The sequence below is a fragment of the Gossypium hirsutum genome, chromosome A13 (genome assembly GCF_007990345.1).
Source record: "Gossypium hirsutum isolate 1008001.06 chromosome A13, Gossypium_hirsutum_v2.1, whole genome shotgun sequence".
Taxonomy (NCBI): domain Eukaryota; kingdom Viridiplantae; phylum Streptophyta; class Magnoliopsida; order Malvales; family Malvaceae; genus Gossypium; species Gossypium hirsutum.
The window spans coordinates 111432394-111493341 of NC_053436.1; the positions used below are offsets into that span (position 1 = coordinate 111432394).

General features: G+C 34.9%; 11 protein-coding genes and 1 pseudogene across 28 annotated transcripts; 5 read left to right on the plus strand and 7 right to left on the minus strand.

The window, feature by feature from the left end:
• Positions 1-3264: 3264 nt before the first annotated feature.
• On the minus strand, positions 3265-4372 carry LOC107957653 (germin-like protein subfamily 1 member 1). Its single transcript, XM_016893199.2, has one exon. The coding sequence runs from the start codon at positions 4160-4162 to the stop codon at positions 3503-3505; it is 660 nt and encodes a 219-aa protein (XP_016748688.1). The 5' UTR covers positions 4163-4372; the 3' UTR covers positions 3265-3502.
• A 7852-nt stretch (positions 4373-12224) lies between these two features.
• On the plus strand, positions 12225-13872 carry LOC107957654 (probable protein phosphatase 2C 25). The gene is made up of 3 exons (XM_016893201.2): positions 12225-12853; positions 12935-13276; positions 13374-13872. The coding sequence occupies exons 1-3, from the start codon at positions 12398-12400 to the stop codon at positions 13716-13718; spliced, it is 1143 nt and encodes a 380-aa protein (XP_016748690.2). The 5' UTR covers positions 12225-12397; the 3' UTR covers positions 13719-13872.
• Positions 13873-17184: 3312 nt separating this feature from the next.
• On the plus strand, positions 17185-18819 carry LOC107957655 (mitogen-activated protein kinase kinase kinase 18). The gene has a single exon (XM_016893202.2). The coding sequence runs from the start codon at positions 17362-17364 to the stop codon at positions 18802-18804; it is 1443 nt and encodes a 480-aa protein (XP_016748691.2). The 5' UTR covers positions 17185-17361; the 3' UTR covers positions 18805-18819.
• A 3357-nt stretch (positions 18820-22176) lies between these two features.
• Positions 22177-25294, plus strand: LOC107957656 (ran-binding protein 1 homolog a). Its single transcript, XM_016893203.2, has 4 exons — positions 22177-23092; positions 23196-23347; positions 23446-23571; positions 24852-25294. The coding sequence occupies exons 1-4, from the start codon at positions 22938-22940 to the stop codon at positions 25067-25069; spliced, it is 651 nt and encodes a 216-aa protein (XP_016748692.1). The 5' UTR covers positions 22177-22937; the 3' UTR covers positions 25070-25294.
• Positions 25295-26329: 1035 nt separating this feature from the next.
• LOC107957658 (protein NETWORKED 4A) lies at positions 26330-35184 on the plus strand. The gene is made up of 2 exons (XM_016893204.2): positions 26330-26561; positions 33095-35184. The coding sequence occupies exon 2, from the start codon at positions 33113-33115 to the stop codon at positions 34802-34804; it is 1692 nt and encodes a 563-aa protein (XP_016748693.1). The 5' UTR covers positions 26330-26561; positions 33095-33112; the 3' UTR covers positions 34805-35184.
• LOC107957659 (endo-1,4-beta-xylanase 5) lies at positions 28023-31992 on the minus strand. Of its 17 annotated transcripts, none has more exons than XR_005907939.1 (11): positions 31564-31992; positions 30909-31031; positions 30627-30728; positions 30385-30531; positions 30135-30307; positions 29488-29574; positions 29210-29299; positions 29013-29067; positions 28804-28901; positions 28466-28523; positions 28023-28307 (listed from the first exon to the last, which is right to left on the minus strand). XR_005907939.1 is itself a non-coding variant. In XM_041085988.1 (5 exons), exons 2-5 carry the CDS (start codon positions 30930-30932, stop codon positions 30290-30292), a joined length of 291 nt encoding a protein of 96 aa, XP_040941922.1. In that variant the 5' UTR covers positions 30933-31062; positions 31564-31992; the 3' UTR covers positions 29922-30289. The 17 variants fall into 17 exon arrangements, 4 of the variants coding, with proteins under 4 accessions (XP_040941922.1, XP_040941923.1, XP_040941921.1 ...); XR_005907941.1 differs by having other exon boundaries at positions 29488-29757; positions 30909-31062; XR_005907937.1 differs by having other exon boundaries at positions 31474-31992.
• A 988-nt stretch (positions 35185-36172) lies between the features above and the next one.
• On the minus strand, positions 36173-37743 carry LOC107961245 (probable N-acetyltransferase HLS1). Its single transcript, XM_016897434.2, has 2 exons — positions 37511-37743; positions 36173-37427 (listed from the first exon to the last, which is right to left on the minus strand). The coding sequence occupies exons 1-2, from the start codon at positions 37688-37690 to the stop codon at positions 36456-36458; spliced, it is 1152 nt and encodes a 383-aa protein (XP_016752923.2). The 5' UTR covers positions 37691-37743; the 3' UTR covers positions 36173-36455.
• Positions 37744-40615: 2872 nt separating this feature from the next.
• On the minus strand, positions 40616-42336 carry LOC107957661 (SAGA-associated factor 11). Its single transcript, XM_016893208.2, has 3 exons — positions 41734-42336; positions 41271-41582; positions 40616-41143 (listed from the first exon to the last, which is right to left on the minus strand). Exons 1-3 carry the CDS (start codon positions 41764-41766, stop codon positions 40949-40951), a joined length of 540 nt encoding a protein of 179 aa, XP_016748697.1. The 5' UTR covers positions 41767-42336; the 3' UTR covers positions 40616-40948.
• A 106-nt stretch (positions 42337-42442) lies between these two features.
• Positions 42443-44673, minus strand: LOC107957660 (probable phytol kinase 3, chloroplastic). 2 transcript variants are annotated; one of them, XM_016893207.2, is made up of 6 exons: positions 44148-44673; positions 43810-43877; positions 43600-43731; positions 43305-43420; positions 43084-43198; positions 42443-42981 (listed from the first exon to the last, which is right to left on the minus strand). In XM_016893207.2, the coding sequence occupies exons 1-6, from the start codon at positions 44457-44459 to the stop codon at positions 42804-42806; spliced, it is 921 nt and encodes a 306-aa protein (XP_016748696.1). In that variant the 5' UTR covers positions 44460-44673; the 3' UTR covers positions 42443-42803. The 2 variants fall into 2 exon arrangements, with proteins under 2 accessions (XP_016748696.1, XP_040941925.1); XM_041085991.1 differs by having other exon boundaries at positions 42660-42981; positions 43127-43198; positions 44148-44644.
• An 805-nt stretch (positions 44674-45478) lies between these two features.
• LOC107957663 (ethylene-overproduction protein 1) lies at positions 45479-49240 on the plus strand. Its single transcript, XM_041085992.1, has 4 exons — positions 45479-47938; positions 48046-48334; positions 48422-48731; positions 48823-49240. Exons 1-4 carry the CDS (start codon positions 45990-45992, stop codon positions 49035-49037), a joined length of 2763 nt encoding a protein of 920 aa, XP_040941926.1. The 5' UTR covers positions 45479-45989; the 3' UTR covers positions 49038-49240.
• A 28-nt stretch (positions 49241-49268) lies between these two features.
• LOC107957662 (ubiquitin-activating enzyme E1 1) lies at positions 49269-54512 on the minus strand. Its single transcript, XM_016893209.2, has 7 exons — positions 54295-54512; positions 53683-54059; positions 52967-53184; positions 51842-52636; positions 50673-51541; positions 50146-50578; positions 49269-50048 (listed from the first exon to the last, which is right to left on the minus strand). Exons 2-7 carry the CDS (start codon positions 53825-53827, stop codon positions 49452-49454), a joined length of 3057 nt encoding a protein of 1018 aa, XP_016748698.2. The 5' UTR covers positions 53828-54059; positions 54295-54512; the 3' UTR covers positions 49269-49451.
• A 383-nt stretch (positions 54513-54895) lies between these two features.
• On the minus strand, positions 54896-60721 carry LOC107957664 (ubiquitin-activating enzyme E1 1-like; annotated as a pseudogene).
• Between the last annotated feature and the right edge of the window lie 227 nt (positions 60722-60948).

The window sequence follows — 60948 nt, forward strand, 5'->3', positions numbered from 1 at the left end:
TTTTTTTTCAAAAAAACAATTTGCTCTCTAAAAATACGAGTTTTAAAAAAAAAATTTGGGGTGTTGGTTTGTCAATGGCCGGCACCCAGTACAAAAAAAAATTCAAATTTTTTTTGCTCTCTAAAAATACGAGTTTTTTAAAAAAAAAATTTTAGTGCTGGCCTGTCAATGGCCGGCACCTAGTACAAAAAAAATTCAATTTTTTTTTCAAATTTTTTTTTTGCTCTCTAAAAATACGAGTTTTTAATTTTTTTTTTGTGCTGGCCTGTCAATGGGAAACTAACACATTGTTTACACAATTCAAAGAATCAAATCTGGAAATAACGTGTAATATCCCGAATTAGGGCCTAAACAGAATAGTGATTTCGTGATAACAAATCCGAGATAGAAATAACTATTTTATAATTATTTTGATGTTTATGCTATGATTGCATAATTGTGTGAAAATTTCGTGATGAAATCCTATGCCTAAAGTGCTTAAATTGAAATTAGGGACTAAATCGAATAATTTGTAAAACTTGCATTCTAGAAGTTTTTAGTATGAAATTGCTTTTGAATATTAATGAGGAGGTCTTAAATAGCAATTTGACCAATTTCTAAGTCTATGGACAAAAATTGGACATGGATGAAATTTTTTTGAAAGTTTAGTAGGAAGGGCATTTTGGTCATTTAGTTATTAAAATGAATTAAAAACAAAATTAAAAGCCAATTTTTGTCCATCTTTTTCATTAGGCCGAAATTTCAAGGGTTCTCCATAGCTAGGATTTGTTTCAAGCTTCCAAGCCCCATTTTTAATGTTCTTTACGTTTTTGGAATCCCGGTAGCTCGATTAAGCTTATGCTAGCAATAATTCAACCTAGGGTTCATATTTGGAAAAATACCCATAGGTGAAATTTGTGTATTTTGGTGTTTTATGATAGAATATGAGGTTTTAAATTATGTTAGACAACTTGTACTACTCGGTTTTAAGTGAAAACGAGTAAAATGGCTTAATCGGTAAAAATACCTAATAGTCATAAGTGCATGTTAGAGTGTGAATTTGATGTTGCTATAGAAGGGAAAAATGATCAGCATGTCATAAAACATAAGAATAAGGGATGAAGTTTAATTCCTGAGTCTAGGGGCAAAAGTGTAATTATGCAAAAGTTTAGGGGCAAAATGTAATTTTTCCAAAGTTCGTATTACAGACTGTTTTGGTGAATGTATGTATTAAATAAGATTAATTTGGCATTATAGATCAAGAGAAACTAGATTTAAGTCGCGATCGAGGGAAAAACAAAGTTTACGAAGAATAGGCTCGATTGCTAATATTTTGTATCGAGGTAAGTTCATGTGTAAATGTAGTAACATAATTGTCATTTTAAGCAATTTAATGTTGTTTATATGATATGATGCTTAATATTATCATGAAATGTTATGTTTTGTGGTTATTGTTGAATAATATGTAATTATGTGAATTATTTGATAAGTATGAACTATCACCGAAGTATCGAATTCGATATTCCGTGAAAGATGGCAAAGATGTGTAATCGAGGAAAAGCCCGTTTGAACCTTGGGAATAGATTAGAATACAAGTGATATGTCACTAGGATATTTGATTTCTGAACTCATTGAATTAAGTCTGAGTTCGTGAGATGCAACTAGGCATCCGAACTCGTTGAGTTGAGTCCGAGTTCACTTATGGATGCGAACGCCTGAGCTCGTTGAGTTGAGTCCGAGTTCATTTATAGGCGGGTTACATGGTAGCTTGGCTACATAAGTTCCGCAGGCTATTGAGTTTGTCTAGCTGCGAGTATGGCACTTACGTTCATGAAATCCGCGTATTCAAATTATATTCCGATGTGTTCAACGGGTGAATCTTAAGTGAATGAGAAGAATGCCTAAAACGAAGGTGATATATTGTTAAGTGTGGTGAATGAGAAAATTTGACAGGTATGTGCTTAAATCCTCGGGTTGAGAACTTGGTATGATGAAATCGTAGAAAGATATTAAATGCAAACGAAACACGAATGTCTTGATGTTGTTTACGCGAATGATGTTTTATGTGGAATTGCATGATTATGTTACTTGCTATTTGCATGTGAACTTACTAAGCATTTATGCTTACCTCCTCCTTTTCATTCATTGTAGTTGTTGACAAGCTGGCTTGAGAATCGGGATAGGTCGAAGACTCGTTCACACTATCCGAAGGCCTAAATTGGTAAAATGGCTTGTGTATTTTGAATGTGGCATGAATGACAAAATACTCACTTTGTGTAAAAGATTTTATGACATGGTTATGGTTTGGTAAGAAAAGGGTTTGTGAATGATTAGCCATTGGAATGGCCAATCTAAATCATAGTTGATGCCATGTATGTTTAAAATGCTATTTAGTCCATGGAAATCTATAGTAAAGTGAAATTTGTTATAAAACAGAATATTGCTATAGCAATGATGTGAATTTGAAAATTCACTAAAAATAGTATAAATTGAATTAAATGATGAATAAGTTAAGGAATCGAAGCTTAATGAGTCTATTTTCATATGGATTAAACAAAACAGGTATATGAATTATATTTTATGAGATATTTGAATTTTTGTGAAACAAGGCCAGAGTGATTTCTGGATCTCATGTTCTGACTTTAAGAATTCACCATAAATTGTGAAAAAATAATTAGAAGCCATTCTTTATATTTACAGATTCCTTATTGAGTCTAGTTTTAAGAGAAACAAACGGCATAGTCATTGAAATTCTGTATAGAGAGAAATATGATTCGTAATACACAGAGGTCAAAGAAGTCAAACCCTGAAACAGGGGAGAATTTAACTAATAAACTGTACTAATTGGCCCGAGCAAAAATTCTTGAAAAAAAACAGTAGATATATATATGAGTCTAGTTTCAGGAAAAATTTACGGAATTGGATTTCAAGTTTCGGAACTCGAGATATGAATTTTTAAGCGACTATAACGCAGATTGCCAGCTTGTCTGGAAGTTTTAAAAATAAATTGTTTGAGCTGTATAAGTAATGAATTAAGTCCGTTAACACCTCGTATTTGACTCCGGAGACGGTCTCGGGTATGGGGCATTACATAGCGGATTGGGTTTTACTAGATTTTTACCATATTTGTACACTGAATTGCTTCTTTCCAGAATATTTTATGATACAGATGAACACGCAACTTTTAGGCTACTTGAATTCTTTTGTTCTTTTTTTTTTTAATATTAATTTAGTTTCCATTCAAACATAAATTATTTGTTAAAGTCCCTTTACAAGCAACCGTAATAAACAAATAATTCACACCTCCTTGATTATTTTATTTAAAAAAAAACTAATAATGTTAATAATAATACACAATTATACGACCGTTGGAAGGTCTATTTTATGTGAATAAAGACTTGAACTACCATTTTTTTCCTACATCATAATCAAAGGTAAGAATCAAATAATAATATGCAACGATCCCATTTCAAAAAAAGAAAAAAAGAAAAAAAAAGAAATGAGAAACACACAATCACATAGGTCAGCCGCCAAGGTTTTTACGTATCTTGGCAACGTCCTGGTGGCTGATTTGAAATGCCTTTTCCAAAACAACTTCGGGAATGGGTGGATTGGACACGAAAGCGGCCCTTGAAGCTATTTGTGTGCCTGGGTTTTGGCTGCTGAGCCCAGAGATAGCTAAAGCAGGCTTCTTTGGCTCCATGTTATACAGAAAATGGATGAGTCCTCTGGGGAAAACGAATGAGTCACCGGGCTCAAGTTTTTGAGTGAATAAGCGGTTAGAGGTATCCACAAAGCCCACAAGGATAACACCCTGAAGACAAATGGTGACTTCGGAAGCCCGAGGGTGGGAATGGGGTGGAACAAGGCCGTCAGCTGCTATGTCGACACGGGCCATGGTGAGGCCCATGGTGTTAATTCCAGGCAAATTTGCAAGGGTGGTGAGGGTGACACTGAAGCCGAATTGGTTAGCCTTGGTGTCACCAGCTTTGGCTAAAGCCGAGGTGGTGAAGTGGGAGGAATGAGCCAGAGTTGGGTTGAGACAGGGTGCACCATTGAGGTAAAAAGGGGATTTAGTGTCTGCAATGCAGTAATCTTGAAGGGGGTCAATGTCTGGTTTAGCAAGACCCGATAAGAGAGTTAAACCAAGGCATAGTTGAAGAAATAAACGACACATTTTCATGTTGACTTAAACCTTGTTATAAGGTTTTTTTGTTGATGAAATGGAGATGGAATTTCAGTACGAAGGTAGAGGGTATATATATAGTGGAATTCAGATAGTGATGTTGACTGTGGAAGTGGAAGTTTTTATTTCCATTTTTGGAGTAGTGGTGATTGAGTAGCTTAAGAGGCACTACAGGAGGAAGAATGAAGGCAAGTTAGAGAGGAGTTGAACTTAAGTTCCCCTAGGGACAAGGATTATATATGTCTTCAAAATTGACTGGAAAAAGAAAACAGCATCAATTTGTGGCTATTTTACTAAAATAATCCAAAATTTTTTTATATTTACAAAAATGACCTAGGTTCAAAAACAATCACAAAAATAATCTGAAATGAACAGTAAAATTGGGTTTTTGCCTGTTAATAGTCGGCACCAACTCGTATTTTGCACCTATGATTGCCAAATGATTGTGTCAGGCCAGTACCCAAATTTTTTTTTTTAAAAAAAACTCGTATTTTTAGAGAGCAAAAAAAAATTTTTTGAAAAAAATTTTGAATTTTTTTTTGGTACTGGGTGCCGGCCATTGATAGGCCAGCACTAAATTTTTTTTTAAAACTCGTATTTTTAGAGAGCAAAAAAATAAATTTTGAAAAAAAATTTGAATTTTTTTTTGGTATTGGGTGCCGGCCATTGACAAGCCAGCACCCAAATTTTTTTTTTTAAAACTCGTATTTTGTATACTAATATGATACGATTTTTAAAAAAAATACCCTGGTGCCGGCCATTGACAGTCCAAAACTAAAAAAAATTAATTTTTTAAAGCCTGACACTATCATTTGGCAATCATGGGTGCAAAATACAAGTTGGTGCCGGCCATTGACAGTCCAAAACTCAATTTTACTGTTCATTTCAGGTTATTTTTGTGATTGTTTTTGAACTTGGGTCATTTTTATAAATATAAAAAAATTTTAGATTATTTTAGTAAAATAGCCACAAAAATCAATGCGTTATAAATTTTGTATATTTATTTTTTATTAAAAAATTAGTAAATTAAAATTTTATCTATTAACAGTTATACGTGACGTACCATATGTATTTCATGTTGACAAATAGAGATTGGTTTTTAATAGTAGAATTGAACGGTGTTTTTAACAAAATTACCAATTTGTTATTTGATCCAATATAAATGATTAATTTGTCCATTTTTAACAAATGAAGCAGAATGCAATTGAACTCTTACCACAAAAGTTTCAATGATACTTTTACCGATTTTATTTCTTTTCTTTTTAATCCAAATTTGAACTTTTTTGTATGAATCAAAATTATTTAAGCTCAATGACCCGAATCGTACAAAGATGATTGAAGAAACAAAGATTAGAGGTAGAATAGCAGCATCAAAATAAATTAAAATGGCAACCATATTATGGTACCACCACCCAACAAGCCTTACAGACAAATGATTTCCAGACAAGTTTGCTAGTCTTTCAAAATACTCAATATCTTAGAGCTTCACACTATAATTTAAGTGACATCTTACCTACACAAATAATTAGAATAGAGCAGCATATAATATATATGAAGTAGGATATGTAGGGATTTGGCTGAAACTGGTAAGGTTTAAAGAAGAAGACTGGTTGGTAATTAAATTTGTGGGTATTTGGTTTGGCAGGACAAGGAGATGATGACTGGGGCATTGGGTGCGTCTCTCCTACGCTACCCATCCATTCTTGTTGTAGTTATCAAGTAGAAGATTGAAGTTAGTGGCACAGGTGTGATCCTGCTTTCTATCCTCATTCTCTCTTCTTTTAGTTCATTTGAAAAAGATATTGCTCTACATGGATTTTTGTTAGACATTTATCACTATTTAAATGGATGATCTGATAGTGAAAAAAAGGTTTGTTCTGTGAATGAATGTTAATTACTTGAGAAAAGCAAAGAGTAGAAACTTGTAAAATTGGTAAGGTGTTCTATTTGAAGTCCAAATAGCAACCCCACAATCAAACTTTACATGACAGTAAGACAAAATTAAATATAAAAAGTCATTATTGATTAAATTATATGGTAGGACAAACAAAAGATTGATGTTATTTCACCATCCATGTGTGTAATTATGGGAGATTTTAAGGGGAGTTTTAGATTATCCATGTGGTGCACCTCTACTTCTACTTTTTGGATGCTTTTAAAAGAAGGTGATAGAAAGATTTTGTGTGGGTTCAAATAAGTACTGCGGCATAGTGTGGTATAATGCGTTTAGTTTATTTTTTGTCTTATATTACAATATTTAATTTTACTGTCACTACTATTCTTACACTGACTGCGAGTAAACGTACTGTTCATCCAAATCCACTTTTACTCATCCATGGACCAACATTTGATACAACAATAACGGATTACTTCTACATTTACTTTGATTTTTTGTCTTCCGAGGATTATCAAATTTTGAATATTGAATACTAATCAAACAATACTTAATTAAGTTTCGTTATTTCTAAAATCTTACGTAACAAATATATTTTCATATATTGTCCCAAAAATGGTAGATTTTCCGTTTAACTCTTTAAACTCTTGTGAAATTGTAAGTTAGTATGATGGTAAATTTGCACTTTGACTTTCCAGTATTTTATAATTTATCTCTGTCCTTAAATCAATTATCTGACTTTGTCCTTGATTAAGAATGAACAAATTTACAACTTTACACATAATACAATACTAATAACATATTTTAATCAAATAAATTTAACTACTATCGAGTGGTTTATGATTTGAAATTTTAAAATTTAAAAAATACAAAAATTAAAATTGAAATTGGCGAAATAGTGACTAAATCTATAATGTAATATAACATGACATCTACTAGCTAATTTTCACCAAATCTTTATGTTAGAATATGAGTTAAAGCATATGAAATGAGAGTGGAGATTAGGCAAAAATTGAAAAGAAACAAAGTGGTCAATGTAAACTTTGTAAAGGCAGTGATGATGAGTCTCGTTTTAAGCAAGTGGGTCTCCTTGAGTCATCCCTTATCCTACTTTTTCAAGTTTAAGATTTCCCATTCCCCAAATCATTACTTTATTACTCTCAAAATTAATGTTAAATTCTTAAAGCTAACACATAAAATTCGAAATGATTCGAACAAATACCATAAAAATGACTTGAATTGTGAGAGATCAAAACGTGAAATGATTCAAACCCTTAATGTTTTGATTTGAATCGAAGTTTCAAACTCAAAATGACTCAAGCTTGAAACTTACACAAATCAAAATATTCAAGAATTATAAAATCTAAATTAACTTAATCTAAACTGACCTAATCAAAATCTTAATTACTGAGATAACATAATATTATGTTGTTATTTTGTGCTGCATTATCGTAATTAATTGCATTAATTACAACTTTTCTCATGATAATTTATGATAATTTACTTACGGATCTAATTTTTAACGGAAATTATTAAATGAAATTAAACTTGATAGGATTGTGTGAATGATACTATGACATTGCCTGCTTAATATCGTAACATAATATAGGAATGTTTTGGTGTAGGGATATAAGAAATAAGCTGAAGTTGCTGTCAGAATAGGACTTGATCTGAAGTCTTCTTGGCCCATTCAATCATATATTTCGTGCAAGCCAAAAGAAATACAAGGGAAAATTATGAAACCATAGGGACCACTCTGAAAAAATCCCCCTCATAGAATATTTTTATATTCGTATGAATCAAACATTCAATCCACCAAACTATGATATCCAAGACGCCATTTCTTGTTTTTTCTGTTCGGCCTTGCATTTACAATCCTTACATCTTATTGCTCTCTCAATGGACCCATTAGGGACCATTTCAAACAAAAACTTGTTATTTTTTGGGCACTGACCCTACTGCTTTGAAGTGTGAGCTGTCCGAGCACATGATATGCCAAATATTTGTGTCGGGACATGGAAAAGAATGTGCTAAATTATTGGTAAAAGCAACCTTTTGTCAAAAGGGGGGGGGGAGATAATCTATAAAGCATATATATTGTCATGTTTCCATGTGATCAAGGTATTGGAACATGGAACTGTTATTATTTCATTGTTTGAAACTAGAAACTATTGTTTGAAGCATTTAATAATGGTAAAGCATTGTATCATATATGTTGGTAAAGATGATCCTATAAGGAGCAACTAGAGGGGTTTACGACTTATATAATGGGTTGTAATGGATTAGTATCAAGATCGAAATATTACACCATTGATATTGTGTTATAGGATTCGAAATTCAGACATTTATGTGTCGCAATATGAATACGAATGTGGGAAGTGATGTAGGGACAAAGGTATAGGGATAAGAAGCGCATTTATCTCCTTAAAATGAATATTTTCAATTTTAGTCTCTTAAAAGTTTATAAATTTTAAATAGAAGTATGGTAAAATTATAGTTTGGTCGCAAAGATGATAAACTTTTAATTTAATCCTTCTAAAAAACTATAAAAATATATATAAATAGAATGATGAAACTGCATTTTAACTTTCATGCAAATATAACGACCCAAAAAAGTTTTCTAACTTTGCCCTGAAGTGGCTCTGTAATATGCAGATAACCCATACTGATTGGCATTGTTTTAATGATAGCACCCTCTTCCCTATTCATTGCAGGGTTTAGGGTTGGGGAAATCTATAGTAGAATTTAAGAAAACAATATAAGGTCGCAGGGTATGAGTTATGCAAGTATCTATTGTGATCTAATAATTTTTTCATGTGAGCCCATCTTGAATGAACTTCTTACAAAACCAGCCCACCTCAAATTATATTGGACCTTTTTGTAGCAAATATAAAAAGAGAAAGACATGCCCAATCTTAGTCTTAGATGGGAGCCAATGGGCAACGGACAAAAAAACATTGTCTATCATTTTGAGGCTTAATTTCCTATAGAATTCGATGGAACCCAAACAAAATAAAAAAGTCTATTATTTAATAAATCAACTCTAAACCCAAACAATAAAAGTTCATTTAAGAATAAATCAATTTAGAGGAGCATATAAAAATAAAATGTAAAAATATTATGGAGATCCCTATATTAAGAGTTAAATTGTATTTTTTTACTCAAAAAATGAGCCGTTTAGTCCCTAATGTTTAATCCAAGAGCAAACTGATCATTTCTATTAAAAATTTATCCATTTATATTGTTTAAAATTAGCGTGGTTGATAAAATAATTAGACAATTACACATGGCGTGCCATGTGTACCTCGTGCTAATGTATAAAGATCCAAAAATAGATAGAATTTTTAACAGAAAGATTAATTTGTTCTTTAATCTAATGTACAAAGACTAATTTATATTTTTTTTAAATAGAGGGAGCCAAATGCAGCGTAACTCTGAGTATAAAGCCTCCATGTAAGGGAGGATAGACCTGATCATGGACCGGGTCTACTTGATACAAAATTTTAGTGCCATTTTCTAGGTTCGACCCTAAAAATGGGCCTAAAATTTTACCCAAACCCAACCCATATTAAGAATGCTAAACCGGAGTTGACCTTGCCCAATTGTATTAAATTTTTATATTATTTTTCATATAAAAATAAATTTAAAAAATATAATACATCAAAAAACTAAAAATATTAAAATAAATATTTTTCAACAAATTGAAAATACATTAAAAAAATCTTTATACTTAAATAACACATGCCACTACAATCGTAGCAAAATTAATAATAAAACAAGAGTTATACAATATTCAAATAGTAACAACAAAATAGTAATAAGATAATAGCGAAATGATAACAAAACAACAAGAGAAAAGAAAGTCTCGGTTGATTTGGGCTGGGGCAAAAATCCTACTCGAGGTTTTGCCCGTTTAGAAAGCCGGCCTTATATTTTTGTCCAAATCCTCTCACTTTTTGGGCAAGTGACCTGTCTCATGATCAAGTCTAGGAGCAAATATAGGGGCTGGTAAAATTGAAAAATTACAATTCTAGCCCCTATAAATGATCAAAATATAATTTAATATAGGGAAATTATGCTTTGGGCCCTCCATAAAATGAAAAATATTCTATTTAGTCCTTTAAAAATGATAAATTAATAAATTAATACATATTAAAATCTACATTTGACATCTCAAAAATTTATAATTCAATTTAGACTCCTCTAAAAGAATTTATGAATTCAGACTCGTATCTACAATACTTTTAATCCTAATTGCAAACCCAATAATAGTAAAACAAATGTCACATCTCTTAACCTTGTGAATATATAACAATGGTAACGGCGAATGAGAGTTTAATTTGATGGAAGGATTGAATTATTGAATTGATGTTCGTGTTTTTAAAATCTTTTTTTATGAGTAAATGACTGATATAATAGTTGAGTGTTTACTGTCTCAAGTGTAGTTTAGATTTAAGTCGTGTTAGTCGCGTTGCTGTTACGGTTTTATTTTTCTCTTATAATTCAAAAAAAATAGTTGAGGTGTTTATAAAGGAGACATTCAAACCTTGTGAAATTGATTTCAACTATGTAGTATTTGTATTTGGACGTTATTAGACCTCTTCAAATTAATTTAATTAAGAAATATTATCAAATATTGAGAGAAAAAAAATCCATGGGAAGAAATTATATAAATTTTAATAAAAAATTAGAGTTAAATGATGATGAAGTCCAAGTTAGAAGAAGCTACTGTTACTAGAAAGATGAAGAAGAAAGTTAGATTGAAATGGCGCGGATGAATGGAGTAGAAGTAGAAGTAGAAGTAGTCAGTGCAGTCATTAAAGAAATGGAAAGATCAAATGTGCATGCTTTTCTTGACATGGTGCAAACCAGGTGCGGCCGCCATAATAGCCATTCCATTTAGCGCCGCAGCGTATCATGTGGGAATGTGTCTTTGCCACCGAAACTCCAACCATATGACCACGTCAGCTTTTTCTTTTCTTACCCATTAACACCTCAGTTGACTCAACACTCAACCCACACTCTTTACACATGCTTTATATACGTCATGGATTTAATCATCTATTTTAATTATATTTTTAAAATTGTTATTATTGGCTCAAACGATATATTTTTTTAAGTATTATGTGAAAATAATAAGTTGATATTATTGGATATTATTTGATCAAGGTTGGAGTTCAAAATCAATATTTTTGAGGATAAAAAAATTGATAGTTGAACTAATTAGACCATTAATTTTTTATTTGATCAGTTTGGGTGGTTTAATGCAAATAAATTATTAAAAATTCAAAGAATCATAAAGTAGATTTAGATAGTTTAATTAAGTTTTGTCTAATTCAATTAACCTTTTTTTACATCTCATGGAAATCGATACTCCTCTCCAATTTTCGATCTAAATGATCCGATCAACTAATTTAATTCAAACAATATTGCTCAAAATTTAATAAGCATAAATATTTAAAATACTAAATCAGATTTAACGAATAATAGCAAAATTTGAACATATATAGAATTATGAAGTCAACGTACTAGCCTATTACGTGTTCGACCTTTAATTACTTCATGGGGGCACTCACCATCTCGCCCCTTCCACCACGCCTTCATTTTTGTTTATTTACTCTTTTACCCCATTCATTTTCTTCCCATATTTCTTTAATCTAGTTAAATATTAGATGTCATTGAAAGTTTTTTCTTTGAAGGAAAGTTATGAAAAGTTAATTCCTTATTTTTCAAAAAATATTACTTTATATTTGTTTTTTTTTATATCTATTCTACTGATAGTCATTCCTTAATCCCTGAATAAAATTATAATATGTTTTAACACACTCAGACTTATATCCTCCTATATTAATAACAATGCTAATGTCAATCTAACTAAGATTTAATCGAAAATTAAATTAAATATTTTTAATCATCAAAAAATTAATAATTCTAAAATCAGTTTAAAAAATATATATATTTAGAAATATTAGGTAACAACTAGACATTGGATAATGTAGTTTTTTTATTATGGTTTCATAAAGTCTAAAAATGGAAGCAAAAATAATCTGAAAAACAAAATGTGTAATTGGCTAAGGACACATTCCACAAAAATCAAAGGAGTGCCCCCAAAATCAAACGCGATGTGGTCAATATATCCAAACCTTAACTACAATCCGCCATTAACACGCTAGCCAAGAACCTTCCACGCTCCGCCCTTTATATATACACTTCATATTTCATTACAACAACCGCAAAACCAAAAACCAAAACAAACAAAACCCAAAATCTTACGTTGTAACTTGTTCCAGAAGAACATCAAAAGGGAAGAACAAAAAAGAAAACTGAGGGAAAACACGATGTCGTGTTCTATCGCCGTATCTAACTCGCCGGTGTTTTCTCCGTCGTCGCCTCTTTTCTGTCAGTCCCACGATGCCTTGAATTTGACGTTGACTCACCTTATACCTCCGTCGTCTTATCCGCCATCTCCCTCTCCTTCATCGCCTTTCATGCTCCGGCTTCAAAAACCGCCGACTGGGTCTTTGTTATCATCATCATCTGTTTCGACGTCGCCAACAGCATGTATGGGAGCGGGAACAGTTGAGACTATATTGAAGAGGAAGAGGCCGGCGAAGCTGGACATACCGGTGGCGAAAACGACGACGAGTTTTGGAGCTCCAAAGACGCCGTGTGAAGTAAGGAGAGAGGTGGAGAGTGAGGGAGATGGGTTTTCTGTTTACTGTGAAAGAGGAAGGAAAAAAGCCATGGAAGATAGGTTCTCAGCTTCTGTTGAACTCCAAGGAAACTCCAAACAGGTAAATTTTTTTACAGCTTCTTTGTTTCAAATCATGTCTTAGCTTGAATCGTTTGTCTGATTGAATATGATGATTTTGCAGGCATTTTTTGGTGTTTTTGATGGACATGGAGGAGCTAAAGCTGCAGAATTCGCAGCCCAGAAACTGAGGAGGAACATATTAGATGAAGTTGATAGAAAAAGAGACAAAACAATGATAAAGGAAGCTGTTAAACAAGGTTATTTGAAGACAGATGCTGAATTTCTTAAACAAGATGTAGCCGGTGGCACATGCTGTGTGACAGCTTTGATACAAAATGGTAACCTTATTGTATCCAATGCCGGTGATTGTCGTGCAGTTTTGAGCAGAGCCGGTGTCGCGGAACCTCTCACCTCTGATCACCGACCTTCAAGGGAAGACGAGAAGGACCGAATCGAGACTTGGGTAAGCAGTTTCTCAATAAACCAAATGATGGATCCTTTAGGAACTTGTTCTGAACATTTTGACTGATGCCATATTGCGTGGAATTTGTTTCTTACAGGGTGGGTATGTGGATTTATGCCATGGTTCTTGGAGAATTCAAGGTTGTTTAGCTGTGTCTAGAGGGATAGGAGACAAGCATCTTAAACAATGGGTAATAGCTGAACCGGAGACAAACATCATTAACATAGAATCCGATTGCGAGTTCTTAATATTAGCCTCCGATGGCTTATGGGACAAGGTTAGCAATCAAGAAGCAGTTGACATTGCTCGTCCAAAATGTTTAGCTATCAACAAGACAATTGATCCATTGGTTGCCTGTAAAAAACTTGTACAACTTTCTGTTTCAAGAGGCTCGTCGGATGATATCAGTGTCATGCTCATTCAGCTGAGGAACTATATTTGATTCTCCCATTCAATTCCAACCATTGGCTCTGGCCTTATAGTGTTTCTACCCTCATGCTTAATTGCATCATTTTTGTACTTACGGCTGAAGAAAAGATTACGGAGTCTCAGTTGTAAACTTGTTTAAATGTATTACATTCTTTATTCATAGGGTATCATGAAATTCTTCATAAAATGAAATTTCAATGGAGTATCACACACTTATCTAATAATAATAATAATTATATTTGAGTTTTTATACTCAACAAATAAGGTTAAGGTGATGAAAAATGTCTCATAAAATATTTAAAACATAAATATATAAAAGAAATTAGACACATGATTTTTTTTTATTTTGTGAATTATAAGAGGATGACAAAATTTTAACAACAAGGTGAGTAGTGCGGCTCAAACCCATAACACACTTGAGGCGGTGAATACCTTAACTATCAAGTCAACAAACAAGGATCAATATATGATAATTTTTTAAGTCTATTTATGAAATTAAAAAAAATAATTGTTCTATCCACCATACTAATCCATTGTATAAAGATAATTATTATACAAATTAAAATTATATACAATTAACTTAAAATATTAACACTTTGGTTAATTATCCTTACTTATTTTAAAATATTTTAAAATGGATAAAGTAACCAAGAGGGACTGAGAAGGCGTTTTTACCAAATCCATTATATAATTGGAATAAAACAAATATTGTTGACCACTTTGACGGTGTCAACCATCTTTTTAATGTTTCAGTCCTTGCAAGCTTGGTATATGTATTATTTGTCATGTAATATATTTTCAATCATGTAAATTCCTCCAGTTGAGTCTGTTATCAGCTGTCCAATTAGGACCCTTTCAATGATTTGACTCACTCAAATAACACATGAAACAACCAAAAATAGTGTCCAGTATACTGTGGCTTTTGTTTTGTCGTACATGACATCTTCCTGGAAACATGGTGGAAAGAGCAAGTTGGGGTTTGTTGGTATTGCATCATTCATGATTTATGTCTTAAAACCAAAACACATGCAAAGTAAATGAAAGGACAAGAAGATCCATTGGACTTGGTTTCATCTTTGTTACATGCACTTCCCATGAACCAACAACAACTAATATTTTAATATGAAACTCAACAGAGCCAACCACACCAAATGGAAGATGCATGCAATCATAAACTACTGCCGACCTCCCCATATATATATTAGCCTTGGAACAACGACTATCACGTGCGCAAATAAATCGTGAGACACGAAAAGGCGTGATGGGGTTAGGGAGATTCGTGATATTAACTTACCATTCTAATTAAGAGAAAGGCACTTCCTAAACTCCAACATCTATATTTTTTATCTATAATTTATGTCTTCTACGTACATACAGAGATTCAATGAACAAAACATCAGATTTCAGCCATATATTCATTTTTAGTAACCAAAAGTTATTCCCCATTCAGCTATACCTTTTTACGTAAAAAAATACTTTGTTTTTTCTCCCTTTGTGAAAGGTAATTGCTCTAAGCTTATCCAATCGCAATTTTAAAACCATATTAGAGTTCTAACCCATTATGTAAGCGTGATTACCTACTTAAATCAATTGAATAAGGTAAAAGTACTATTAATGACTCAATATTAGGGATCGGGTTGCATTTTGTTCTATTTATTTTAAAAATGAGTAAATTAATTTATGTATATTAGATCAAAGAGGAAACTATTTATTCTGTTAAAAATTGGTCATATGTCACTGTATGATTATTCTATTAGTCACACCAAATGTTAACAGTACAAATAGATGAAAAATGTGCTAACTTATGGAGATTAAATTTACCCATTTTTTGAGTAGAGAGGTAAAATATAATATAACTTCTGATACAAAGGCCTTTATGGTACTTTTACTTTAAGCAAAATATGTTAAAAACTTATCATTCTGTTAAAAATTAGTTATTGTATATCAACATAAGGTACACGTGTCACTGTATGGTTATTTTGTTAATTACGCTCGCTTTTAATAATACAAATAGACAAAATTTTTAATAAAATATTTAATTTAAAGATTTCTATAATACTTTTACCATTAAATAATGTTTTACCCAAATATATATTAATATCCATACTTGAAATTTAGTGTGAAGTTCCCAATAAGTACCATTTTTCTGGTCATAAAATCTTATCCTAATCCCTATAACAAATGGCCAAATTGATGGTTATATTTAAGGAAGTTTGTGACTGTCACGTAAGGGTGTCCCAAAACTACTCATCGTTGTAAAGATTCGTATGGAGATATGGCCTTGTGACATAGAGTTGTCATTTACGAAATATTTTACTCTCCTTTTTTAATAATAAAATAAAATTAATTAATTAATTATTTGAAGCTGGTGGGTGCACGTCAACAGACACATACTTCTACTCAAAACTCTCGCTACAAAGCGCAAAACGGCAGCATCATGAGCAAGATCGAGACAGCTTGGGGATCTTTGTCCCTCTCTTTAACCACTTACAACCTCAAGTTCTTTGGTTTCACAACGTGTACCCACCATTCATCTGCCACGTGAACTGGTCGTTACACCCTACATTTATATATTTTTGTTCCCAAGTCCCAAATTTTCAATCCAACACCAAACTAGCCATCTCTCCCTCTCTGCACTGGACTTTGTCCCTTTCCCATTTTTGTCCCATTGTTTCCCCTTCACAACCACGTGTCTTCAATTTTTTTTAATAAATTACACCTAATGTGACTAAATTGCTATTAAATTTATGTTTTGATTATTTAACTTTAAAAAATTATAAATTTGTCACTTAATTATTTGAAAATTTTCATTTAAATATCTAAACTATTAAAATTATTGTTGTATGACTTTTTCTGTTCGCTCAATCTACACCAATCAGAACTTTCTATTCTCTCTCTTTTCTACAGTTCAATTTCTTCATGAAACAACTTTATACGCCATGAATTTGCAAACTAAAATGCAAATAATTTTTTTCTTTGATATTTGATATCGATCATCAGATCGACCTAGATCTAAAGTATGTTCTCCTACTTGTTGTTAGATACTGATCATTGAAGCGTCGCTTGAAGTTTGCTAGCCAAACTTAAAAAAGAAAAAAAACTAATAGTCCAGTGACTTAAATAATTTTTTAAAATAATTCAGTGATTATTTTATAATATTTTAAAATTAAATGATTAAAATATAAATTTACTAATAATTTAATGACCTCATGTGCGATTTACCTTTTTATTTTTTGTTTAAGTATGATAAATTGCCTGCGTGCCAATTTTATACAAGTAAACAAATGATTCGGACACGTTTCAGGTATGGTTTTCATATAAATTTTTGGTTTTCCCTGAATCGTGTGAGCTAATGCCATGACATGACAGCTACGCGCTCCCACTGTCCCTAACAACAACCAATCAATGGCAAGAACATATCTTGCAAGTAAATAATTACTCCCCCACCCTCAGATAAGGATAAAACCCAGAATCATTCCCCCCCCCCCCCCCAACAAACAAGTCTAGTAATATCTTATACTGGCATTATCAAACAGTTTACCCAATTATCCATTTCTATATTCCACACCTACTCAAATACCCATTTGGGCCCTCAAAAGAACAAGCTGAAGTGAATCGAAAAAAAAAAAAGACAACAAGATTTTTGAGTTTCAAAAATGGGGAAACAGAGCAATACCCAGAAAATTTCTTGGACTAAAGGGAAGTGTTTAGGTAAAGGCTCCTTTGGTACTGTAAGCTTGGCGATTAATGAAATAGATGGGTCTGTTTTTGCAGTAAAATGTGTTGATTTAGCAACGTGTTTACCAAACCAGTTGGAGTCTTTGGAGAATGAAATTAGGATCCTCCGTTCGTTTTCTTCTCCTTTTGTCGTTGAGTATCTCGGCGATGACGTTACTAGTTATGAGTTTCTGACGACATCTTACCGGAATCTTCACATGGAGTACTTACAAGGTGGCACCGTTGTTGATTTTAGGGCATTTAAACGCCGGTTGGCTGACGTGGACGAGCGGATTTTACGGTGGCAAACACGGTGCTTGGTTTCGGCTTTGAAATACGTGCACGGTGAAGGCATTGTCCACTGTGATGTGAAAGGGAAGAATGCTTTGGTGGGCTCCGATTCGGCTACTGTAAAGCTTGCGGATTTCGGCTCGGCGGTTGAGATTAAAAGGGAAAGCGCGGGAAACAGGTGTATGTCCCTGATCACGCCACGCGGAAGCCCTCTATGGATGGCACCGGAGGTGATTCGCGGCGAGTATCAAGGGCCGGAGAGTGACGTTTGGTCTTTAGGATGCACCGTCATCGAGATGGTCACAGGGAAACCACCTTGGGAGGACCAGGGGTTTAATTCACTGAGTCGAATTGCTAACTCGGATGAATTGCCTGAGTTACCGACTCAGTTATCTGAACTCGGTAAGGATTTCGTAGAGAAGTGTTTGAGAAGGGATCGGAATCAAAGGTGGAGCTGCGATCAGCTGCTGCAGCATCCATTTTTAGCATCGGCTTCGCCGCCGAATAGGACCAAGGGATCATCTCCACGTTGCGTGCTTGATTTCGCCAACTCGGATTTCGAAGAGGACGAAAATACAGAGAATGTTGAAGATTCGGCGAGGGAGAGGATTTGTAAATTAGCGACTGTAAGAGGGGTAATTTGGGAATCTGATGGGTGGATGGCGGTAAGGAGTTTGAGTTTCCCTCGTGAATCAAGTCTGAATTGTGAGGAAGGGACAAATACGGAATATCTAGAGTCGATGAGGACAGGTTTGGAATTTCCCGGTTGTCTTGATGGTAGTAATTCAGTTGAGTGGCAGTGTGGTAACTCCGAGGATGTTAGAGGGTTAAAATCGTCAAGTACTAGGCTATGGTGCGACTGCTCCGCCGGTAGGAGCTGTGGGTATAGTTCAGAAAATGTGGAGTTAGCGGTGGATAAGGGAGAGTTCAGATTCTACAGATATTGTAATTTGTTATTACAGTTATTTTTGAGTAATTTAAGAATATTCAGATATATTTTATATTTGATTTTTGTTCTAATTACTACTTTGTTACAACTATTTTTGAGTAATTTAATTAATCCCAACCTTTCCCAGTCAACAGAAGCATAAAACCCCTTACTTAATGAGTAATAGTATTGTTACTAGTTATTCAATTTAGTCACTAGTTAAGTAGCAAAAGTTATTCTGTTAATTACAAATTTTGGTCAAGGATTCAAAGATTCAGATACAAACCTAACCCCTCTCTCCTTATCAATGATTTTATGTTTTGATAATTTAATTTTAAAAAATTACAAAATAGTTATTAAATTATTTAAAAATTTTTATTATTAGATTATTAAAGTCACTATTGTATGACTTTCTCTGTTTGCACCACTTGTATTATATCAATCAAAAGCTCTTCTCCTTCTCTTCTACAGTATAATTTTTTTCATGAAATAACTTTGAATATTACGAATTTGTGAACTAAAATCTAAATAACCTCTCTTTTTTTTAATCTTTGACACTAACCATCAGATCAACTTGGATGGACGTATGATATGATATTCTATTTGTCAATGATTACTGATGTATTGTACTGATGAGTATTTAAAAAGAAATTTTTGAATAGTTCAGTAACCATTTTATAACCTTTTAAAGTTGAGGAACCAAAATATAAATTATTAAGAGGGTTTAATTGTAAATTTCAACCCTATATTTTATAAAACTTGAGAAATTAATCTTTGCTAATTTGTTGGTTGAATAGTTGATTTTTTTTAAAATAAGAAAAATATATTCTCAATTTTTATAAAGTAGAGTGACTAATTATCAGTGTGTTGCGACCTAGGCTGTTGGAATGCTGTTATGATAAAACTAGGTTCAAGGCACAAGTTGCTTACGATGTGGGATGATAATCTTTTCTTTTTATTCGACAACTCACCAATTATATAGTCTGAAGTTGACAATTTACTAAAATATTAAGAAATAAAGATATGGTTGGTTGTCTAGAAACAATGGTAAGAAGAGAGATTAACAAAAGTCAAAGAACAGACAAAACATTGGTTTGGAACTAAACGATGAGTCTGTAGTCTTCCCACATAGAGGTTCATGGTAGCTACTAATTACAAAGTAATTGAACACTTAAATGGAAGCTGGATTGGATGCTTCTTGCTGTCGAAACATCCCCTCTTCACTGTTTGGCAAGGAAGATTATGGTGTCTGGTAACAGACAACATCGGAGATTTCCCATATAATTAAGAAATTGCCAACTAATAAATAGATTATCATATATATAAAATAAAATCACTACACGTACGTACAATGTTAGATTCTTTTCTTCGTTTGCATTTGAAGGTTCCCACGACTTTGTTCTCTGTTTCTTACATGGATTAGTTTTAATATAAAATGGCTGTTGGGTCTAGTGTTGGAAGGTTCATTGTTAGTTGTAGTAAAGATAAGGGTACATTTTATTTTCAATTTATTGATAAGGGCAGGTTTCAGATATAATAATGATACTAGACTTGTACATGTGATCAGTTTTCTTGTTGTTGGCTCTGTAAATATGCGACTCCATTACACAGGTTTAGGATCTCTTCCTGAGCTGCTTGTACGTAGTCTTTTTCATTCTACTATCTATGTTTTTCTCTCTACTTTTTTATTACTGAAAGCAGAGATAGCTGCCCCCAATATGGTAGAATTGCTTTATAATCTCTTTAAAAATTTTGAAATTATAAGATGGTAAATTCTCAATTTAATTCCACTAAAAATGGTTCTCTATCGGCTTAATCTGGCTTGATGGTCACGCTGTAATGCCATGGCCTTCACCCTCCTAACTCTTTTTAGTTTAAGTATTTCTTAGGTCACTGCTAAATTCAAATTAAACATTTTGTGCTTTGCCCCCCCTAGCTTTTTCGGTTTAAGCGTCTCTTAGGTCCCTATTAAATTTGAATTAGACAAATTGAGCATTGCCCCCATTTCCTTGAAAATTAGGCAAATTATTATTAATTTTTAAATTGATGGCTTAATGATTAAGATTTCAAAGAAAATTCCTTTTTTTTAGTAAATTATACAAATCGTTACTTTTGTTTGTCTCATATTACATTTTAGTTATTTATGTTATCGTTTTGTTACGAAGTAGTCACTATATAGTTAAACTTTCTTACCTCCCTAAGGATACTTTTATGTGGCAATCCAAATGGAATTTAAATGCTAACTTGGATGTCAGTTGCTAGGATGGAAATAGAATTTTAATAAAATAAATTTAATTTAGACTGCCATGTAAGACCATTGTTAAGGAGGTAACAGAGCTTAAAAGTAGAGTGATCACTTCGAAACAAAATAATAACGTAAACGGCTTAAAAGTAACATTTCAAACATAAGTGACTAAAATGTAATATGAAGTAAACAAAAAAAGACTATTTTTATAATTTACCCTTTTTTAAAATTTTTACAGATCTTTTAAAAATATATGAATATATTATATATCTTTTAGGCATATATTTAAGAATATCTTATATATTTTTCTGATATTTAGGAATATATTATATATCTTTCTTATTTCTGTATAACAATGATAGTATAAACATTATGAATACTCTTAAGATGTATGAATAAAATTGTAAGGGATTACTCTATATTTGTCATGGTATCAAGAGCCTAGGTTCCCCTTTTATTTATTTTTTTCTTCTCCAAATCATTTGCTTCTTATCTTTTGTTTTGCTCGACAGCACAGTGGTATCAACCTCCAAGCTATCGCCTGCCTTTTAACACAACAAAATTTTTTCATTGTTCTCAATAAAATTGAATATAACTCTCCGTTTTACTTGGGTCTTCAAGATCGACCCGGTGATTTTATTACTCTTATTTGATTAAAACTCGACAATTTCGATGATTGAGTTTATGCTATTCGTGTCACACTATCTTTGCGACTTTTGAATGCATTAGATGATGAATTGGTTAATATGAGCTATCCACGGACAGTTGAGGAAGTGGCAATTCCAGGAAGGGTAAAAGATGCAATAAGGAACCAATGCGTACCTCAAATTATCTTTTGATTTGGTTATATGTTTTTGTTGATTTCCTGCTCCATTTGAGTAAAGAGGTTGTGGTGATAAATATGTTTTTTCGGTCTTTGATTGAGACTGAGTATAGGCATATAGCTTCCGTCACTTGAGAGTTCAAGTAGATAGGTTTTGTTATTGAATAAGATTGAAAAAGGATTATTCTATTCTTGTTATCTATATACTATGTTTTTTTTTCTTCTTTCTCGTCTTCTTCATTTTCACTCTCCGCTAAGCTCTTCGTTATTCATTTGATATACACTTGTGCTTTTTGTTTTTCTCAATTTCTAGCAGGTGTCAATTCGCATTAAAAAGTAAAATCATAAACGCTTTTCTATTTTTTATTGACATTTTCTCCATTTGTAATTTTGTTCGACCATTATATTTGTTTACTTTTATATAATGGTATTTAATTTTCAATTGTAATTGCTTTTTAACCCGAACTTTTAAAAATATAAAAAATGATTTACAAATTAGTATGGGTGAAAACGAAAATGACGATGAAATTTCGAGCGGAATAGAAGTTGAACAATTTGGCATTGGAACGGTAGTCTGATTTCAGCCCTAAATGCCACACAATGGACTTTTATGAATCAGCTTTCTGGAAGCAAAATCTTGTCCTTTTTATTCTTAAATTGTTGATATTGGATCGAATTAATGTGGATTGAATCGCTTCGAGAGAGTTGTTTTGCAGTTTGAAAATTTCAAATTTTCTAGATCGATAATTTTTGACTGGACTGAAGTCATTTCAAGTTGTTTCGATAATTTCTAGTCAGAATTAGGGTGATTTTTTTGGCCGAGTTGTCGACTTTTATGAATAATTCTAATTAATCATGTCGAATTCTAGAAGGAATTGATCGGTGTAATTTTAGTGTGTTATTAGTGTCATAGGTGACGGCGACGGCGGAGAACTAAAGGGGCATGGAGGTGGCGCGAAAGAAAAGATGGCGCTTTCTAGACTAGTACGTGACTCATTTCTTACTTGTTAAGGAGTTTAAATCAAATAATTAATTAATTAAATTTGTTTTTAAATAATCATCTAAAAGAAATGAAATAAACTATTAAACTACACTGAATTCATCAAAAAATAATTTTACCATCAAACAACTTCCTTATCGCTAATATATATATATAAAAAACCCTATACCCCAAAAGTATATTCTACCGCCAGCAAACCTCCAACGCCTCACTCCAAACAAAGCAATCATGGCAAGCAAAGAACCGGATCAGGAGCACAGAGAAGACGAGGATGCCGCCCCCGCCGAGGAAGAAGACACCGGAGCTCAAATCGCCCCTATCATCAAGCTCGAGGAAGTCGCCGTCAGCACCGGCGAGGAAAACGAAGATCCGATACTCGATCTGTCTGTATTCTTCTCTTTTACTTATATTTGTATTTCCGATTCAAATGTTCTCCGATTTTTCTACAAATTCCAACGATCTGAATATATTTATTTTATTGATTAGGAAGTCGAAGCTCTACCGATTTGATAAAGAAGGCAATCAATGGAAAGAGAGAGGCGCTGGTACTGTGAAGCTGTTGAAGCACAAAGAGACTGGAAAAGTTCGCCTTGTTATGAGGCAATCTAAGACTCTCAAGATCTGCGCCAATCATTTAGGTTCGTTCTCTTTGTTTTTCTCTTTTTCGATTCGGTGTCTGCTTAGATATCTTTTCTTTCTTGTTTCATAATATTTATTAACTAAAATATTTGTCCAGTGTTGCCGACTATGACGGTGCAGGAGCACGCAGGGAACGACAAATCGTGCCTGTGGCACGCTTCTGACTACGCTGATGGTGAATTGAAAGATGATCTGTTCTGCATTCGTTTTGCATCTGTGAAAAGTACGTATATTTTTTTTACAGTAAACCACTTTGCTTCCTTTTGTTTGCAAAATGAAATCGAATGGATTTTGTTTCAATTATTTGTTTTACTCTAAGATCTGGAGCTGCAAGTTAGGTTCTTAGTAACTCGAGAATGTTTGAGAGTCGAGCATTGTTATATTCTTTAAGTAGTTAGTGACTAGCATTTTTTCTTATTGATTGTTTGAATGCTTGGTTTAACAAAATTCTAAGGCTTATACTTCAATTCCAAGCAATTGAAATTTAAAATTATATTTGATGAAGTGAAAAACTTTTGAGGCAGATTCTTGCTGATTTTTTCCCTTCTAATTCTCCATATAGCTGTGTTAGGAGAACATAAAAATAGCTGTTCTAGATGGTCTTGTTTGTGGTTATAGAGTGCTAGAAAGGTTTATTGAAAATTTCCTTTTGTTCCTTTATGGGTAATTGCATGTTCTTTTTGTGGTTGCTGGAAAACTGCAAAATACTGAACATGAAGAAATAAGATATATTAGTAAGAATAACTGTTACACCTAAATGTTGAGTAAATAATATAGTCCTGTTCCCTTCAAAGTTGCCATGAACTTCGGGTTTTCACCTTGCTCGGGTAGCTAAGTTGAAAAATTGTATTTTACGTGATTTTTTTATGGATGGAGGATTTCTATGATGGCAAATTGAAGTATCTTTGCGTGTTTTCCCTAGTGCTTTTCTTGGGTTTGATATTTTTTCATTTGGAGAACTGATTAGATGGTAATTTGGTATATTATCATGTCATTTAAATAGAATTTTTTTCCATATTAATTACAAAATGTCGGTTAAATACAGAACTATGGTTATCCAACTGAAGAAATATAAAATTAACTATTGTTGCTTGAGTACTAGCTGTTTGCTTTGAATTATTGAATGATCTTTTAATCCCTAAATACTTGGTCTTATAGTGTTCTGTATCATTGTGCAAGTCTTTTAGACCGAGTAATAGAAATAGTTTGTTTATGATTTGGGGTCTTTAATGTAATAAGTAATAATAATCATATTTTAGTGCTTGATATGTCACGTGAAATGTTTCATTAAAAAGCTGTTTCTGTAGGCTTTATTGTTTCTTGTAAAGAAAGTGTTAACAAGAATAATTAATGTAGCTGGGTTTGCATTGTAGTTATAGATTAGCTTGCAATGGTCCTTTTGTAATTTGCCTTATCTTTTTCCCTTTGTTTGACTAATTCTCTATTCATTGGGGGGAGCAAAGCATTCTAGTTTTAGCTGATTTTTCTTGTTCTTGAAATTAGATTGCAAAACCTTCATGCAAAAGTTCCAAGAAGTTGCTGAATCACAAAAACCGAAAGAGGAAAATAAAGATGCATCTGCTGCTGCTGGACTGCTGGAGAAGTTGAGCGTTGATGAAAAGAAGACCGAGGATAAAGCTGGAGAGGAGAAAAAGGAAACAGAAGCCACAGAAAAGGCAGATTCCGAGAAGAAAGATGGGGAGGCAGCTTCCTCAACTTAAAAGGCTGTTGGGTTTGTTTTCCATGCCATGTACTTTTGGCGAATATGGTGAGAGTAGTCACTGGCATATTCCTCGGATGGAACTAGATGTGTTATTGGTTGGAATGGTCTCGAGTGTTTATGGTTTGGTTGTACCCTGGGTCATGTTTGCATGTTGAGATTCATGTTTTGCGGTCATTCAACCGGCTTCTCCCAGTATTATACTATCATGCTGAATTTTTCTTTATGCTCATTCCATGCATTGACAAAGAATAAACAAGGGTTTTTTTTTTTTTTTTTTTTGGGGTTGGGGGGGGGTTGTTTATTTATTTGAAATTTGGATCTTTGTGTCTTGAGAATAGAGTTTGGGTGACAAGAAATTTGGTTTGCCTGAAGTTGGCTAAAAGTCGGATGCTAGTTTTAGCTAAACTTCTGATATATGGATTTAAGAAATGATTACGAAATCGCCGGCCCCAAAAGAGACTTAATTAAAGCAAATTTTTATTTTTATGATTTGAGATAAATATTGAAACTATACATATGAATTAAATATGTGAAATTTTTTTATCGTGGTTTTAATGTATATATTAATTTTTAATTTTGATTCAATTTTATATCTTTATTTTATATTAGATAGTATTTCTAATTTTGATTTAATTTTATATTTTATATTTTTATATTGGATAGTATGATGTAAATAATGATGTTAGTGGTTTGTAGCTCGTAAAAATTGAAAAATTGAGTTAAAGTAAAATTATATGTATATATAACCCATTACTTTATTTGATGATTCTTGAGCTTCAATTTGACTGGGCTCGATTGTAATAAAAAGACTTTAAAATCAAGTCTAATGACCCTTTTGGACGATACCGTAAGATTTAAATGGCAAAATGGAAGAGCATGAGGATGGTTTTGTATGCGTTAATGTTTTTTGTTAAAGTGAATCTCGAACATGAATTTTATGATAGAGTAAAGGCTCCATTCTCACACGCATCTAAAGCTAATAATACAAACGTATATTACAAAAGAACTGTATGATTGGACATAATATATAGCTTTTTAGTGAAAAAGTATTAAGACGGCAAAAAACTTTGTATTGCTTCTAGATTAATTGTTTCGCAATAAATAAAGGAAGACGACGGCATTCAATTGAAATATAAAGATATATTTGAAATTCACCCATTAAGCTGGTTAGGTGACACTGATAGTGGCATTACACTTGCTCTCTCCTTTTTCTTTTATCTGGTATCTCCCCCCATTCTTTTATTTTTTCAAACTTTACTCTCTAAATAATATATAAAGGTGGAACTTTCGTACATTAGAACAGTTCCCTCATCCCAAATTTTGAATTTGGATGTGGGTTATGAGTCTGAATGTGGCATCTCCATAGATGTCCATTAAACACTGCTTTTTGCCTATCTTTCATCCTTTCCCTTGCTTCAGTCTACACATTCAGCTCTCGGGAGCTCTCTCTCTTTGATCAACGCCAAGCAAGCGAAAAACAAAAATAAGAGGTATCAAAACCCTCTTCCTTTGGCTGTAAGTTGTTTTTTTTCCTGTACATTATTATTCTCTACGATATCAAATAACTGTTTTGAAAATATTTTCAAGAGATATTATGATGTCGTGTCGTCGTATAACTACAAATTCAGCAGATTTTCTTACTTTTCTAATAAGCATTAATCGAAATCTTTGATTTTTCTTTCTTTTCTGAAAAGCATGAATCAAATCGAGTTGAAGGTTTAGTTTGGATGGGCGGTGTGTTTAGCTCCAGTGAGGTTAAAAACAACGGTGGCGGTGAGATTGGATACTGTAGCGGTGAGATTAGAAACAACGGTGGAGTGTGTGTTTGGATTCAAACGCAGCTGTAGCGGTGAGGTGAAAATAGAAAATGACCTTTAAGGACATTAGATTAAAAATGATATATAATAGAAGTTTTAGAATTATTTAACAATTACAAAATTAATAAATGATTAAAATTTATTATTAAATATAATTTAATAAAAATATATAATTTAATAGAATATATGAATTTACTAAAATTATAATATATAATATTATAAAATATAATTTAAAATAATTATTATTAAATATAATTTAACAAAAATATATAATTTAATAAAATTCTTAGTATTAAATATTCTTATATGAATTTACTAAAATCATAATATATTATACTATAAAATATAATTTAAAATAATTATGATTAAATATAATTTAACAAAAATATATAATTTAATAAAATTCTTAGTATTAAATATTCTAATGATTGTATCAACAAACTTCATAAATTTCTTCTATCAAATATTAAAATATTTGAACTTGACTTTGAATATTGATTTTATGATTGTTACTTTACCATCAACAACCCAAGTTCAATTTACTTAACAACATAATGAATTAGGGTTTTTCTTCATATTCCCAATTATGTATTCCATTTCCGACCGTAAAGCACCTTTCAACTCATCTCATCAGTAATTTTCTGTCCATTGAAAAATTAGGATTCTATTGTTTGTGCATCAACAATTTCAAACTCTAAAATTTAAAACGTAAATTTTATTTTCTCAATTTCAATTTTGTTTCTAGATTTGAATTGCAGCAATTTTGGTCTTCAATGTTGTTTTCTTCTTTCATTTTAACTTCTTCTTTTTTTTGTTATATTTTCTGTAGAAAGATGGATTTTTTATGATTAAACTTTTAGACATTTATTTTCAATTTTTTCCACGAGCATTTAGATAAGAAAAATATTAAAACTATTCAAAAGTTACTTGTTTGCTTCAAAACGAAGCATATAAGGACTAAATTGCTTATTTTTATATTAGAGGACCCAATTTGCTCTTGAATTTCTAATAGTTTAACCAACAAAAGTCTTACATGAGCTAACAAAAAAGCTCTCCAACTAAATTGCGCGCATAACTTGTTTAGCAAGGTTCATTTTGTCTAAAGATTGAACAGACTTGGATTAACAATTTATATAGATAAAATGTACTCTTATTGTAATCGACTTGGACAAATATGAATGGTGGTCATCTTTTATAAATACAAATTTGTCATCACACAGGTTTAAAAGAAAGTAAAAAAAAAAAAAAGCTGATCATTTCATCATTCAATTTTAAACATTTGAGAAAGGTATACGTTTTCTGTCTGGCCATGATTCTATTTTCTCAAAGCACTTGACAGGTACCACCCCATCAAAACCCTCAGTCAATATCACTTTGTCAATATCACTTTGTTGTCTGAAATGTAAAGCTTCATGCCTTCTGCAGTCATCAAGAAAACAAGCGAAGACAACTTAAGAACCGTAGTTTGGCAAGAACAAATCAATATATGTTCGGCCACACTCTAAAGAAAAGTGAGAAAGATGACTTGCTTCTTTCATGATTCTATGAACCGAAGCAATAACTGCAAGCATGCTTACCTTCCAAAGCTTTTCTAACATCAAGATAGATCAAAACGTTTAACATCTCATCTCATACCTGAAGAGGGTAAAAGAACAAATCATCATAAGCCCTGTACAGCATTTAGATTCACTAAAACTCAATTTATGCCGATTAGTGCTTGTCATTTCCCATTATTGCTTAAAATTCACGTTATATATCGGCATCTTAGTAATCCCCTTTCATAACAAGCATAATAACACCCCTAAGCAGTTTGTCACGTATATCGTGCTGGCATATTAAAAATAGAGAGTAAAATGAAGGAGTTCGTATGTCAAAGTTCAGAGGAACAGTAAAGAGAAATTTCATGATATCTCACCACTTATCACTTCACCGTCAGTCGGTAAGCCACTTGAAAAGTGAACATGCAATCTTTTCATGCGCTTCAAACCCGACTCCAAAATTGATTCCAAATTCCTTTTATAGGTTCCATGTACGCAAACAATCATCTCAGGGAAAATCAAGAGGATTATGCAAAATAAAAGGCATAAAGAAAGTCCATAAATCTAAGAGACATGATGTTCTTACATTGCACTTCATCAGCTGAAAGGATTTGTTTTAATAATCTTTCGGACTCAACTGTCTGCCAACGTGACATACAATATCTTCCTTAGAAGTGCATAGACATAAATAAAGATGCTCAAAACAACAGCTAAAAATAATCTAAGGTGACAATTCAGATAAAGCATGAAGAAATTAATAAATTTTTAAGAAAAATTCATCACCATGACGGTGTGGCCTTGGTTTGCACGTATCAGAAGCTCCCCATTTTCCTCAAGAAGGCTAAACTGTTGTTTATTATCTTTTCTGACAGCCTACAATCAATAAACATAAAAACCATGAAATTTCTGTTGGCTGCAAAACGAACATTTTCCTTCTCATGATTGTTTATACACCAACATTTTGGAGACCAAGAATCTAAATTACTACTGGTAACAGCTCATAGATCACTTATAAGTAAACAACAAATAGTATTTAGCTCAAAGAAGGAAAATGTTTATACATCAACAGCTCAAAAAACATTTCTGAGGCAGTGCATGAACTGTCATCTTTCTCCTCCCGAGTTCGGCACAACTCATCTGCTTCTTCCCTGCATTAGTAAACTGATCACTTAATTTGCTTATATAAAATTCAACATGCAAATACATGGATTTAGCAGCACTAAAAGGAATAGAATTATGGAATAAGAAAATAGTAATTTTTTTGTCGGCATCATCCAGCTTTTGCTTTTGAGCATCGTCAGCTGCTGACTGCTCACTAGGCGATGGATACACTGGAAAATCATTACCGAACATAATATTAAGTTGCTACCAACTATGAATTCAGTCAATTGATACAACAGTAAGTCCACATATTCTTCAGCAAAACAACTGCACAATATATTTGCTACTTGAAGAGATTTATGTGCTTCACCTCATTTCTTTCCCATTATTTACATTTTAGAAAAGATTTCCATTCATTTCCTCGGCAAGGGTTTCATTAACATTGTCTTTTACAAAAACTAGAAGTTTTTCATAAGAATTTCACGACACTACTTATTAATGTATTAGATGCTCAAAGAAAGAAATTGCATCAGTTGCTAGTTTCAACTGCCTAAAACATTTTAATCTAGCAGAAGACAAAAGTAATTTCACTCATGCAGGCATGTACTTGGGGTCTTCCCAGAATATGTTGTGGCCTCTGGCTATTATTTGGTGGGCTCTAACAAACTCCAGCATTTGGTCAGCTAAGGTGTAGTTGGTCTTCCCTTGATCTGGTTCTGTTGCATACCATTTCAGTTCATTTTCAAACACTGCTGCATTGAATCATTCAACAAACCAGTTCTGGAAGACAAAAAGAAAACAAGATCAATTAGCTAGCATTGTCCGACAAGTATTAAGAAATGAATATGAACACATACCTGATAGGGCAAATTCCCAAGAATGGTGTGTGCTATTGCAAAACCAAATGGAAAATCCTTTGAGACTTGGTTTATAGTTATTAGTGCTCCTTGCAACCTATTACCTTGTTGATCTGAGACATGTATTGTTACAGCACGCTTCCTTTGCTGGGGGAAAAAATAGACGGTAAGTAATTTTGTTAAGATATTGAACATTACCATTGTTGAAATATCATTTCACAAAGTGTGTCAACAGTAATTACAGTGTTAATCATGAATTGCTGGTTAAACCTCCATTCTTGATCTGTAAATGGCTGTAACGAGGAACTACCAATTGTTATATCAATGTCTCTATCATCTGAGTTCTGCATATCCAGGACATTAGAAAAAAAAGGGTTCTTAGAAGCAAAAATCAGTGACAGCATTAATAATCTAATGCTCAATCTTTTTCACATATAAAAGCCTAAATTTATATTGATTTGAAAACAGGTTCACTTGGAATTGCAGTAAAGCTAAATTTGAAGGTGAATCAAGAACAAATCCACCTTTGAGAAATGACCAGCAACCATTCTTAGCCAAAACAGTCCCTATACAATTATATGTTCTGTTTTCTGTCTTCAAGCTTGCCCTAATGAGAGCTGAATTTGCACATTGTATTTTGATCCAAGCTGTAATTGCACCAAACAGAGTAAGCCAATCCTGTAATGTTTCAAAATACAATTTGTCTGATACTCACAGTAAAAGTTTTCCACTTGAACAATTATCATTGCAAACAATTAAAATTATCGGAAAGAAAACATAAATTGATTCCATAATTCTGATATTCACTAAACCCTCATCATTGGTCAAAAGCAAGATCGACCCAACACTTCTTTTTCCAATCGAAAGGTCATTAATGTAATCCAAAGACAACCAATCTAGTCAATATCATCACGATCTGACAAGGAAATATATATTTTTCAAGGATTCCAACAAAACCCAGAAATTCAGTAGAAGAAAAAAAAATCTCATATAAGAATTTCCACAACGAACTATTTGTTTCTTCAAATAATTATATGCATGCACATTTAAAAATCGATAAATAAAAGCTATTAGTTTTTAATGGAATACCTGATTAGAGCATGTAGGTCTTTGGATTTCTCCTTGATTTCAACGATCTGAAAAAGGAATGAAGAACGGAAGAAGGAGAAAGAGCCTTACCTGGATGAAGGAGGAACCGGAAGAGGTCATTGACCAAACTGATTTGCAACCCAAGGGGAAGGGGAAAGGGAATGGGAAAGAGGAGAAGAAGGGTAACCAAACATCAGAAAAACCTGAAGAATGCAACTGAAGAATAGATGGGTAAAAGAGGAAAAGAAAAAGTAACTGAAGTTGCTAAATTTTTACTGAAGCTTTTAGCACCAGTCAGCTTAAGGCTGTCCAGTGCAGTAGAAATTCCTCACTGTACTGGAAGCCAACACATCCAAAGACTGTCCAGAGTCTAGTCCAGTGCAGTGAGATTGATAATAGAGGGGAAAACATTCAACGCACTGTTGTGCGTTTGCATCCAAAGGGGCCCGAAGTTTTTTTGTTTTTGTTATTTGGTGTTGAAGTAAGCTGGATGTTGTTTTGATTGACGGATGTAATAAAATTGCCGCGATTGTAATAATAATGGCGTTTTGTTTTAGAGGCCTGGACGGCTGAACTGGCGCTGATAATGTGCGTGCTAATAATATCTATATTGACTGTATTTGGTCCATTCTTTTCCTTCTATATAAAAAAAGATTTTATTCTAATAAAATATAATAATTCAATAGTTCTTTGTAGTATTTTAACCTACAGTAAAAATTATCATGGAGGGGACTCAAATTTCATCTGGTGTCATTTAATAAAAAAATAATGTAGGTTAAATTAAAGATTAGAGTAGCCATTTTTTTTTAAATTTCATTCATTAATTTGTATTGTTAAAAAATGATGTGGTTGGCGGAATAATTAGATAACGGCATGTGGTGTGCCACGTATAACTCATGTTTATGAATAGGGATTAATTTTTTACTGGAGAAATAAATAAAATTTTTAACAAAAAGACTAATATGCTTTTTGATATAAAACATATAGATTAATTTACTCATTTTTTAAGTAGAGGAGATAAAATGCAATCTAACTCCGTATACATATATACTGTAATTAGCTTCTATTATAATAATGTAGAAACATTATCTTTTATTCCATCATCTCGAATTTGAGCTTTAAGACAACTTTAACCCTACTCTTATGAAAAGAGAAAACAAATTATAAACATTGCATTCAAGCATGTAGCTCGAACGCTTGGTGATGAATATAAATCGGTGTACATAATCCCGGTTCTCATTTCCAACACACTTGTTTGGTTGAATTGAGAAATGACTTATATTGAGAAAAACAAAATAGAATTACATGGTGGCCACGTTAAAAAATATATTAGCCTTTTTGAGATACTGTAGTAAGGCATTCCCGCAACGAACTAACTACCGCTACCTTTATGTTTGTTGCTTCATTTTTTAAACAATGGTTTAGTTTGTTGCAACTGAAAATGAAAATTGTGGTCTAAATCCTTTGGTTGTGTCCTAATTTGATCTTTGTTTGGTTTATGTTAAAAGAAGTAAAAGTATAATATTAGGCACTTGGCAGTTTGTCTCTTGTTCTCCTCCATTTGTTTACATGCCTTTAGGCTAAGGCTTATTTGATTCTGCATCTTTTTGTGATTCTGCAGTAATTTGGATTTGCCGAAATGCCGAAGAAGAAAATAACCAAAAAATGGCTATCTGCAGAAATGGATCGAAGAGTCAAACAGATGTTGAATCTGATTGACCAAGATGCGGATTCCTTTGCCAAAAAGGCCGAGATGTATTATCAGAAACGGCCGGAGCTTGTGGCTCATGTTGAGGAGTTCTACCGTTTATATCGAACATTGGTGGAGCGTAATGATTATCTTAAAGGAGAATTGAGGAGGAATGTTCAGTTGGACGTTCAATCTCAAGGTTCAGGTGTCTCAGATAATGGCTTTGAATTGCCGCCTACATTTCCCTCTCCTGAACAAAGGTTGACTCGTAGGAGGTCCGGTACACGAGCTGCCGGTTTTGAATTCTTCCTTGGTTCTAGTTGGAGCGATATGTACCAGAAAGGAGATGACGAGTCGTCTTATGTAACAGATTCCGAACCGGACTCTGATGATGGATCGGTTAATAATTACACGGTTTCATCAACGATGAATTTAGGCGATCAAGGGGCGGGTCGGAAGACGATTGAATTGGAGATTGAGCTCCGCGAAATGAAAGAGAAGCTACAAATACTTGAGGATGAATCGGAACTGCTTGCTCGGATTAGAAAGTATGAGGAAGAATTGAAGATTGTTAATAGAAAACTACGACTTTCCGAAGAAAAAAACAATTGGTTGACAATTGAGCTACAGAAATATAAACAGATGGAAACATCGGAATCGGATTCATCCGAAGAAGATAGTGTTAAAACTGACACATCAATGGTTCAAAACAAGGTGGATAAAGAAATCCTGCATGATGATGGCAAGATCCTGCCCTTGGAGGATGAGTTCAATATGACTAAAGAAATGCTTCGGGATCCCGAAACGGAAATCGCGTGTTTGAAACTCGAGAATAAACAGGCGTTTGAAAAGATTCAAAGTTTGCAGGGCCAGCTCGATATGGCTCAAAGTGAGATAAGGACATCGAATACGAAACTGAGTATACTGAAAAAAGAGGTTTGCAAGCTGCAGGGGAGAATGGCTATGTTAAAGGATGGTTTAGTGAGCCGGGATAATGAGATTAGGGAATTAAAGATGGTCGTATCCGATGCCGAGATGAAGATTTTTAACGAAAAAGCGCAGATCGGAGCTGAGGTATCGAAATTGTTGGAGGAACGAAGTTATTTAGAAGAACAACTTAGGGATGGGGAGTCGCATGCTCGGTCTTTGGAGGAAGAGATTAGAAATGTTCTTAATGAAAAACGAGAATTGGAGGAGAGGCTGCACGATGAAATCGAGGCGTTGAAAACAGAGATTACTAAGAGAGGTGATTCCATTAAAATTCTAAATGAAAAACTCGAGACTTTGAAATCCGAGAGAGATGAGCTCAAGATGAAAATCGATTTACTTGAAGAAGCAGTTGGTTATAAAGGTGATCAAATTGTTGAAATGGATGAGCAACTGCACCGATTACGTGTGGAGCACGGGGAACTAATCGCTAGTGCTGAAGGAGCAAACAAATTGGTGGAGGAAATGCAAGGAAAAGCTAAGGAACTAGAGGATGAAATCGAGAGGCAAAGTAGAGCAATAGAGGAAGCTGCGGAAGAGAAACGAGAAGCTATACGACAACTCTGCTTCTCTCTCGAACATTATAGAGATGGGTATTATAAGCTTAAGCAAGCATTTACTGGGAACAAGCGAGTCCCTATTTTGGCAACATGAACATTGCAATGTTTCTTGTTTAACAAGAGAACCAAACAATCAACAAAGCACATTCAACTTCGGGTCAGATCGATCAGTGGCTCGAGAGGATGAACTTCGTGGGGGTTCTGTTTGGGTATCACTTTAAGCTTCGCTAGGCCTTACCGTCAAGTGTTTCATCCTGTTTCTGTACATACATGCCCATGCACATGTTATCAGGGCTCAATGTGGTACACGTCTTGCTATACTGCTTCTCAAATTGTAGTCATTGATCAATTATGCATTGAATCAAGATAAGTTGACATATATGTATATGTATATATACAGGGTGGGAGAAATCCATCCTATTATATGTTGCATGGATCCTATATTTATATATATATATTAAATGTCATTATATATATGTTCATGGATCTTTTATGAAGTAACAAAAGATAGACTGAGTAAGAAAAATCGAAAAATTGAAAATTGACTTGTATTAAGGTGTTTGGACGAATTATCGAATATAAGTTTAAAAATCATAATTAGTCAAAATCTAATCGAATTTTAACACTTATTTAATATATAATAAATTTTAATTTTTATGATATAAAAAATAAATATTTTATATTTGATTTATTGAAAAATTCTTAAAACTTATAATTATTTTTAGAAATACTTATGAAAAAAGATTTTGAAATTTTGTAAAATAATATTTAAAAGGCATGAAAAAAACTCATTTAGTCAAAATATATTTAAAAATCTAAAACAAAAAATTAATATGAAAAAATCGAGAATCAAATCAAATTATGAAGAACATAAAGTTAATATGAAAAAATCGAGAACCAAATCAAATTATGAAGAACAGTTCAAAAAATCTAAAATACCTGACCGAATCGAACCGATATCACCCTTGACGAAAGTTGCTGATACTTAATTGATTCACAAAGGAATGGATGATCGAGATGGAACGTTCAACCTATTTAAGACATGAGCCATCTTATGAGGTGGCCTGAGAGAAAATTTGGAGCTAAGGTAAGAAGAGAAAGTATGAAGACTTACTTATCATGACCTTACATTAGGCCATAAGTGATATGTATTATCTTTTGTCTCGAAGTGTCACGTGTAAAGTTATTATTAATGGGTATAAGATAACTAATCAAGTGACGTTATAGCTTAAGAGAAAGTGATACTAGATATAATTTGGAATACTTCAAATGAAACATTGTGATTGATGTCTAATGTAATGATTAATAAGTAGGTCCTATGAGAAATCTGGGTGTACTACTCGTGGAGCGAATGACCCGAGCGGTCCTAGCAAAGTGGAGCAAAAATCATTTGCCACTATACTAATTATTGATGATTACTAAAAGGTAAGTCTAATTAGGAGGCTTAAACGAAAACAAAGGAAATCAACATTGGCAATAATATTCCATATATAGTAAAGACAGAAGAGATGCCAAATGGCTAGTGCTTTATGTAAATTACATAGTCACATCGACATGATAAGTCACCTAAAGCCTAACCAACTTCGTTCCTTTTTGTATAAACTAGGGTTACACTTGAGAAAAATATGTTATTACAACATGACAAATAAAGAAGCTGCGCCGAAATGTTTGATCAGCAAGTGTTTTGCCTTGATTGGAGGGCGGCACCTATTTAAACAACATTTTTTCATATCTTGGTTTCATTTTCAAACCTCTCTAGGGTCTACAAAAAGGGTTCTTGTTGGTGGCATTGTCGTCAATTTATGAACCCTCTTTCCATCTTCGTTTTTCAAGCTCTTTATACACCACAAATCCTCTGAGCAAGACATTGATTTCCGATGTGGGATGTGAAGTTTTGATCTTGTGTCATTACCTCCAATTTCTGTAACAATCACCTTACAATCTTTGGATTTTGATGAAGCCATGTTATGGACGAAATTACACAGGCTTTTCACCAGCTTGCCATATAATGGACCTTCACCGTAAACTCCATATATGAAGTAGAACCCGAATGGATTGAAAAAATCTGGTATGCTTGGCAATTTAAAGCAGGGAAGAAACTTTTGGATCAACTGTGAGCTCTTGGTGTACATGAAACAAGATATGGGTACATTCCCTAACCTTAATTTGAAAAGCTCACCACTATTCCATACACTTAGCATGGCCCAACTAGTAGGGACTTTGCCCCATATTTCACCTTTGGGATAAGCCACCCAAGTCCCTAAGCTTAGCTTGTTTCTTAGTATATTGCCTATATCAATTGGGAAGAACTCTGTTGAAGACAAGTATTTACGGTAGAGAGATTCGGCTTCTTTGATTTTGAGCTTTGTTAGTTTGAAGTTCGACGATATCTGAGATGACCGATGATGGTTAACAGGGTTTACGAGAATGGCCGGGGTTCGAAACTTAACGTAACCGAGTTTGTTTACGAAGAGCTTGTAGGAGGCTTCGTTATCTTTCTCGGTGGCCATGTAAGTATAATCGACGTTGCATGCAACGAACCATTCCTCGAGTTTGGTCACTAATCTCGAGCCGATTCCTTGTCGTCGGTAAGCGGGTGCAACCCTTAAACCTAAGATATAGCCCACCTTGGCTACATTCTTGGGAGGCTTGTGTAGTGTTACTAGCTTTATTGTGCCTTGGATAACACCAACCAATTGACCGGCCAACTCGGCTACCTAATAAACAAATTAATGGTGATGATCAATAACATCATATGATACAATGCAATGATATAATTAATGTAATGGTAGCTACCAACCAGCATGTTGTAAATGGGACTGTTTTTGATTCTGCAAATTGGGTCACCCAAAGTGTCTGTGAAGAGAAATGGTTTATCAGCTGGACCTACTTCACATATACTCTCCAGACCTTCAAGTCGAACTCTGTCGTTTTGGGCATTGTAGCTTCGTATAATAAGCTCCCCACTACCATATCCCATATTTAATGAATCAATAATTGAACTGCCACCTAACACCAAAGAGAAATGTTAATTTATTGGAGAAGATGAAGAGACTTTGCTCGGAAAACTCATGGCGACCATATATATATATACACGTGAGTGTGTATAATGTTGAATAATGTTGTATGTGTGATCAACATATCAACCTAGCTAGGGTTTCAGACAGTAACAGTACTAAGACAGAAAAGGGTGATGAGATGTGGTTTTCTTTTGTCTTTTTGTGTTTTGCCATTTTTGAACTTTCCTGTTAGGATAACTTTCAGTGTCGACACGCCATTGTACTCCCTAAGCTCCTATATGTTGTAGCCTAACTATTCCTCCCTCAATGTCATTATCAACTAGAACGAATCATAAACAATGAGCGATTATATATTACAGTCAAAATACATTCACATTCACATAAGACTGGGGTTATAGGTTGAAAATTATGGGTTAAAAGGCCCATTTTTCTAAAAAGAAAAGTTAATAAAATTGTTGGTTTTGGTTGGAATTGAGCTTTCAAAATATAAAAAGACTTTATTGCAGCAAATTTGTGTTAAAAAACACTTGGCAAATTTAAAGATAGTGACCGTCCATATATAGATGAGGTATATTTATAGCTAGTTAAGATAATAAAGCATTGAATGGTCAGACTCCATTTATCGACCCATCCTACCCTCAATCAAAGGATCCAATAATTTGAATATATTAAACTCATATATATACTGATTTGATCTAATGGATCGTTTTAATCTCCCTTAAATAATATTATTATCACAAGAAAAGATATGTTCATCATTTTGATTCTTACTGGAAACAGCACCTGAAAAATTAAAACCATAATTGATGAATGAAGGCAAGTGATGGCAAAACAGAAAAAAACTCCAAAACACATGGAGGAATTTTCTTCTGTCTTTTTGCACTATATACATATACACACATTTTAGCTTCCTATAATTAGTGTATGTATCTAGCAATGAGTCCATGCAATAGCCATAGGTCTAAACTTCCTATTTCTGCTAAACCTCTTTGTTTACTAGGAGTCTCCATTTTAAGAACCTTGGTATTGGCCGGTTTGAATTACAGCTTTCAACTTTCAAAACACACACTTATACATATAAGATAATATTTATTACAGCTTATTAATATGAATTTTGGTTGATTAATTTTAATAATCATCAAACCTATTGGCCTCCAATGGGGATGACATGGAATAGTGCAAGGGTGGATGTTACTATATACATGTATAATTTTGAAAACTACTATTATCTCTATAGATATTGGATGCCTCCATCCTTACCCCACTCCACTCAGTATTGATTTACTTTTTATTATATTTCTTTTATTTTTTATATTTTTAAAATAAATAAGTATTTGAACATAATTCTTTAAAAAAAAATTTAAACATAAAATATAAGAATTTTTTCTATAATACATTTTTACTCTTTTAATAGTTATATATATACAAAAATAAAATAATAATTTTACCATGTGGAATGGGCTAGACAGGGCGGGGCAAGCAATATTACTAAAAGTGTTCCATATTCACCGTTAAAAAAAATCCACTCAACCGGCCTCACATTCGCTTTTCAAAAAAAGAAGTTCACACCATTCAAAACGGATCAATTCCCTAGCCCATTAAAGAGTGTTTGCAAATATGTGCATTAACCACGTTGTGTGCATGGTTTTCTTCGTTGGGTATATTTAAAAATGAAAGGGTGACGTGAGGGTGTTGCATACTTCCATCTATTGTTGTAATACTGGGATGGTTATGCCATTTCCCATTTAAAGCTCTTAGTTTCATTATTTTTCTTAGTATGTTCCGAAAGACTTTTTATGCAAAGTTGACTTCACTTGATGATAAGATGTATTCATAACAATGTGTCTTAATCCCGAATCCTAATCTAAGGTAGTTAGGAGAGAGTTTAAATATAATAAGGAACCTACAAAAACCATGCATCCAACAGTATATATTCAAAATAAGAAGAGGAAATAGCTTCAATTTTGAACGAAATATATAACTAATGGATACCAAACAAAACACAAATCGGATACACAATTATTAATCTCACGTATATATAATTATGATAATGATAAAACACGTGTTGCATAAGCTAAAAGATGCATGAGATCATGTACATGTAGTTTTTCCTTTATTTCACAACATTGAATTGCAGAGAGGGGCATTTGTCGTCTGGGTTTTTGCTGCATTAAGCCTTCTTCTCTACTCTCCTACAATTTAGAACAAAATATATATGTTAAAGCAACTATATTATTATTATTATTATTTCCCACTTGTATTTTTACTTTCTCCTTTTCACTAGGTTATTATCCGACTTACCCATAATAATATATAAAAGCCTTGTGAAATGACAAAATTTAGCCTGGACTGGTAACCATGGAACAATTGCATCAAACATAACTCTAGTTCAAGCTTGAAATATATACATATAGGTCGTTCAAATGCTAAAGATCAATTTTAATTTAAGAAAAGCTATGGTAAGACAAACTTCTGTACATAATTGCCTTCTGTTTTATGACATGACATCAACTCGTAGAAGAGGATGTTGCCAAGGTTCCCTCCCTTGTAGACTCTACTCTTTAACATCATACTTGGAATTTTAGAATCTTATATTTCTTGCCAATGTCAAATTCATTTTGCCAGAAATCTACAGAAAAATCCGGGTTCAAGTCTGTTGTAGTCTAGACATAGGTTCAAGTCCTAGTTGGTTAGGATATTCAGCTCTCATTGGGTTCTGAAAGACCCATTTCTGGTCCGTTGAACTAGTGGGTTCGAGTATATTGCAATTCGTCGGTTGGTTAGGATATTCGGCATTCACAGTAAGATCCGGGTTCAAGTCCCAGCAGCGTTTTCTTTTATCTTATAGTAAAGAAAAACAAGGAAGATGCATTAAGCTTGAGATATCTAAGAAATTGGCATATACTGCCGTCCACTGAAACACAATCGAATCAATTGCAATGAGACTTTACAGATGCTCTCAAGTCAATTTCGTTCCGCCCCTGCTCTACCTCTTTACTTTTCCCCAACTTGTCTTTTATAGCAGTTTAACACAGACCAAGAGAAATGAAAATGACAGATGCAACATACAATTCAAAAGAATCAAAAAAGCTTCTGCAGGTTGAATCATTCTTCTTAAATATTGCCTCCCATTTTTCCAATTAAGTTATCAACTATCTAGAGAGACAAGCTTTGAGTTCAATTTAACTAGCTGCATTACACAAGTTAAAAGCCTTGGCTCAAGTTTTGTTCCATGGTTCCTCGTAGGTGCCATTTGAATACTCCTCCCCTGCAACACTAGGGGTTCCATTCGATAACCGATTTGTGCTGGTAGAATTCGAATAAGGAGAATAGGCAGAAACAGGGCTGCCTCGCGAATACCGGTTTTGTGCAGCTGTGCTACTCCTAGTAACCTTGAGACGTGCCTTTCTACCCTGTACCAGAACAATTATATAATGAAAGTTTCATGGAATGGCACATGATTCTCGATCGCAATAGGAGTCTATCATTATGGATAAATACAAACAGATGGAAATATGATAACTAGAAAATGGGAATTACCTTTCCCATGCATTTTTCCAAGTGAGGAGCAAACCTCCCTGCAGCAATGGATCTCCCACAGTTCATGCATTCAAATATTTCAGTGGCAATAGATGGGTGTGTTTGTCCAAATATATCCACTACATACTTGGTGTTTGTTTCACTGCTATTACTAGGATCAGCTACTCTTGCTCGGGCTTGAACTGATAACCTCATTTCTTCTTCTTCTTCCTCTAAATTACGGTCGAGCCCCAATTTTGCTATCCGATGACACTCGGATGCAACATCAACAATTATGGAATCCAAGAGATCTCCGAAAAAGTGAGATGAAAGCTGAAAAAGGCAATTCAATCGAAATCAATAAAGCATCTCTCTCCATCTTTGATATAATAAACCCTTATTCTCGTTCATCTCGTGTAAATAAAATCGTGAAATTACGGATTCGTTCTTCAGTTTTTTTCGTTTCAAAGAAAAACAGGGTTACCTGAGTATTTTTATCTTCATTTGGTCCAGACATGAGTTGTAAAGCAGATAATTTTAGCTCTATACAATAGCCCCCCGATTTTCGTTACCCTAACTCCGCAATTTGGGGCGCAGTAACCCTGTCGACACGATCCGATACGGATTCCGAAACGGGATACGTGTAAGATCCGGCAAAAACCAGCGGACACAACGGTGGGTGAAAACTGAGATGAAAAAGAAAAAAAAAACCCTGATTTGCAGAGATGGACGATGGTAGGAGGAAGATGATGATAGAAACAATCAAATAAATGAAAGAAAAATTAGGGTGTAATAAGTATCTGTAAACTACAGCCCAGGTCACTAAATTATTAATAAATTTACATTTTAGTTACTAAATTTAAAAATGTTACAATGTAATCATTAAGCTATTTAAAAATTTTCATTAAGCCACTGAGCTGTTAAGATTTTTTTTAAGTTCAACTATCAAATAATGAGCGACAATTCGACAATCAATATAATGAATTAATACACATTAACGAGTAAAAGAACATATTTTAAATCCAAATCAATTTGATAATTTATGTTGAAGATAGTTGAGAGAATTGTTTGAATTTTAATTCGAAAATTCATGAACTGTTTCATGAACAAAATTGTTGTCTTCCTTGCTACAAATTATTTGTCTTCTTTAAGTCAAAGAACAACAATATAATCACTTCTACGCGAATTCAAGCTTTGAAAAAGGATCTATGCCTACCTCGAAAAAAGGAAGAAGGTACAACTCAGAGAGTATTAGGAGAAAATTACTAGCACGCACACCACTAACAGATAAACTCCTACAAATTGATTTTACGAAACCAGTAAGAGATGAAGAGTTTGACCAATGAGCTAAGTTTGGAACCATGAATGAGACAGGCTCAAATGTTGCCATTAAGAAAGGCAGCTCGGGACTTGAACTTCAATGTCATCAGTGGAATATCATCATTGGCCACATTTCAAGCATTTTATATGTTACACTAAATTACAACATTTCTCAGTCCCCAAATAAACACTGCTCCTACAACTACCCTCTGCATTCTAAGACTGATTCTTAAATCAGAAGACAAGGCTGCCGACCAATATTGAGGTTAATGTAACCGTGAGGTTGTCATCGAGCTCGGTACTAACTGGAAGTGACTCCACAAGTGCTGATGCGAGAGACACAATCAAGAAACCGAAAACAATCTCCGTACTCTCTTTGATATATCCAAAGTAGGAAAAATAATACATATACCTGTTATAACATTGCTTGTTGGCATTAATCAAAATAATAAATCATGTTTAGGGTTAGTCAGGAAAGAAAAAGCAAAAAGAGAAAAAATTCTAGACAGGTTACCCAACAGAGGTAAAAAAACCAGCTATTGCCATTGCAACACTACCAGCTATGGACTTGTTCTTATTGTAAGGAAGTTTCTGTCCACCAAATTGTCTTCCCACGATATCGGCAAAACCTTAAAACAGGTACAGATTGTTATCCAACTATCCATTTTGATTAATAAAGCAACTCAGAAATTCAAAGTACTTCTTAAAAGATTAAATGACTTAATTAGCTATTACCATCTCCAGCACAAAGGTTACATATTGCAGCAATTGCTATAGGTGAAGTCCTCCAATAGAATGCACAAGCCAAAGTAATCGTCGTAGCATAATAGAGTGGTCCTTTAAGAAGTTCCCTGATGCAAGGGACTGCGAGTTAGAAACGAGCCGTAAAGGGGTAAAAGATAACATACTGTTTTCCCCTTCTTTTGGTATTTTTCATGTCAGGATGAAACACATACTCAACAAGCAAGAAATATAACTGATACTTGTAACATTGTACATAAAAAAGCTAAGCTTTAATCTTCATTCTCACCTGTAGTCACCACATCTGCTCATTGATTTCACAGTGGCTTCATCTTTCCATAGTCCAGAACCTATAAGAATCATACGCATTATGTTGACACCGGGTGTAATAGCTGCTAAAATTGCTCCCCGATACCCAGAACTGTAATGATTAGTATTAACAATTTCATCAAGCAATATATGGTAAAGCAATATAAAGCTGTCTCAATAAGATCATCACCTGTATAATGGCCAACAAAGCATGAAAACTAGCCCAATGCTTATGTGCACGAGTTTCCTATTCAGTTTCTGAACAAGAAAACAAAGAGACATTTGTTAACAGATTCCTATTCATTTATCATTTTGTATTGAATGCAGTAATCTAATTCCCTGAAATGATTAAACCCCCAAAATCTGGACTTTGAATCGCAATCGAAAAAGAGCATCTTTGAGCTGAGTAAGAGAAACGCCTTAGCAAGCGACGCCACAGGGATTAAGCCCGCGAACAGTTATGCAAGCAATCTTTTACCGATAAACCCGGGAAAAAATAAAAAGAAAAAAGTTTGGCGGAGTTTTGACCTGGTCAAACAGGCCGCGTTTGGCGGTCTCCTGCCATAAACGGAGGACAGAGAGGGCGATGGAACCGCTAATGATGGCGGCGCAAGTGTCGGAAAAGACAGGATTTTGAGGGAATAACATGGCAGCAGCGGGAGCGGTTGGATTTCGGCGGGGTTTTCGGGACCAAAGAGTGAAATTGGTGGTGGTGTTGGCGGCAACGGCAAAGGAGAGAGAGAAAGGGGGCGAAACGTGAAAATCGAAGAGGAAAGGCTTAAGCTTTGGAATGGCTGTAATTGATTTGGCAGAGAAGAGAGAGACAGCTGCTGCAGCCATTCCAAAATATTTGTAGTAATTAGTTTTGTTGTTGTTTGGTTTGGGGATTGGGATTTGAGTGAGTTTGACTACATATTTTTTTATATTTTTTAAAAAAAGGAATTGACATTTTTGGTGGGTTTTTCAGTAGGCAAGGATGGTGGGTCAGAAAGCTGAAAGTGAACATCGCTATTATCGATCTAATCAATACAAATAAAACCAAACTAGCACCCTCTCCTCATTAATATTTGTAGGCTGTGAAACTTTTATATTTGATGGTGTAGGTAAGTAACTCCATCCACCCACACCATTTACTTTTGTTTTATGTGGCAAAAAGGTAACGGTGTCTCCAGATTGCAATAAAAAAGCTAATGAACCACACAAGTAGGTATATTCTTGCATTATTCTCCTTGAATCAATATTGTAAACCATATATTTTCCTGAGAATGAGCTTTTCTCTCATAACATAAAACATATGCAAGAACCGGGTAATGAAACCTTGGTTGTGTTGACAAAGATTGAGACCTTCTCATCTTTTATGTCTACTAGCTGTTTATGTTTTGGGTTTTAGAATCTACTAGACAAGTAGCTGACAGATCTAGCTTAACACATTGGACAACTACAATTAATTACCAGTTATAAAATATTGAACTTGTAACATCATATATCCTATGGCTATGCTTGTTTTTTGGCTTCCTTCACAACCACAACATTATCAACAAGCATCAATGTTTAATGGGCATTCAACATTAGAAAAAACTTTTGTCTATGATTCATTCAACATTTCATGGACATTTTGCACCATCTTGATGCACATTGAAGTTGAACTGCTCCTCTCTTTCTCAATCAACATGTCCAGGTAAGAAAAACAGGCTGGTACACACAACTCCCACATGGGGACCTAGCCACGTGATTACTTTCTTGGTTCTATGCTCTTCAGTCCTATATTTCGTATATTTTGTTTCAGACAATTTTGCAACTTGTAGTAATATATATGATGAATAAACAAACTGGAGATATTCACCACAACCTTCACAAACTAATCTTGGAAGAAACACAAACTATATTATATGTATTAGGTTCATTGTTTACCTCTGTTGTTTAGGGAATCATTATCAATAAAATGTCTTAGCATATGCATGGCAGATACATTGTTTAATGTAAATGAATCGACAGTTGACCAAGATTAGTGGGTCCCGTTTCTCATCCTCATATGATGCTTCACTTGGTAATTGATCCAGCTCCATACTGCTGCTTATTTAACATTGGAGTTAGCAACCAAATCAACCATTTTTCTTTTGGGTTAACTACAACACCATCACCAATACCTCCAGAGAATCTATCCTATGGAAACACCTTTATTTGTGTTGAGCTTTCTTCTTCCCTGCATATCACATTCGCTGGTGGTTGAAGAGAGAAATGTAAGAGGTAAAAAACAATGTTGCTTAAAGCTCTTCTCTTTATTGATTTTTTAATGTAAAGATTGGACATTTCTATGTTGAATCTAGTTAGGAGATTTATTTGAAATATAGTATATGTATTGAATAGAAAATGCTTGGTCTTAAAAAGTTAATAGAGAGATTCAAAGGCACTCAAGTTCATGCCTTGAATCCACCAGGTAGCAATGGTGTTAACACTACTGGTTCTTCTTCTACACCCGGCAATTGTAGAGTTAAGTTTAAAGGATCAAAACAGAAATCCTCTAAGGCCTGCTCTGGTTCAGGAGCTGAAACTCTTATTCCTTTTGGATTCCCTAGAACTGACCACCTTGAGCCATCCATAGAACCTCACTTGAAACCTATTCAGTTAATAGAAACCTTAGCTGATCTCTTTCGCCGGTCTGAAGCTTGTTTAGAATCTGAGAAATCATTAATATACATTGAGCAGTACTCGATTTTGAGCAGCCTTGGTGATCCGAAGTTACTGAGAAGATGCCTCCGTGCCGCAAGGCAACATGCCTTGGATGTGCACTCAAAGGTAGTTTTATCAGCTTGGTTGAGGTATGAGAGGAGGGAAGATGAGCTTGAAGGTGTGTCCCCAATGGATTGCAGTAGTAGATTCATTCTTGAATGTCCTAAGGCTACTCTTGTATACGGGTATGATCCAAACTCGATTTATGACAACTGCAAGTGTTATCAAGAATGTGCCCAGTCCACTGATTCGCATATCTCTAAGGTGAAAACATTGGAAGAAGATAGTGATGTTTCATTTTGCGTAGGCAATGAGGAGATTGATTGTATTCGATTTAAAATTGCTGCACTTTCTAGACCACTTAAGGCCATGTTATATGGTAGTTTCAAGGAGTCAAAAAGTTGTAAAATCGATTTTTCACATACTGGTATCTCTGTAGAGGGAATGAGAGCTGTGGATTTGTACAGTAGGACTAGGAGGGTGGATTTGTTTCATCCTGAGGTTGTTTTAGAGCTCTTATCGTTTGCAAATAGGTTCTGTTGTGAGGAAATGAAGTCCGATTGTGATATTCATTTAGCTTCTTTAGTGAGCTGTATAGAGGATGCTTTGATCCTTATCGAATACGGGTTAGAAGAAAGGGCGAATTTTCTAGTAGCTTCGTGTTTACAGTTGTTGTTAAGAGAACTCCCAACTTCTCTTTATAACCCCAAAGTGATGAAAATGTTTTGTAGCTTTGAGGCAAAGGAGAGATTAGCATCAGCAGGGCATGCTTCTTTCATCTTGTATTATTTCCTAAGCCAGGTGTCTATGGAAGTGAATACAGTGTCGAATGTGACCGTGATGTTGTTAGAAAGGTTGAGAGAATGTGCGGCACAAAAATGGCAAAAGGCTCTAGCTTTGCATCAACTGGGATGTGTGTTGCTTGAGAGACAAGAATATACAAGTGCTCAATGTTGTTTCGAAGCAGCTGCTGAGGCAAGCCATGTTTATTCATTAGCTGGTAATGCAAGATGCAGATTCAAGCAAGGACAACGGTACTCAGCTTATAAGTTGATGAGCTTGGTTATCTCCGAGTATAAAGCAGTTGGCTGGATGTACCAGGAACGATCTTTGTATAATGTTGGGAAGGATAAGATTGATGATTTGAACACTGCAACAGAGTTGGATCCCACCCTTGTGTTCCCGTATAAATATCGAGCAGTCTTGAAGGCCGAGGAGAAGCAAACTACTGCTGCTATTTTGGAGATTGATAGAATCATAGGATTCAAACTTGAACCAGACTGCTTAGAATTACGAGCTTGGTTCTTCATAGCAATTGAGGATTATGGAAGTGCTCTGAGAGATGTTCAAGCACTGTTTACTTTGGACCCAAATTATAGGATGTTTGATGAGCACGTAAGCGGGGATAATTTGATTGAGTTCCTCAGCCTTAAGGTTGAACAAGGAAGCCAGGCTGATTGCTGGATGCAACTTTATGATCGATGGTCGTGTTTAGATGATATCGGCTCACTAGCAGTAATTCACCAGATGCTGGTTAATGACCCTGGAAAAAGCCTGCTTAGATTTCGGCAATTTCTACTTCTTTTGAGGTAAGTTCTATGTTATCAAGCTTGATAACAATAACATTTGTAGGTTAAACTGCCAAAAGGCTGTATATTATAAGATGAAGAATGGCGAATAACAATAACATTTGCAGGTTAAACTGCCAAAAGGCTGCTATGCGATGTTTGCGATTAGCTCGTAACCTTTCTAGTTCTGAACACAAAAAGCTAGTTTATGAAGGATGGATTTTACACGACACTGGCCATCGTGAAGAAGCTATTGCTAGAGCTGATGAATCCATTTCGATCCAGAGGTCATTTGAAGCCTTTTTCTTGAAAGCTTACATATTGGCAGATACGAGTCTGGGTCCCGAATCCTCTTATGTCATTCAACTTCTCGAGGAAGCCATTAGATGTCCTTCGGATGGTCTTCGTAAAGGACAAGTGAGTAAATATAGGCTTGGACTCCACCATTTGGTGTCATCGTGCATACTAATTTGATTGTTTATGGACTATGGTGATGTTTTGCAGGCACTCAATAATTTAGGCTCTATCTATGTGGATTGTGGTAAACTGGATGAAGCTACAAACTGTTATATGAATGCCCTTGAAATCAAGCATACAAGAGCTCATCAAGGGTTAGCCCGTATTCATTTTTTAAGAAATAAGCGAAAAGCCGCATATGATGAGATGTCCAAACTGATAGATAAGGCATGTAGTAATGCCTCGATATATGAAAAGCGGTCTGAATATTGTGATGGTTCGATGGCCAAGAATGATCTCAACATGGCAACCAGACTGGATCCACTTAGAACATACCCATATAGATACAGGGCAGCTGGTAATTTTCTATTTTCTTTTCTCTGTTTGGTGAAACTTGTGTTGCTGAGCCATGAAATAGTAATACTGACATGCTGCGTTTACTTGATCAGTGCTGATGGATGAGCAAAAAGACAGTGAGGCAATTAAGGAGGTTTCAAAAGCTATAGCTTTCAAGCCTGACCTGCAAATGCTTCATCTTCGAGCCGCTTTTTATGAGTCAATTGGTGACCTGAAATCGGCTGTTTGTGATTGTGAAGCAGCTATTTGCTTGGAACCCAATCATATAGACACGCTTGATTTGTATAATAAAGCCAGGGGAAAGTGATAGGCTGTGTCTTTGTTACATTTCTAATGAACCTGTGTTTCAAAGGCACATAACCAATTGACTAAGAGGATGTACGTTGGAGAGGGACTGTGACTACCCGACAAGAACAATTTCGTAGGTCAAATCATTCATTTGGTAATTTGCAGCGTTAAACGATGAAAACAAACAGCTAATTTGTTAAAGAATTAGTAATTCTTCTTCTAGATGAGGCTGAAATATGAAAGTTAATGATTCAGGCAAAACAAGTTCATTAAGCCAAACATATACAAAGCGATTTATGGTAGGTACTATTCTTTCTTATTAATACACAAATGGTGAATGTGGAGCAATAAAGTGAGTATCGGAAACCCAAAGTAGTTTTTAAGTTGAATCGGCTATCCATTTTGTGTGGAGTTTTAGCCTAAAATAAGAAACCTAGGCGAAGTAGATAGATATTTGTGGAATGTCAATATCATTGTCCTCATCATCCTCGCAAGCCACAACGACATCCAGGTGCTTTCCGTTTGGGCCCAATTCAGCCTTAGCCACTTCAAGGGCTAGATCTACCATCTTCTTGTCCATTCGTTCTCTGTGCCGAAGAAACATGCTATTATACAACAAGCAACTTCCATAAGATATACTGTAGGCATTCAACCCCTTATCTTTCAGCCACTGGATGAGTTCTCTCAAACTTGGGTTGCCTTTCAGGATCCATCGGTCCCAAACAGTCCAGCTCATGTCACTGTGTTTGATGGTTTTGGGTGGAACCGGCTCTGCCATAGAGAATAGAGGCAGTGCAAGGTTTGCGAAAGTGTTACGGTAGTCTTCCAGTTTGTGTCCTCCATCCAGAGCTTTGTAAAGTTCCAGGCAGACGAGACCAGTGGCCATAGCTGTGGAAGTGGCAATTGCAGGGATAATTCTTCCAGCAATGAACTTGGCTTTCAGCTTGTCCACCTCTGGAATGCTGTAGTTCCTGGCCCTCATATTTGCAAGCCCAGCTATCAGATCCATATGGTAGTTTGTATCATCATCCTAAAGAATTTTAGAGAAAATATTAATATAAAAGCATTCATTGGCTTCAAAAACTAAAAATTGTATACATGGTAAATATACAAGTGATAAGGAGAACCTTCTCAAACTGAATAGGTTTCATCTTGAACCCTAGTGGCAAATTTTTCGTGCAAAGCTCTAACTTGAAGATGAGTTCATCGATAACTGCTGCATCATCTATAGATGCAACAGAGAGTGTATTAGCCTTCTCATCCGTTACAATTTTTACATCTTTCTTCGGCTCAAAGTCTGGGACTATTAGTTTCTCAATAGCCTCAGCCAACATCTTCGGATGCTCAATCCAATCAGGAATAGGAATGCCAAATGTTTCAGCCCTCAGGATAGAAGCAGCCATAACAAATTGCAGATGACTTGGATCAACTACTGAGAACTGAAGTGGCTGAGGGAATCTTTTTGGGGCAGACCAGAACGGAGCCCCTGTACTGGTTGCAGCATCTTCAGGAAACGTATAAATCAGCTGCTTTACACGATTCACGAAGTAGTCTTCAAATCTAGATGCAAAAGAAGGATAATGTCAAAAAGAGACACAACAAAAGCACCATCTTCACTTATGAATATAGTATCAATTTAATGTCAAAGAAGTACCTTAGACGAGCCCAAGCAATGCAGTCTTGGAATGTTTCACACTTCTCTTTCTCAAGGCATTCAAGAACCCGTTCCAAATTATCTCTAGCTTGAGCATCACCAGCATTCCTTTGTGCAGTTTTGTACTCAACTGGGTTAGACAGATATGCATTTACTTCAGCAGGAGTTTTCTCAAGAAGACCCTCAAACTCAGATCGAGCCCATGTCAAACAATGGTCAATATTGTGAGGGAACGAATGCACAGTGCACATAGGAGCCTGTTTCTCAGGTGGGTCTCTTGAAGCACCATAGTTTTCAGTTAGGTGAGGAATGACCATCTGAGTGTTGCATTTAGCACCTAGGGTTCCTGACTCAAGAAGTGGTTTCTGGAAATATAAGCACCTCTGATCAATATAAAGCCTAGCATTAACATTATCCAATGCATTGATAATCACGGTTAAATTCTCCCAGAAGGTGTCATCGAACACATTTTCAGTTTCAGGACCCACGCGGTTTTGCAAAGCTTCAATGTTTAAACGAGAATTTATTGATGCAGCAGCAGAAGCAGCAACTGTGGATTTGGCCTGCCCAATATTCCAATCCCGGAAGAGAAACTGCCTGCTCAAGTTGCTCTTCTCAATTACATCATCATCAGTGACAGTTAGCTTTCCTTGGTCACCACATGAAACTCCCATCAGAGCAATATTTTTTAAGAACTCACAACCTAGAGCACCAGATCCCACGATGAATACTTTTGCATCCTCCAGTTTCTTTTGGAGCTTGGACCCAAACACTGAAATTTGTGCATCATAACGGGTATTTAATGGTTTTAAATCACTAGGGTCCAGAGGCTCTGTAGGAAGTGACTCCACTGAGTCAAAATAAAAGAACTGTATAACCAAATGATAGAGGATTAGTATAATAGAAGAAATAATTAGGTTGCATAAGTTTCAATAAATTTTACAGTCAATGTCATAAACTCTTATTAAGTCTCAGAGATGGTGAAGAAGAGGATGGGGAGGTGATAGATGTTTGAGCCACAGTCCAAGGTATTTCATCCCATTAATATTCCAAAAGCACAGTATGATTAAAATTTTAAATTCAAAAATCCATGCATAAGGGTAAGTGAGAGTAAATTCAATTTATACAGTGCAACACAAGGCAATTTGCAAAAGATAAATGATACTGACCTGAAAGAGGGGATGAAACTTTCCAGAGCATGCTTTGACAACCTCTTGTCCTACAATTCCACCAAACATGGCAGCCATGGGATTCAGTACAGCTCTGGCACCAAAGGCAAAGTTTCGCAAAAGTTTTGGGTTGATATCTTCCACCTTTCCATCTCCCACTCTCTCATTAATGTTACCAGCGATAGAAATAAGCTTATTGGCATCTTCTTCTGAACCAGCAACTGGAAAACGTCCTAAATCAGAGACAAACTTATCCAGTGCTTGGAATGCTATGTGTAACAGAGGTGGACGGTCAAACTTTGAGAAATCACTCAGCAGAAATTCACCAGGATCTTTGAGAGCCTCTCTTAATGGTTTGAAATTTAACACCTTTGGCTGTTTCACTTGTGTAACAATACCTCCTTTAATATACGTACCAAATTTGGTAGTATCCTCTTCAAGAGTAAATGAATACGGCCTTGCCATCTTAATCTTCCTTGGTTTTCCATCATTTAGTTCTGTCATTCCATGAACTTCGGAGAAGACAACGAGATCCCCATCTTGAAACTCAAGCCTTTCATCATCAACACATGATACAAATGCTGGGTAGTCATTGCTTATAGATGCAATTATACCCGTATGAGGATCCTCTCCGTCAACATCAACTACAGTGAACTCAGGTCCAAAATCACAAAATATAGAACCGAAAAGACCTCTAACTTCAGCCTTGATGAAAGAGATAGGAGGATTATAATTATGACAATAATCATCAAACTCAATAGCTTTCTCAAAACTGATATCAGTAAATACAACAGCCTGCACAATGAAAGATGAAGGCAAGGTTATGTGATGGAATAGCAGAGAATGTACAGATCCTCCAAATACTCGTGCAACATAGAGCAAGATTTTAGCTCAAATTGCAGATTATTTTCCAGGTAAATACACTCTCAGGAAATCTCCATCATATCACATCTTCCTAACTGTATCAGATATAAACAGTGGAATTTGAGGTGATGATAATTGAAGTTCAGCATGATTTCTCAAGGTTTGTTACAAAACAAATGGAGCAAGTTCCAAATTCAGTTAACCATTAAAAAGAAAACAAGGTAAGCAATTATAGACAGGGTAGATCCAAAGACTAAGTACCTGGAAGTTGGAAAGTTGTTCCTTGGTTAATTTTGTTGTTAAGGTGGAAATGATCACAGCATTGTTAAGTTCCTGCAACTTCTGAACAGAAGCAACAGCCCTGTTTTTACCAACATCAGTCTCGGAAAACACAAAATTGCTGGACAAATCCCACACTTCCACCACCCCTTCATCATGCAAAGTCACTGATTTGACACCAGCGAGAATGAGATTCTTTGCTGCACAAGCAAAAGAAATAAGAGTCTCAGTGAGATACCAATCTATAATCATTATCATATATACATCCCAAAATATAACCAAAAGATATCACAACCCAGGGATTGAGAATGGGAAATTCTATATGGATCACAGATTAATTAGTTCTGGCATAATTTTTAGCTCGTAATTTTCAACATTAGCACATGAATTTCCATCAGCTTTCCATCAACCCATTAGAAACTCAGCTACCGATGTTTACAAAAGCAAATTCAGAAACAAAAACCGATCCATCAAATTGAATCAGCAAAACAAGACATTCCTAAATATCATCAACTTTTAATCTCGTGATTTCTGAAACAATCTATTAGATCATGCAACTAGTACAAATTGGAATATGGGATCTATCACAACACATAAGGAACGGAAAATTATCATCGCTTATAGATAAGATACAAATAAATTTTCTTTCACCAAAATTAAGAAAGGATAGAAAGAAATCAAAATTCGAGAACTCATACCAATCTCAGCTCCAAGACCTTGCATCCCGGAAATAAGAATATTCGATGCGAAAAGCCGCCTCATAGTCTCACGGCCATAGACGGCCAGCTGCCGACTATGGAGATCTTCATCGATTTCAGTGTAATTTGCACCGCCAAGAGCCATGATCGACGGTGAAGATTCAACTACTCTACTGTTACTCTGATCGCTGTTACTTCCAAGAATTGCACTAATATCACCGTTATTAACCGCGACGGCGACGATGCAGCTATCAAGGTGGTGTGTGTTAAAGGTTGATGAGACCGCGGGTATCGGTGGTAGCAGTGGTTTGGGGGGTCAGCTTCTATAACTACTACTCTATTATCAACAGTAGCTCTATAGAATATAGAGTGAGAAACTGCCGAAAATGCCACAAAAACACCATGGAAATTACGATGAGTGCCACGACGTAAGATAGTAATATAAAAGTAGTAAACAACTATGGCGGACGAGAGGAAGAAGATTATGATAGAAATAACAAACAAACAGAAATTATGAAATCCAACCTAAAGCCTAACTTGAACATGGTTTGATGGCATAGAGTGTACAATAAAATGGTCGAAAGAAGAAATGAGATTGATAAGATGATTTACCCAGGAAGAAAAGGAGAGAATCAGCTGGAAATGAGTTGAGACTTGAGACAGAAAGATGATTTTATCATCTGCTGAAAGATCACTGTTGCCATTTGAAAGTTTAGTTAAGAATATAGAATATAGAATATAGAATATATGATCGAATGGCTAATGGCGAATAGCGATGGGCGACCAAGGTTGACCTCACGTATAAGAATCCAAATTTTCTTCTTTCTTTCATGTCTCTTTTACAATTTTTTTTTTAATGTTATGAATGAAAATCCCAAAGTTTTTTTCTTGCGATATAAGCAATCACAAGTTTTCAAATTGACTAGATCTAAAGTTGCTCAATTAGAGCTTACTTTCTAAATTTAAAAAAAAAATAGCAAAAAGTTTAAATAAAAAGTTTTCAATAAAAAATTAATTTATATAAAAATTTTAACTTAAATTGGTGTTATATTTTTATTTTATGTTGTTAAAACTTCTGGGAGAAGGAATTCTGATTTCGTAAGTAAAATTATAACTGGATGGTATAAAAGGAATAAAAAAGTAATTAATTGACCATTAAAATTTTCAATTTATATTAACTATATTTGTAAGTTAAAAAAAAAAAGAGAAGAAATTCAACCATAAATGTACCTTCGAAATTAAATATTACAAACATTTTTTTTATCAAGTTTTCAAATCCCAACCAGAATGAATACTTAAGAAACTTAGAACCGAGCAGATGCTAACATTACTGTACATATTTACAAGAGAAGCATGCATGGCCAAGAAATGACGTGAGAAAATTATTATTATCATATTCTACAACTACACTAATCTAATGCTATATGAAATGTGCAAGGTCTTTGGCAGAATTTAATCCATTTGTATGTTCATCCGCTATTAACACCAGATCATCAGAATAAAACTTGAAGCAGCCTTAAACCTCGGTGATTAGAAGAAAACTTCTGTCAGTGGTAGTAGATGGATATCGGAGGAATGTCCATATCGTTGCCTTCATTATCATCACATGCCACTGACACATCCAAGTGGGATCTATATGGAGGCAATCCTGCCTTGGCAAATTCCCGAACCACTTCCACCACTTTCTTATCCAATCGTTGCCGGTGCCTCAGGAACAAGCTGTTGAAGAGCAGGCAATTTCCATAGGATATGCTGTAAGCATTTAAACCATTGCCTTTGAGCCATTTGATGACTTGTTTCAGTGTGGGGTTATCTCTCAAGACCCACCTGTCCCATACAGTCCACTTCATGTCACGGTGTTTCAGGACCTTGTGTGGGACTGGCTCAGCCATAGAGAACAAAGGCAGTGCTAAATTTGTGAATGTATTTCGATAGTCCTCCACTTTATGTGCTCCATCTAGAACCTTGTATAACTTGAGGCAGACAAGGCCTGTAGCCATAGCCGTTGCAGTGGCAATTGATGGTATGATTCTTCCAGCAATTAACTTTGCTTTTAACTTATCCACCTCGGGAATGCTATGGTTCCTTGCCCTCATATTGGCAAGCCCAGCAATAAGATCCACATGAAAGTTTGTATCATCATCCTGCAATTCAAGGAATCACAGGTTGATTAAAGATGCTCAATTGACACCAAAAGAAAAATTATTTGTAACCGGAATTTAAAAAATAAACCTCAAACCTAGTTTCCTACTAACTAGTCGTAAACCAAAATTTTCCACCAATTATCATAATAGCTACAAAAAATTTCTAGAAATAAGAAAAATAATCCAGAATAGCACAACTAGTTATCCCAACAGAGAAGATATGAGCAAACCTTTTCAAATTGAATTGGCTTCATCCTGAATTCGGATGACAGATTGTTCCGGCAAAGCTCTAACTTCAAGAGTAACTGATTAATAACAGCTACATCATCTACAGAGCCAGCAGAACGTGTAGCCTTCTCATCTGTCGCAATTTTCACACCTTCCTTTGGCTGAAAATCGGGGACTATTACTTTCTCAACTGCCTCAGCCAACATCTTAGGGTTCTTCACCAAGTCAGGGACAGGACTATCAAATGTTTCAGCTCTAAGTATGGATGCTGCCATAATAAATTGGAGTTGGCTAGGATCAACTGCTGAAAACTGAAGTGGATGTGGGAATCGCTTTGAAGCAGACCAGAAGGGAGCCCCGGTACTGGTTGCAGCATCCTCAGGAAATGTAAATTTTAACTGCTTAATCCGGTTAACAAAATAGTCTTCAAATCTGAGCGCACAAGAAGCATTATGTCATTATAAGAGGTTTGTATTAGAAACAAATGCAAATGAAGCATTTTTCCTCGATCACATAAAGCACTACCTTAGGCGAGCCCAGGTCACACAACCCTGGAATGTCTCACATTTTCCCCGATCAAGACACTCGAGGATGCGCTCCAAGTTATCCCTAGCCTAAGCATCAGCAGCATTTCTCATTGAGGTGGCATATTCAACCGGGTTGGATAGATAGGCTCAAGCAAGCCCTCAAACTCAGATCGAGCCCATGTCAAGCAGTGGTCAATATTATGTGGAAATGAGTGCACTGTGCACACGGGTGCTTGTCTTTCAGGTGGGTCTCTTGAGGCTCCATAGTTCTCAGTCAGATAGGGAATCACCATCTGAGTGTTGCATTTAGCACCAAGAGTTCCTGATTCAAGAAGTGGTTTCTGGAAATACAAGCACCTCTGATCAACATACAGCCTAGCACCAACATTATCTAATGCATTAATGGCCACTGTTAGGTTTTCCCCGAAGGCATCATTAAACACACTCTCAGTTTCAGGACCTACGCGATTTTGCAAAGCTTCAATTTTAAGCTGAGAATTTATGGATGCAGCAGCAGAAGCAGCAATAGTTAATTTAGCCTGCCCAATGTTCCAATCACAGAACAAAAACTGCCTGCTGAGGTTGCTTTTCTCAATTACATCATCATCGGCGATTGTTAGCTTGCCCTGGCTCCCACATGAAACACCCATCAATGCTAGATATTTTAGGAACTCACAGCCTAGAGCACCAGATCCAACTATAAAAACTTTTGCATCCTTCAGCTTCTTCTGAAGTTTAGTGCCAAACACCAATATTTGTGCATCATAACGACTATTCAATGGTTTAAAATCATTGGGGTCCAAAGGTTCAACAGGAAGTGACTCCACCGAGTCAAAATAGAAGAACTGGTAAAAACATAGTGAAGGTTAAACTTCCACTAAAAGTAGAGTTGAAAAGAAGATAGCAATATATATAAGCAGTGAAACTGTCGCAAATTAAATAAGTCGAAGAAAATTGCTATAGATTAGGTTCTTGAAAGTGATTGAGCTGAAAAGCTTCCAATTCACCTTCTACTTAACAAAGCTTCTAATTCTAATAAAACCAAAAATTAACTGTCTAAAAAATAAACATTAGAGGTGCTTAAAACTTCAAAACAGGTTCATCAATTTGCATTAATTAGACATAAAGCCCAAATAGCATATGCAAGAATGTATAAATTATGTGTGCGGAGGCATCCATACATGCATGTGCAAAGAGGCAGCCAGATATACATGTGCCTCATGACAACCAGACAATACATATGAGATAGACAGAGAAGGAGAAAGAAAGAGAGAGAGTGTTCCAGCCAACCTGAAAAAGAGGATGAAATTTTCCAGAACATGCTTTAACAACCTCTTGTCCCACAATTCCCCCAAACATGGCAGCCATGGGATTAAGTACTGCTCTGGCACCAAAGGCAAAGCACCTGAGAAGTTTTGGGTTAATATCTTGCACTTTTCCCTCTCCAAGGCACTCATTGATGTTAGCAGCAATAGATGTGAGCTTCTCAGCATCCTTTTCTGACCCAGCAACAGGTAAGCAGTCAAATTCAGATATAAACTTATCCAATGCTTGAAATGCTAGGTGCAGGAGAGGTAAGTGGTCGAACTTTGAGAAATCACTCAGAAGAAAATCACCAGGATCTTTAAGAGCTTCTCTCAATGGCTTGAATTTTAACACCTTCGGCTGTTTCACCTGTGAGACAATGCCACCTTTCACATATGTACCAAAATTTGTTGTGTCCTCCTCAAGAGTAAATGAGTATGGCTTTGCACTTCTAATTTTCTGGGACTTTCCGTCATTGAGCTCTGTCATTCCTTGAACTTCAGAGAACATAACAAAATCCCATCCTGAAACTCAAGTCTTTCATCATCAATGCATGAAACTAGGGTAGGGTTGTCATTACTGATGGATGCAATTATGCCTGTGTGTGGTTTCCTCTCTGTCGACATCAACAACAGTAAGCTGGGGACCAAAGTCACAAAAGATATAACCAAAAAGGCCTCTTACTTCAGTCTTGACAAATGAAATGGGGGGCTTATGATTATGGCAGTAGTCATTGAATTCAAGGGCTTTTTCAAGTCTTAGATCAGTGAATACAACGGCCTGCACCAGTTAGAAAAGAACCAACTGAATACAACACGATATCAGCAAAAAATATAACAAGAGAGAGGACACAGGGTAGCCACGAACATAAAACCTTGAATTTAGTGGAACTTTATTTTTCCAAGTGCCCAAACTCTGTAGTCTCTAGTCTACCAGCAAATCTAGTAGAACAAATTGTTTTCAACTAACATTTTTATCCCCAAGCATCCGAACACTCATGTTACTTTGACTCTTTATTTACCTTTTAAGTATCTACATCCGACACATATTTGGACACAAGTACGGGGACCAGTCCTACAAATATACAGAAAAACTTAGGAAAAATATGAGCATTCCTGTGTTGGACAGGTACCCACATCCAACATTCACCTTTGAATCTAAATAACATAACCCAACACCAGATTTCAATGCTAACAAGAAAAATCACGTAAGGCTAAACTTGATACTAAGACATTTCAAAGAACAAGATTCATCAGCAAGCAACTTAACATGAGGGAAATACCTGGAAATCAGAAAGATGTTCTTTTGTCAACTTTGTTGTTAAGGTGGAAACCAGGACAGCATTATTTAACTCCTGCAACTTCTGAACAGAAGCAAGTGCCCTATTCTTACCAACATCATTCTCAGAGAAAGCAAAATTACTTGACAAATCCCACAACTCCACTATTCCTCCATCATGCAAGGTGACAGACTTGACACTAGCAAGAATGAGATTCTTAGCTGCAGAAAGCAAAAAATAACATTGAAGCGAGCAAAATTTGGCAACCATAGACTTAACAATGCAGGTATTAAATCAAATAAAACGAAGGGTTTTTACTTTTATATTTTTCTCCTGCAGTCTTGCTCATAATTAGATTAGCACACGGCAAGCTTATAAACCTGCTTATGGAGCTATTGAACTCCAAAGTTAAATGTATAAAGATTATAATCTGTAATGATTATGCTAAATACACAGATGTTCAGGGTTCCGTCCTAAGGTCTCAGAATGCTATTAACAACAGCATTTCAACTAATGGTGGACCAATAACGCTATAAATGACTGTAAACAACAATAACACAGTGCCCAATGCTGCACTAATGTAATTAATACCTCAAAGTCATAGATATAGTTATCATGCAGAACAAGAAACTCGTTAAAGAACGCCATAAGAAAAAATCAGCACCCCAAAGCAATTGATTTTTGAAAAGAACAAGAAAGTGATTCATTTTCAAGAACATAAAGCAAATTCAAGAAAGTAGGAAATCAATACCAATTTCGGCACCGAGTCCCTGCATCCCGGAAATGAGGATATTGGAGGCGAAAAGATGCTGCATAGTCTCACGGCCATAAACAGCAAGCTGCCGGCTGTGTAGATCCTCATCTATATCAATATGTTTCGCGTAGCCGAGAGTCATGATCGATGGCTCGACCACGCTACTGCTACTATGGCTACTACTATTGTTCCCTACGGTTACGGTGTTGTTACTAACCGTCAAACAGGTGGCAGCAATGGCACAAATACGATGCTTCTTGATCGCCGATGTGACACAAACGTCTTTTATATTGTTGTTTTCACTCTCTCCTACAACCGCTCCTTCACCCGCTCTCTTTCTTGGAAGCATATAGTACAGTAAATTGCCAAGAAACACAATAAAAAAATTACCGTCAATGCCACAAATGCATACACAGTTTCTAATATCATTCATCCCCCAAACATTTTCATTTCAACCAAATAAATATGAGCGAATCCTAAACATGATCATTCTTTTTATTCTTATTCAAGCAATTAAACGACTGAAAATTGAAAAATAAAAAAAAGGTACCTATTAGGATCTGATAAAAGAAGAGAAGAAAAGTTGCGGGAAAATAGGAGAGAGAACTAAATGATGGGAATTGTTGTTCAATGAGCTTATTACGGTTCAATGGGGAGTTAATATAAGGAGAATGAGGGGAAGGGCATTTATGGACTTGCAAAAAGTTCTTCTTTTGAGGGTTTTGGGTCTGTGCAATGCAAGCAACCATTTTCATTTTTTCTCTGTTTTGGGTTTTTGAGAGACGAGGGGAGGATAAAATTTAACTCAGGTGGAATTACGTGGGCCGTACAAGGCAATTAAACGGTCAATGAATGGATCATGTTCAAGTAAAAGGAGATTTTAGGTTAAATTTTTCTATCAGTCCCTGTATTTTGCAAAGTTGTGTATTTAGTCTCTATACTTTTTTAATTTCTTAAATTACAGTCCTCACCAAATATATTATCATATATACAATGTCGTGTTAGCTTACTATTTCTCACTGAGAATCC

Coding starts and splice junctions, on each gene's coding strand:
- LOC107957660 (XM_016893207.2), bottom strand. CDS start 44,459: ATGGCTGCAGCAGCTGTCTCTCTCTTCTCTGCCAAATCAATTACAGCC. Junction 43,878..44,147: donor AACGCGGCCTGTTTGACCAG/GTCAAAACTCCG, acceptor TTTCTTGTTCAG/AAACTGAATAGGAAACTCGT. Junction 42,982..43,083: donor GGTTTTTTTACCTCTGTTGG/GTAACCTGTCTA, acceptor ATGTTATAACAG/GTATATGTATTATTTTTCCT.
- LOC107957659 (XM_041085986.1), bottom strand. CDS start 30,788: ATGCTGTCACTGATTTTTGCTTCTAAGAACCCTTTTTTTTCTAATGTC. Junction 30,532..30,626: donor AGCAATTCATGATTAACACT/GTAATTACTGTT, acceptor TTTTTCCCCCAG/CAAAGGAAGCGTGCTGTAAC.
- LOC107957658 (XM_016893204.2), top strand. CDS start 33,113: ATGCCGAAGAAGAAAATAACCAAAAAATGGCTATCTGCAGAAATGGAT.
- LOC107957656 (XM_016893203.2), top strand. CDS start 22,938: ATGGCAAGCAAAGAACCGGATCAGGAGCACAGAGAAGACGAGGATGCC. Junction 23,348..23,445: donor GATCTGCGCCAATCATTTAG/GTTCGTTCTCTT, acceptor ATATTTGTCCAG/TGTTGCCGACTATGACGGTG. Junction 23,572..24,851: donor TCGTTTTGCATCTGTGAAAA/GTACGTATATTT, acceptor TCTTGAAATTAG/ATTGCAAAACCTTCATGCAA.
- LOC107957662 (XM_016893209.2), bottom strand. CDS start 53,827: ATGGCTCTTGGCGGTGCAAATTACACTGAAATCGATGAAGATCTCCAT. Junction 52,637..52,966: donor AACAACTTTCCAACTTCCAG/GTACTTAGTCTT, acceptor TTCATTGTGCAG/GCTGTTGTATTTACTGATAT. Junction 51,542..51,841: donor AGTTTCATCCCCTCTTTCAG/GTCAGTATCATT, acceptor TTGGTTATACAG/TTCTTTTATTTTGACTCAGT.
- LOC107957653 (XM_016893199.2), bottom strand. CDS start 4,162: ATGAAAATGTGTCGTTTATTTCTTCAACTATGCCTTGGTTTAACTCTC.
- LOC107957654 (XM_016893201.2), top strand. CDS start 12,398: ATGTCGTGTTCTATCGCCGTATCTAACTCGCCGGTGTTTTCTCCGTCG. Junction 12,854..12,934: donor TCCAAGGAAACTCCAAACAG/GTAAATTTTTTT, acceptor ATGATTTTGCAG/GCATTTTTTGGTGTTTTTGA. Junction 13,277..13,373: donor AGGACCGAATCGAGACTTGG/GTAAGCAGTTTC, acceptor TGTTTCTTACAG/GGTGGGTATGTGGATTTATG.
- LOC107961245 (XM_016897434.2), bottom strand. CDS start 37,690: ATGGGATATGGTAGTGGGGAGCTTATTATACGAAGCTACAATGCCCAA. Junction 37,428..37,510: donor GTCCCATTTACAACATGCTG/GTTGGTAGCTAC, acceptor TTTGTTTATTAG/GTAGCCGAGTTGGCCGGTCA.
- LOC107957655 (XM_016893202.2), top strand. CDS start 17,362: ATGGGGAAACAGAGCAATACCCAGAAAATTTCTTGGACTAAAGGGAAG.
- LOC107957663 (XM_041085992.1), top strand. CDS start 45,990: ATGCTTGGTCTTAAAAAGTTAATAGAGAGATTCAAAGGCACTCAAGTT. Junction 47,939..48,045: donor CAATTTCTACTTCTTTTGAG/GTAAGTTCTATG, acceptor TAACATTTGCAG/GTTAAACTGCCAAAAGGCTG. Junction 48,732..48,822: donor ATATAGATACAGGGCAGCTG/GTAATTTTCTAT, acceptor TTACTTGATCAG/TGCTGATGGATGAGCAAAAA.
- LOC107957661 (XM_016893208.2), bottom strand. CDS start 41,766: ATGTCTGGACCAAATGAAGATAAAAATACTCAG. Junction 41,583..41,733: donor ATGAAGATAAAAATACTCAG/GTAACCCTGTTT, acceptor TGCCTTTTTCAG/CTTTCATCTCACTTTTTCGG. Junction 41,144..41,270: donor TGGAAAAATGCATGGGAAAG/GTAATTCCCATT, acceptor GTTCTGGTACAG/GGTAGAAAGGCACGTCTCAA.